Here is a 72,089-nt window from a genome sequence, read left to right as displayed (position 1 = left end):
CATACTGCAAGATTCTGCAAGATGAGAAATAACATATTAGATGATATACTGGTTACTCCGGAAGGAAAGATTGATGTTGAAATCGTTCAAGCAGATATGAAGAAAACTTGGAAAAAGGAGCCAGAAGAAGTGTCTCAAGAAGAACCGGTTTCTGCACCTAGTGTGGAAGTCGCTGAACCAACAAACTAAGCTACAGAAAAACTTAGGGAGAAACAAATCGGTGAAATGTTTGGAACCCCCGGTTTATACCAGTAAAAGACCTTAACCGGTATGTGATACCTGTCAATTGGTAGAAGACTGAAAATGGTAAAAGGAAAATTAGGGTTTACACCCTAATGGTGGAGCATTTATTACGGTAGGTGAAGAATTCATTTAAAAGGGATTTTCAAGTCGTTATCACTTATCAATTCGCGAGCGAAGAAGTTTTCAAGTGCAGAGTGACAAAAGGTGATTTGTCTTGCAATTTGGAGAGATTTTAAAACTTTGAAGAAGAATCAGAAGATAATATCAATCAGTCAAGTGTAGAACTCAAAGCGGTAATCCAACAACAGAAGTAGTGTGTAGCGAAGCAAAATTTGCAAGCCCTAAATCTCGACGTGCGATGGTATTTTTTGAGTTTCTCTGTGTAGACGTATAAAAATGACCATATTCCTAAATGAATATTTTATGTTCATTTCTCTATTTAATTAAATCCAATTTAATTAAATTACCCGCATTCCTTTATTTAATTAAGTAAATTACTCAATTTATTTAAATTAAATTCACCATACCCATTTAATGAATAAATCATTTTATTCAATTAAATCCCCCCTATCCACTTTTAATTAAATTCAAATTTAATTAAATAGTTATCCTAAATTGAATAAATCTAATTTATTTAATTTCCTCAAATTACAACCAAATTGAATTAAATTAACTTTATTTCAATTAAATCCTATTATCCCTCTGTAAAGCGAAAAATCGCGATCGAACCCTAGTTGCTCTCTCCCCTCTTCTAACTCCGAGGAGAGAGAAGGGAGGTTGCTAGGGTTGATGGTTTTCACTTAGGGGAGAGACTTTAAATTCAAAAGAGGGGTTGAAACCCACAAGATCCAATCCCACACAATGCAAGATTGGATGCTAACTGTGTTTCAAGGGTTAAGAAAGCAAGGCTACCCTCTTTTGTAAAGAATGTTGATAGAAGAATTAAGCTAGGAATGCATAGAAAGTGACAAAGATTCGCTTATAAACTGAGATAGGGATATAGTATGAAGCTGCGGACCTGGAACTAGCAGTAAAATGTCGATACGGCACTGTCCTGCAAATTTGAGCAAAAGTTGTCAGGACGATGGCGCCCGACGCCACGGTCCTCCGAAAAATCCATGAAACGAAGGGGGATCTGTTCGTCTCTGCACAAGGATTCCAGATCTTCAATTTCAGCCGCGCACCTGCAACCTACACATAGAAAAGCGAAGATGATTGGGGGGTTAGGGATTAGGGGTTTGCCTTTAGGTCAAACCCCGGTTTTGGAATTAACCAAGTAATGAGGAATGTTGTAAATGTAAATGTATGTAATGTAAAACAAGTACTAATACCTTGTTGTAAGGATGTTTGTATCCTTATGTGCGAAGGTATAGATGTTGTTGTTTGTTGTATGTAGTATGTTGTATGTAGCATGTGGTAAGTGATCTCCTCTTCAATGGTTGAATCCTTGTCTTTAATGCAACACTTAGCCTTGAATGGAGACTTAGAGGGAATGCTTGAATCCTTGAATGTTTGAGTATAGTTTCCACGCCTTGTACACATATGTCCTTCTTCTTTTTTATCTACCCAAATGGGAGAGGAAAATGCCATTTATATACTTGCCAATTAGGGTTAATAGACTGATTTTCCCGACCTTAGGCCGACCAAGAAACAATAATTTCCAATTTGCAAACAAAAAGACCTGAGACCCCATAGGAGACCAGGCCCAAAATAGGGCCAGGGACCAGGGCACTGGGCGCCATGGTCCTGGGGGACTAGGGCACTGGGCGCCCTTGTCCTGGGGGAACAGGGCGCTGGGCACCCTGGTCCTGAAGGACTAGGGCGCTGGGCGCTCTGGTCCCACCTCCCGGGACAGCAGGGTGCAAAGGAGGTTCAGGCCAGGGTGCTTGAAAAATGCAGTTTTTAGTGTCGTGAGCAAGTTTCGGGGTCTCCATTCAGGTTGCGTGTTGCGTCGCCATCGTGAAGACCGAAATGCAGTCGAAATTGCAAGTGTCGCAATTTTAGATCACGAGGGAGAACCATGACTGTCAGTAGTAAGGTTCCCTCACTATGAGTCATGCAAAAAGAAATACCAAAAATTTTCAAGGCAAAGCTAAGTTCGCCAAGAAATTTTCAAGTATCCTGAAGGGATAGACAGGATGTATGCCCCCCTATGTTAAAGCAATCGCACATGCCTCAACGGGGGTGATTGTTTTAACGTAGTGATACACATAAGAAATGAGAAGGGAAAGGAGCACGTTATCACAAAGATTTAGCCCCCAAGTGTGAGATAAACCCAAGGATAATAGACACAAAACACAAAGCATGAGGTGACTTCGCTTTCCTCGGGGTCAGTATGCTGTATGATAGTTCATGTATATATCATATGCATAATTGTTCTTCATTCCCCAATCAAGGAAGGTCACCTAGAAGAAGGGCACACATGTGTCTTTTGAGTCAACATGAGAGAGACCAAAAGAGATCTCAATGCTTTGCATCGTCCTCAAGTAGACAACACTAAGGACAACAAATAGAAGAATGAGAATAACATATAGAAGAAGTAACGCAAGAGAGGAGGAAAGAATCTGCTATGCTAATGTAACTAGTCTAGCATGTCATCTACCCCCCCGATCTTGCTGATCAATGTTTCGGGAAGGCAGGGAACACGCTAGAGGAGGAACATCCAACACAGCAGATGGAGCTATCACAAGATCCAAACAAGGGCTATGTTCATGTTCCGAGCCGCGTTGTTCTTGTCCAGGAGCTAGGATAAGTGCTTTAGAAAATTCATTAGATAAATGGTTATCAATATCAACAAGTTCATATTCACTGTCAGAAGCAAGAGGAGTAACATGTTCATCATGAATAACATTTTCATCTAGATCATCATCAAGATTTATAAAAATAGGATCTTTAACTCGCACAGGATCAAGACCATCATGCATCTTATGTTTAGGAGATTTAGGCTCAATGTCCGGCTGAGGAGAAAGTGGAATAATGCTTGTTGAAGGTGTCTTTGGAGATTGCAAAGTTTGAGAAGCGGTTGCTTGAGCCCTAAGACGACGCTTTCGTCGGCGTTCACGTGCAGAACGATTACGTCTAGTCTTAGTAGGAAGTGGAGAAGATTGAGGAGGAGGAATGTTCTCATCCTTATCACTTGGGTGTTTAGGTTGTGGTCTTTTAGGCTGGATAATAGGAGAAGAAGAAGGTCTCTTCTCTCTATAGAAGGAAGGAGGAGGAACTGCTCCATATAAAGGAGGAATTTTTGGTTTAGGAAGGAGACCAAGTCCTTCATGACGAGGAGGTATAGGCCTACTTTTAGAAAGTTTATTAGACATAGACATAGTCACATCCATAGGAATGGGTTGGGAATCTTCTTGAGGAAAGACATTAGTTTTATCTTTCAAAGGGAGAACTTCCTTCTCAAGAATGATAGGAATATCAAGTTTAGGTGTTCTAGGTTCACTTAAAGATAGGATCATATCTGTTTTCCACTTTTGATAAGATTTGAAAAGATGATCACTTCGCGGAGGAAGGGATTGGAATTGTTTAGGCCAAAAATAATCAATAGGAACACTAGAAGTTCTTTCAGCTAGTTTAAAGAGACTATGATTGACAGTAACAACTTCACCATTATGGGGAAATTTCAAACACTTGTGAATAGGGGAAGCAATAGCTTTCATGGAAGATAGCCAAGGATAGCCAAGCTTCACACGAAATTGTTCGGATGAAGGAATAATAGCAAAGTTCACATCAAGAGACTTGTTATGGACCTCAATAGGTAATGTAATAGAACCAATTGCAGGAGAAGAAAATGCATCAAATAGTTTCACAATCACATCTGTTTTGTCATAGATCACTTGATTCAATTGCAAAGTAAAAAGAAATTCTTCAGTAATAACATTAACCATGCACGAGGGATCAATAAGCACTCCACGGCAAGGTGTATTCTTGACTTTTGCAACTATGTATAAAGGACCATCAGGTGCCCTAATGGTTTCACTGGAATCAAATGTTATGGAAGGTTCTTTAGGGTTTTCTTGCTGCTCTACAAAGTTAATCACATTCAGAGTCATAGACACAAGACCATCAGATGAGAGAGAGGAATCATTAGCCTCAATCGCATTAGAGGTATGGGAAGGTAATGGATCAGTAAAAATCTGAAGATTTTGGTTAGGAGGAGCTACAGATGTGTTGCCTTTATCATTCACTCCAGAGACAGAAATAGTATTATTATCAATCAAATCTTGAATTTTACCCTTTAAAGAAAAACATTTTTCAATATCATGCCCAGGCTGACGATGAAAGTGACAAAAAGCTTTGTTATCAAAATAAGGTGAAGTAATCTTTGCAGGATCAATTTGTCGTACAGGAGGAAGAGTAAGCACATTTTGTTCCAATAACTTATTCATAATACTATGCAATGATTCATTCAAAGGAGTATACTTTCTTTCTTTCTTGAAAAATTTAGAAATAGGAGGCACACCTGATGCTGCATTCACATTGTTGTTGATGATGTTTTCATTGAATTTGATGGAATATCTGTTCGGTTTAAACTTCCCAAATGGTTGTTGACTGCTATCACCCTTATCACTCGGAGCCATAGGATGTGATTGTTCCATTTGACTCACAGTCAGTTGATAATTGTGAAGAGTTGCACACAACTGTTGGAAAGAAGTAAACTCAGAAAACAGAAGTTTGTCTCGAATATCTTTTTGTAAATTAGAAATAAAGATTCTTTGAATATCATTGTCAGGCACTGGAAAAGAAATTTGAGCATACAAATGCTTATATCTACCAATGAAATCAGTCACTTTTTCTTTAACACCTTGTTTACAATGCATTAAATCAATCAAAGTAACTTTAGGACTTATATTGTTTTGAAATTGTTGAATGAAAGCATTTGCAAGTTGTTCGAAAGAAGTAATAGAATAAGAAGGCAATGAGCAATACCATTGTAGGGCTTTGTCTCTTAATGTTCTAGTAAACAGTTTTGCAAGCAACCTTTGGTCATAGGCAAAATCAATACATATTGTTTGAAAAGTCTTAACATGTGTTAGAGGATCTCCTTTACCATTATAAATTTCCAAATGCGGGATTTCAACATGTTTAGGAGGGATAGCTCGAACAATGTCAAGAGAAAGTGGGCTCGCAACATCAAATGTGGGCACACTAAACTTAGATTGATTCATAGAGGCAATTTGTTGCTGTAAAGAAGAGACAATTTGTGCAAGATTGTTAATGGTTGCTTCAGTCGAAGAGTTCATAGTAGACGTGTTAGATTGAGATGGAGGTGTTATGTTATTGAAAGAAGGTAAAGAGTAAGGTGGCGGGACCCTATGATAGTTAGTCATAGGAGATGATTGGACAGGAGGAACACTACAAGGAGGAATGGAATGGTTAAATGAATTGCCCCCTTGCGTCATGTTCATTTGCGGAGATGTAATAGGAACACTCATTGAAGGAATGAATGAAGAAGTCGGATTAAATGAAGGAAGAGGGTTAATTGAAGAAGGGGGATTGCCCCCATGACTAGTGATCACAGGAGGAATGTCTTGTATAGAAGTGGTCATTATGTTTGATGTAAAGGTAGGCATGCTAGCAATAGAAGTTGTCAAAGGAATAGAATGATTGACTTGTGTAGGAGGTTGTGTATAACCTAAAGTTTCAGCACAACTCTTTATAGGAATCACATTCGAATCCACAATGTGTGCAATACCATGCAAAATATCAATTCCATTCTTATCACTTTGAAGCATGCGTTTTAGACCCTCAATTAAAGGAAGAGCTTGACTATCGGGATACTCATGAGACATCCATTGGTGAAAATCAACAAATTGATTATCCAATTTCGAAAGTTGTTCTACAGAAACCTCATGGAGAGCTTCTTCATCATTAGGAGGATTAGAGGAATTACCCATGTCCTCGTTAAAAAGGCTACTCAAATTAGGTTCCATCTCCTCGGTAGTTAAACCTTGGAAAGACTTAATTCTACGGCTTCGTCTAATGGCAATAGTGGAAGTAGGGCTTATTGTTGTAAAACTCATGCACTAGAAAGAGAGAGAAGATTTTGAATTTAGAGGTAGCAATTTTCAGTGAAATTAGCCAATCTTTTGGATTTAAGCTGTTAAATGCAATCACGACAGTCTCCCGAAATTTTGGAAAAAATGTCCGGGACCGTGGCGCTCGGAGTGCACACGGTCCTTGAAACTTTTTTCAAAATTTGCAGGGATGAAAGGTATGATGATTTTAAAGCTAATCTGAAAAAATTGAGTGATTTTACGATCTGTAGATAGGCCAAATTAAAGTTGCAATCTCAAAATTGAACCCTACCAAGATTGTCGAAAAATGCAAAAATTTGAATTTTGAAAAAGAGAGGGAAACTGAAATTTTGAATTTTATGATTTTAGAGGGAATGTCAAAAGCAATGCAAGTTTTGAAATTTAAAAATTGACTCAATTTCACACAAAATTCAATTTTGAAAGCGGAAATCAAAGTTGTTGTAATTAAGCACTTAATTTCAAAAGTCACAAATTGCAAGAATTTGAATAAAGCACTGAAATTTCGAATGAATGCAAACACACTTTTCAGATTTAGGACAGTAAGAACACAATTTTGACACAAAATTTCAATTTCAATGATTTTTGAATGATTAGAAGCCCTAAACCAAGCAATCACAAGACCAACTTTGACTGTAATTTTGAAAGTGTTATAATTGATAAAATCAGCCAAAATTCTAGATTTTAGCAGAAAAATACAGTAAGATCTTGCTCCCGAAATTTCGGAAAAAATGTCGGGGACGATGGCGCTCGGAGTGCACACGGTCCTCGCAACTTTTTTCCAAATTTTCAGGGATGAAAGATATTGTGATTTTATGCCCGAATCCAAAGTTACAGCCGATTTGGAGATGTTTTGATCAGTGAAATTGTCGGACAAAGGTTGAATCAAGAGGGTTTCAAAAATTAGGGTTTTGACACTTAACCACTTAATTTTCAAAATTAAAGCACAAATATGAATTGATGATTTGTAATAGAAGGGAAGATCTGAAACAAGCATTAACAATTAAATATTTCACAAGTTCAATTACTAAAAAGAAAATTTAGGGTTTTTATGCAATTAACCTCTAAAATTTTGCAAAAGATCAAACATGGAAATGTAATCAAGGAATCAATTTTCAGATCTAATCATGAATAATCAGAAAGGATGTTCACGTCGGGTTCACCAAAATGTAAAGCGGAAAATCGCGATCGAACCCTAGTTGCTCTCTCCCCTCTTCTAACTCCGAGGAGAGAGAAGGGAGGTTGCCAGGGTTGATGGTTTTCACTTAGGGGAGAGACTTTACATTCAAAAGAGGGGTTGAAACCCACAAGATCCAATCCCACACAATGCAAGATTGGATGCTAACTGTGTTTCAAGGGTTAAGAAAGCAAGGCTACCCTCTTTTGTAAAGAATGTTGATAGAAGAATTAAGCTAGGAATGCATAGAAAGTGACAAAGATTCGCTTATAAACTGAGATAGGGATATAGTATGAAGCTGCGGGCCTGGAACTAGCAGTAAAATGTCGATACGGCACTGTCCTGCAAATTTGAGCAAAAGTTGTCGGGACGATGGCGCCCGGCGCCACGGTCCTCCGAAAAATCCATGAAACGAAGGGGGATCTGTTCGTCTCTGCACAAGGATTCCAGATCTTCAATTTCAGCCGCGCACCTGCAACCTACACATAGAAAAGCGAAGATGATTGGGGGGTTAGGGATTAGGGGTTTGCCTTTAGGTCAAACCCCGGTTTTGGAATTAACCAAGTAATGAGGAATGTTGTAAATGTAAATGTATGTAATGTAAAACAAGTACTAATACCTTGTTGTAAGGATGTTTGTATCCTTATGTGCGAAGGTATAGATGTTGCTGTTTGTTGTATGTAGTATGTTGTATGTAGCATGTGGTAAGTGATCTCCTCTTCAATGGTTGAATCCTTGTCTTGAATGCAACACTTAGCCTTCAATGGAGACTTAGAAGGAATGCTTGAATCCTTGAATGTTTGAGTATAGTTTCCACGCCTTGTACACATATGTCCTTCTTCTTTTTTATCTACCCAAATGGGAGAGGAAAATGCCATTTATATACTTGCCAATTAGGGTTAATAGACTGATTTTCCCGACCTTAGGCCGACCAAGAAACAATAATTTCCAATTTGCAAACAAAAAGACCCGAGACCCCATAGGAGACCGGGCCCAAAATAGGGCCAGGGACCAGGGCGCTAGGCGCCATGGTCCTGGGGGACCAGGGCGCTGGGCGCCCTGGTCCTGAAGGACTAGGGCACTGGGCGCTCTGGTCCCACCTCCCGGGACAGCAGGGTGCAAAGGAGGTTCAGGCTAGGGTGCTTGAAAAATGCAGTTTTTAGTGTCGTGAGAAAGTTTCGGGGTCTCCATTCAAGTTGCGTGTTGCGTCGCCATCGTGAAGACCGAAATGCAGTCGAAATTGCAAGTGTCGCAATTTTAGGACGCTACACCCTCCATCCACTCGCATTTTCCTACATCTCCCACTTGCATTCTAAAACCTATTTCTAATCCCTTCTAGACTCTTCTAATCACTTCTAATTAGCCTAACCCATCTTCTAAACTTTGTCACATCCCTAAGCAAGGGGAGGTCACTTCTCAAAACCTTAAAGTCTTTGATAACCATTAAAGGCTTCAAATCTTCAACCACTTAATATCCCCAAAGTCTCCCAAACCATTAATGGTTAATTCAACCCTCTTACATGGTTAGAGACTTTTTGCCTGACTTAACCTTCATCCAACCCAAGGGTCTCATCAAGCCTTTAATGCTTTGACCATGATTATCTCTTAATCATTTGCACAAGGGTTTATCCTTGGATTAACTCTTAATCCAATGGGTAAGCCTAACTTAAGCTTAACCCTTATCTCTAGATAACCATAAGGTCTTCTCAGGCATTTAATGCCTCCAACCCCTTCTCTCAACCCAACCCTATGTTGACACTTGTCACCATTTCATTGGTGCAAATTGTAAACATGGATCCCCAACTTTCAAACTCAACCTTTGATCAACTCTTTCAATCCTAACCATCCATTGCCCTGTTTTTGCTATAAATAGAGCTCTCATTCCTCTATTTTAAATCATCCTCCAAATTTGTAGTATCACACTTATGCTCAAATACATTCAAAGCTTTCATATATCATTTTTATGCTCATCATTTTAGCCTCTTTGAAATTAGGAATTAGTCTAAATATGCATGTTTAGAATATTTTCTTTATCATTTAGCTCAATCATAGACTAAATATATCATGTTAGGATAGTACTCATACTAACCTTGTCAATCTTATCATCTAGTTTATTGCATTTCTAAGATCATGCATAGCTTAGGATGCATTTCATTCTAAAATCTATCAAAGCATCCCTCGTTCTTACATTTGCCATCCCTAAACCATTTTGCTCAGTGATCTAAGAGAAAAAACATTGGTTTGAGGGACAGTGTAAGATAGAGAACCATGAGACCCACCTTGGGAAGCTAAGTGATACTTCATTACTCCATAGCTTGCACCAAGAAGTCCTGTGTGTGTGTGTGGACAAGTCTTTGGAATATTTTCACATATTGAGTTCTATTGACCTGCTTTTCCTGCATACATTTCTGGCACCCACCGTGGGGCTAGACCCCATATATCAAATCGGTTTTTGAATTTAACCACTTTTGCAGGTCCGTAGGAAATATGAATCAGCGCATGGGAAACATTCCCTAGCGCATCCGGTTAATAGTCTAGCGCATCCCGCTTACTGTTTAGCGCGTGGGGTCTATACTCTAGTGCGTGAAGTCCTTTCTTTAGCACATGACTCCCACTAATCTTTTCCTATAGGTATCAACGCGGGAGAAAAATAGAGTAGTGCATTTGAAAAACAGTTTGGCACGTCAGGTCTGTCAGATAGCACATCCGGCTCACTATTTAGTGCATGCAGTCTATTCTATGGTGTGTAAAGTCTTTTCCTTAGCGCATCATATTTCTAACAGTTTTCTGTAGGTATCAACATGAGAAGAAAATATAATAGCACATCGGGAAAACAACTTAGTGCATTGGGGGCACATAATAGCACGTAGGTGCTTTTTCTTAGTGCATAGACGTCATTTCTTAGCGCATAGAGTTGGCAGAGCCAAAAATTTATGACAGAGTAAAAAATTAGGCTTGTGGGAGGCATAATATATATGGAATATAAAATTTAAGTATACTTTAAGTTATATTCCATATATATTGTCAGGATGTTTGAGAGGGGTTTCGGACCTCTAGGAGTTATAATGCAAAATCTAGTTTTTCGAAGATCTTCCAAATTTCAGACTTAGTCAAATTTCAGGGCATTTCAGGATCAGGATTGTAAAATTTGTAACCAAGATCAGAATTTAGGCTTGTGTAAGCCCACACTAACATTTGATCATGGACTGTGTGCAGGTTCTAATATTTTTTTTGTGCAGGGGAAGGAGTTAGTTTAGAGGCTTTAAGTTTCTTTTTTTACTTTCTTTCAACAAAAGTTGGTTAAAAAGAACTCACCTTTCTTTTTTTGCAAAAGCTTAAAATAAACCTCATCATTTCATTTGGATGCATAAAATGAACTTCATGCTTTCCTTTTTGGTGTTTTAAAATAAAACTTCATCTTTTCTTTATTGCAAGGTAAAAAGAACAACAATTTCATATTTGCTTTCTTGCAAGATTAGAGGAAAAACACTTCATTTTGGAAGCTGTAAAAAGAACCAACAATCTTTACTTCGACAAAAGTTTTAAAAATAACCTCACCATCCTTTGGTGTTTAAAAGGATTCACTTCATTTTGCAAAGTAAAAGAACCTCATCTTCATTTTGTGCAAGGCAAAGAGGGAAAGTTTTCCCCTGTCGACTTTAATTTTGTTGACCAAACATCACGATTTACTTTGTTGACCAGGCTTATTTTTCAAGGTTTTTGGAAATACACACTTTGCTATGAAGGGTTAAAAAGAACATGCTTGTTGGAGCAACATCTCCAAGTAGAAGTTAGCAAATCATTGTCTTAAAGGCTAAAAAGAACCTTGTTTGCCTTATCTCAAAAGTGGAAGGTATATGCTCTCCTCTTAACTGGGTGATCAAAAATTTAGACCACTCTTAAAGCTTTCTTTACTTCAAGCAATAAATCCTTTAGCAGACCTGCCTTCCCGAGGGGTTGAAAAACTCTTAAAGCCATTCTTTGGCTGGTGTGAAGGGAACGACCTAAGTGGGGAACGACTTTGACGGCAAGAATTCCAACCCACTATAATCAAATGTGGAAAGTGACGAAAGTCCTTTTCAAGGGTTGCGCGCAACGATTAGCCTCCCCCCAGTATCCTTGAGATACGTAAAGTCTTTGTTCTAAAGGTTGGGAAGCCTCCTGAGGGAGTTTATCATTGACGGCTGAACAAGAAGCCTGATTATGAACCATATAATTAGAAACTTTGAACCGAGTCAGTTGCCAAACATTGGCAATATCATAGTGCAAGGGTGGGGAAGAATCCGCCCCCAAGATCACTCACCATATATCTCCCAAGATAACTACTCAATTGGGAAGTAATTCACTTTGAGTTAATTTCTGGCAAAAAACAAAAAAACAGGTGCCCTCTAAGGGGTGACAAGGCTGTTTGAGCTGACGGAGTATCAATACTAGTGGGCTATGATATTGTCAATGACCTTTGAATAAAGAGTCTATCTAATGTGTCTTTTGTCGTAAATCAAACCAGTGATAACATCGGGGATTTGAACACATCCTCAAAAGAACATACACTTAATGTTTAGTATAAGGATGACCATTATCTTCATGTGTGCTATATATTCTTGTCACAAATGTTAAAATATCTTGCAAAGTATCCAACAATCAAACTCAAAAGTCAGTTCAAACAAGGAAAAATCATCAAGTGGAGAAGATTTCCATATCCAACAAAACATCTTTTGAGATGGTTATCAACATTTCAACTATCTTTAGGAAAGACTTTCATCCAACAAGATTAGGGGAATACCAAACCAAGTAATCAAGATTTTATCTATTTGACTTAGTAAGCTTAAGTATCCAAAAAGAAATCATCCATCAAAATCACAAGTGTTAAAAATTCCAAAAATCACAGAAAAACAACCAAGTCAAAATATATCAGAGCAGTTTAGCGTGTGAGAGCAACTTCTTAGTGCTTGGGGACCATCTTTTAGCGCATTAAACCTTCACCTTAGCGCATTAAGTCTTAACATTAGCGCTTCATAGAAATCCAATTCTAGCAGTTTCAAGTAGCACATTTTGAAAACAGTTTAGTGCATTGAAGCATCAGCTTAGCGCGTGGAAGCCAAACTTTAGCGTGTAGGGTTTAATAGTTAGTGCATTGGTGGCCCATATTGGTGCATGACCTTTTTGAACCAAGGCAAAAGAAAAATAAACCAGTTAGCACGTATTAGGGGGCAGTGTAGCGCGTGGAGTCTTTTCTCTAGCGCATTGAGAATTTGTTTTAGTGCATCTAGTCTCTGGCTTAGCGCATGGTCAAAACTCAGAAAACCAGAGAGCAAAACAAGCCTTTCTAGAAAAAGTTTTCAAACTTCTTGAGTATCCTTTCAGGTCCAATATCAAACACAATCACAAGAAATCAAATCAAAACACCAGAGAAATCATTTCCAAATCAAACAAGTCAGTCTTAGAACAAAAGTTGTCAAATCCAAAACTAGCTAAAGATAAGACTTTCCTATCAAAATCAGGTATTATCATCACCTTGATCAAAAGGTCCATCATCTAAAGGATTCCATCAAACAACATACCAAGTTTAAACCTTAAGTTGTCAAATCAAGTTTCCATATCGAGAGACTTTATCCATATCATTTGACACACTTTGTCGTGAGGGGGCATCTAAACCTTCATTTGATAAAAGTAAACTTAATTTTTCAAACAAAGTATCTCAATCCAAACATCAAAGGAAACCATTGATCATTCGTGTATGACCACTCCTCATATTTTGAGAAGAACAAGTCTTCATCACAAAACTAAGTTAAAGAAGAGACAACCTAGTCCTAGGGCCCTTATCAAAAGGAGTAAATTTCTCTGTGTCAACCTACCAAAAGCATCAACTTTGATCATTCATCATCAAACCAAAAAAAAAGGAAATCCAGTCAAAAGAAATGAGTCCTAGCATAAATCAAGATCACGATATCATGGCTCTCCAATCTAATCCCATTTTTTATCAAGATCCCACCTATCAAGAATCTTATGATGATCCCCTAGAATTTTGGTATTCCATCCACGATGACCCTCTTTCATCTCAAGAGCAAAGTCCCATTCAACATCCATCTCTTAAGAAAAATCATGATATTCCTTCCATATCCTCCACTATTCCAATTCAAAATCAAGAGAAAAGCACAAAATCAAATGATCCTACTCCAAGTCAAGATCAAGATCAAGGAATCTCTTCATCCTCCAAATCTATCTTAGGTCCTTTCATTCCAAAGTCAAACTCTTCTTCTTCCTCCAAATCTATCTTAGGTCCTTTCATTCCACAATCAAACTCTCCATCCCTTTCATCCATCTTGGGTCCTTACTTCCCTCCATCCACAAATCCATCACCTCAAATGATCCATAAACAAGATCAACAAAGGCACACATCTTTGAACTTCTTTCAACCCTCTATCTAAACATCTTTCCAAAACTATTCTTCTATCATTTTCTCTATCTATTTAGGGTCCTTCTATTACAAAATTCAATTTTCCTCCATCTCTTCATCACTTCTCAAGTACCAACACTCATCCTGAAAACATTTCTATCTATCCTTGCACAAATCTTCAAACACTCTATCTATTATCCAACACCTCTTTTCTATCCTTCCATCCCTATCATTCAATCCTTTGCATAAATCCTTCATCTGTGAAATAGGAATTTGTGTCATTTTGTCACATACTTGCCCATGCTCAAATCTCATGTTTAGTCCTTTTCTTAGATATCTATTCATGAAATGCTTCAGAATCCGAGTTTGTTCCTCTTTAACATTTTCTTTGGTTAGGGATACACACTCAATCCAGAAAAGAACCACTTATCATATCTTGGTACCAACATCTTTTGATTACTATATCTCATACACTTAATTGATTTCTCTAAATCATTGTGATCTCTTAAATTGAAGACATGGCTAGTGAAAAATCTAAAATCTTGCTTTAGCGCCACTGTAATTATCAGACCCATGTAAGTTTCATCACTTACAAGCCAATGCAAGAAAAAAAAAAAAAAGAAAAAAAAAAAATATCAAAAGCATGAGCAAGAAAATGAATATCAAGAAAAGCAAAATGCAATGAAATGCAATATCAAAATGCTTGGCTATAGGAACATGCAAGTAACTCCATCGGGGCTATGGATGCCTGGCTGGCAATGGAGCAATATTTGTGAAATTACAGCGATAAGCTCGTCGGGGCTATGGACGCTCGCTGGCAATGAGGCTCTATCCAGGATGCTTTTGAAGTCAAGGTAACTCATGTAGCTAGCCATGCTGGATTCTGAAGATTACAATGATCATATGAGCCAAAATGAACCCACTTGCACACACATGGGTAATCAAAGACTAAGTACCTTGATCCAGTTTGGGATTCTTATTCCCTTTTGAGTCTACTTCCTAGTTGCTAGAAATGTTCAGTTGAAATTTCCAGAGGTTCTAAGTGTGGGTTGGGTCTCTATCTTTGAAAAGTTCAAGAACACTTATTCAGATGGTGCTAAATACTATGACAATCTTACATATCACCTTTTTGCAAATGGAAACCTCTAGGCTTGGGGGAAAAGTTCATCCACCCTATTCTTCCTACCATATCTCCCATGTCCTCTAATCCATATCCCTTATCCTATCTATTCATATCTTCTATCATCCAATTATTTCTACAATCTTGCTTCACTCTAATCCATATCGCTTATCCTATCTATTCATTTCTTCTATCATCCAATTCTTTCTAAAATCTTGCTTCACTCTAGTTCATATCTATCTATCCTATCTATTCATTGCTTCCATCATCTAGTGCTATCCATATCCTATCTCTATCCAATCCCCTTTTCCATCCTTGATCTTGATCAAAACTATGGACAAAAAAAAAAAAAAAAATCCATTTCCACCTCAATGGTTCAGTCATCCATTCATCCATTCCTTGTCTTGATATACATTGGGGCAACGAAATACATCTTTCTTCTAATCCAAAAACTTTAAAAAATCAAAATATCCAAAAACTCAAAAAAATCAAAATATCCAAAAACTAAAAATCAACAAAATAAAAAAAAATCAAAGCATGAACACATGGACCATCCATCAAATCAGATCAACAATAGGAAAACCCTCAAAGTCTGCAATCAAACTAATCACATTTCTTGTTAATCAATTCATTACTCGAAATCAACATCAACATCAAACATGTCTTACACAGGGATAGGTACACTCGAAACCAGACAGATCGGTCTTATACGGGGTACTCACTCTTTGAAACCAGACATTCCTATCAATCATCAAGTCTTGATAATCAATCCATCTATCAACATCAACATCAACATGTCTTATACAAGGATAGGTACACTCGAAACTAGACAGATCGGTCTTATATGGGGTACTCACTCTTTGAAACCAGACATTCTTATCAATCATCAACCAAATCATAACAATGACATCAATTAGTATGACTGCTAGATTTTATTATAGTAAGCCTTATGTTTATCAATTGATGGAAATACATGTTTCACAAATCATATTGTACATATCATATCCACCCATCTGAGGCATCACCAGAAATTCACAAATGCTTATCAATCTTAGACATACTTAGTGTAGTCATTGTCCTTGGTTTATCTGAAACAATTATCCAAATAATATCCCACCATGGCTAGGTGATCAGTGTACATATCCATATCAAATTAGTATCAACAACAAGGGGCAAAATCCTGACCTCACTGGGGGCCTTTCGCCTTCAAAATTTTCAACATCAAACAAAAAATGTAGCAAGACAACAAGGATCAAAACAACTAACAAATGTCAAACGACAATGCGAGAAGGCTAAACATCACAGACTTGAACTAATTTCAACTAAACAAAGATCTATTTGCAAGATGTTTTAATTGACAAGAATACATTCCAAATAGCATGCATGCTTACTTATGGTTGTTAATTTTTCCTTATCATATCTCCTAAGTGACTCAAGGATGTCTTACGACTAGAGAAGCAAGAGAGGAATGTGATGTTTTATTTGTCTTCTATCTGTGAGTGAAGTCTTTTACCATGCAAGTTTGTCCTATGAAGAAATCAAGTGGCATATCACTGAGGAAATTTTGAATTTGTATGGGACAAAGGTTAACTCTTGTATGTTTATGCAATACGCACTCTGGTCTTCCTGGTTCAATTATACCTTGACGCTTGTGCTATCTTGCAAAATCAAAAATCATGTAAATTTTTCTCAGGTCATTATGGTTCAATTATACCATTGTGCTTGTATAAATTTTCAACATATCCTAAACAAATCAATGCTCAATGATGATACCTACAATTAAAGCAAACAACATGTGGTTATACAGGGATGGCAAATACAGAATGAGGATGCTACCAAAAACATAGCTACATATCATACAACTAGCTGCATATCATTTAAAAATAGCTGCATATCATTTTACAATTAATTGCATATCATTTTAACATAGTTACATATCATTTTACAAATAGTTGCATATCATTTTACATTTAGTTGCATATCAAATCATACATCTCATTTTCAAGATACATCTCACAACATATAAAAACATACATCCTGCATCATACATTATATCATATATTTAAGCATTGCATCATCATCACATAAACGAAAAGAGCACATAAGCACATCCATCCATATAACACACCACATGATCAAAGAAAATGGTGTCGTATATATATATATCTCAAAAATGATCAAAATGTATCAACACTATGTCCAGTACAAGGAATACAATGATAAAAAATACAAGAGAGACCACGTCTCTCAAGTATGACTATCCCCTGACGGAGATGTTCTAGCTCCAGATGTCCCCGCCCTTGGATCTCCAGGAAGGTCTTGTCTCGGTGGCCCAGTCACACCTCGGCTCTCGGACTGCGACCCAGTATCTCGAGATCGACTGGATCTCGATTGTGCAAAGCTCTGTACCCGACGATCCCTGGGCACCACCACCTCATAGTGCCGCCGATAGTACTCCGCCTCCTAAGCTCTCAATGCTAGCTCTCTCAAGGTGTCTCTCATCGGACCACTTGCCGCTGCTCTCTACATACTAGATACCAACTCCTCCGCTCACCCTCTCTGCTCTATCTCCGTATCTCACTCAGTAGTCAACTGCGCAATCTATCGTTGATATGTCAAAACCTGTGCCTGCAGCTGCTGTACAGTCACCTGAAGGGTCCAAATTTGTGCATCCTCAACATGTGTAGGGACCCAAACCCATAGTGGTACCTGTGCAGGGGCAACCCCTCCCACTCTGCATGTCCTTGGTGTTGGAGGTGGGAGCACATCCGTCCTCCTCCTCTGCACTGGTCGCCTCACCTCATCAGTATCCCCCACTATAGCTAGCACCTCCCCCACTCTCCCCTCTCCACCGGCTCCAATAGCCAATCCACCTCTCCCCCTGTCTATCACCCCCTGTCTCACCGCTCTCTCCACACCCCTATCTCCTCTCCTCCCTTTGACTCCTCTCCCTCTGACTCCTCTCCCTCATCCTCCTCCTCCTCCATCATCATCATCATCTCCCTCTCCCTCCTCATCATCAAAATCAAAAGCTGGCCACATTTCCTCCGGATCAGATATCCTGGCCACCGTCCGCACAGCAAACAATCTAGCGAACTCATCCATCATGCCCGCATCTAGAATCTCTGGGGCATAATCCCATATCTGCCCCGCCAACCCGACAAACTCCTCCACCGCCACTGCGTTATCAATGGTCGGGTCCCAATCAGCTACATCCTACCTATGCCGTGCATATAGGCAAGCTCCTTGTGGAATACCCTGTTGGCGCCCAAACTGTCTCAAAACTCGGGTCACCACAAACCTCTCTATCACAAAAGGGGTCCTCCCGATCAAATATCTAGTCATAAATACAAAGGGCATCTCTAGCCCATCCTCCACCTACACCTTGCATCCTGTATACGGTCGCCATGTGATCGTATCAATATCATCTAACACTCTCCTCCAATGCTCTAGTTTGCCCAGCTTCCACTGGACAACTAGACCCCTGTATCCATAAGCATATGCCGCTCCCACGGGCCTATCTCTGTCTGCTAATGGCCTCGTAGCTGGAATGTGCTCCCAGCACCATACTTGTAACAGTGTCACGTCAGCTGACAAACTACCGTAACCAAGGTATACCACCTCATGTAAGCCCCCGTACAGATGGGCCAGCATAGCTGATCCCCATGAAAACCTCTAGCCCTGTGTGACCATCTCCTCCAATACCAGCCCCCATCCCACAAAGAATCCCTTTGACCTACGATCAGGACAAAGGAATCCACCAATGAACCCTGTTAGTACAAATGGAAGGGGTGCATAATCTAGGTCTAAGAACTCCTGCCACGGGATCTCATAACCACAGTCTATCTCATCGTGGAAGATGTGGTGAAGAGCCTCTGTACCACCCTCCTCTGACTGCTCATACGGTAGTAGTGCACCTACTATGGGAATCCGTAGGATCCTGTAACAGTCCTCTGGTGTGACTGTCATCTCTCCAATAGCAAAATGAAAGGTGTTTGTATCGCTGTGCCACCTCTCTGCAAGTGCTGTCAGTAGCCCCCAGTTCACAGTGAACTGAGGCATATCCAAAAGGGACGTCAAACCGCATCTCTCAATAATATCGAGGTCGGCCTGAGTCAACTGCGGTATCAGTGTCCACGGTCTCGGAAATCTCTCCCGCGACTACACCACACCCAATCGCTCCTGTCAAACAAGCACAACAAATCCAATATCAGTTTCCACATCAAAACAAAGATATCAAAATAAAACTCACATCAACAACATGAAACAATTTTCTCATCTACATCAAGTTCAAAATCCTATCATTTCATATCAACTTGTAACACAACTCAAGTTCTCAAAAACCATATCAAAACTTGTAACACAACTCAAGTCTCCACAATCACATAAACTTGTAAAACAACTCAAGTTTCCCACCCATATCAGCTTGTAACACAACTCAAGTTTCCAACCCTAATCAGCTTGTAACACAAATCAGGCTTCACACATTGAACTTGAAACAGGGTACACAAATAAATCATATTTTAATCAAAACACCACATTGATATCTATACATAACTTGAAATATCGCAAATCCAAACAAGTTATATGGACACTCATATTGGACAAATCCATAAAATCATGACAACACAACGCAACAAATTTACAAACCACCTCATCTTGCAAATTTTTTCCAGATGCGCTAAAACAGACTCCCGCTGCGCTAAAATTCGCCCACGCGCTAGGCTGTTTTTCCTACACGCTAATCTATTCACCCAATGCGCTAGACTGACTCTACGTGCTTAATCTTCCCCCCATGGGCCACCTGAACTACCCTATGCGCGAGGTCTACCCTACGTGCTAACTTGCTGACCTGACGCGCTACCCGACTATCGCCATGCACTATTTTAAGTCTATGCGCTAACCTATATTTCCTATGCACTACCCTATTTTATTTCGGACACAACCCTAAAATTTGACTTGATGCGCTACCTAAAACTTCGTATGCACTAATCTATGACTTTGACGTGCTAAAAGGCTAAAACCAACTTTTAAAAATCAAAAAACGACTAAAAATGACCAAATCAAACCTCAAAAGAGGGTCAAAAATGTTGACTTACTAGTGGTCCATACACTACAGGTCTCCGGTACCTCTGAACGCACTCGAAATGGTGTCTGGAATATGGAATAGGCATTTTCTCTACAGACCAAATTCTCTTTCTCCAAAGTCAACAATGAACAAATGAATCTAATTAAACCACTTTTCCTCTTTTATGGGAGGGAAAATGAAGTTAGGGTTAGCCAAACGGACATGTACTATGGTCGCGGTCTCCCCTATACCCTATACGCTGTACATTATTGGGAGATGAATCAATTTACACACATTTTACATCAACAAAATCCTACACACCACACACAACTCATCACATTAAATCAAAAATTTTCAAAATATTGATTCATCTCCCGAGGGGGCAACACCATCAAATATCGAATCTGGGGCATCACACATCAAATCAAATCCAGGGCACGACTTGCAAATCAAAAGAGCGACACATAAATGACATTTAATCATAAATTATGATAATGCATCATTTTCTTTGAAATAACATGTGCACACACGTCACTTCAAAGAGGGGCAAAATGTAGACGTATAAAAATGACCATATTCCTAAATGAATATTTTATGTTCATTTCTCTATTTAATTAAATCCAATTTAATTAAATTACCCGCATTCCTCTATTTAATTAAGTAAATTACTCAATTTATTTAAATCAAATTCACCATACCCATTTAATGAATAAATCATTTTATTGAATTAAAACCCCCCTATCCACTTTTAATTAAATTCAAATTTAATTAAATAGTTATCCTAAATTGAATAAATCTAATTTATTTAATTTCCCCAAATTACAACCAAATTGAATTAAATTAACTTTATTTCAATTAAATCCTATTATCCCTCCATCCACTTGCATTTTCTACATCTCCCACTTGCATTCTAAAACCTATTTCTAATCCCTTCTAGACTCTTCTAATCACTTCTAAACTTTGTCACATCCCTAAGCAAGGGGAGGTCACTTCTCAAAACCTTAAAGTCTTTGATAACCATTAAAGGCTTCAAATCTTCAACCACTTAATATCCCCAAAGTCTCCCAAACCATTAATGGTTAATTCAACCCTCTTACATGGTTAGAGACTTTTTGCCTAACTTAACCTTCATCCAACCCAAGGGTCTCATCAAGCCTTTAATGCTTTGACCATGATTATCTCTTAATCATTTGCACAAGGGTTTATCCTTGGATTAACTCTTAATCCAATGGGTAAGCCTAACTTAAGCTTAACCCTTATCTCTAGATAACCATAAGATCTTCTCAGGCATTTAATGCCTCCAAACCCTTTTCTCAACCCAACCCTATGTTGACACTTGTCACCATTTCGTTGGTGCAAATTGTAAACATGGATCCCCAACTTTCAAACTCAACCTTTGATCAACTCTTTCAATCCTAACCATCCATTGCCCTGTTTTTGCTATAAATAGAGCTCTCATTCCTCCATTTTAAATCATCCTCCAAATTTGTAGTATCACACTTATGCTCAAATACATTCAAAGTTTTCACATAGCATTTTTATGCTCATCATTTTAGCCTCTTTGAAATCAGGAATTAGTCTAAATATGCATGTTTAGAATATTTTCTTTATCATTTAGCTCAATCATAGACTAAATATATCATGTTAGGATAGTACTCATACTAACCTTGTCAATCTTATCATCTAGTTTATTGCATTTCTAAGATCATGCATAGCTTAGGATGCATTTCATTCTAAAATCTATCAAAGCATCATTCGTTCTTACATTTGCCATCCCTAAACCATTTTGCTCAGTGATCTGAGAGGAAAAAAATTGGTTTGAGGGACATTGTAAGATAGAGAACCATGGGACCCACCTTGGGAAGCTGAGTGATACTTCATTACTCCATAGCTTGCACCAAGAAGTCCTGTGTGTGTGTGTGGACAAGTCTTTTGGAATATTTTCACATATTGAGTTCTATCGACCCGCTTTTCCCGCATACACTCTATTTATCAATGGCTTCTGCATCACACTCTAGTTCTAGTGCACCCATTGATTTAGTTGATTTCATCCAACGGAAGGAAAAATATAATGCCGTATCCCAAATAACTACTAGTGTTATAGTTGAGGAAGGTATTTCGGATTATATTGACTATAAAATTGAAGATCAAACCAGAATACAGCATACTGGAAAAGAAGAATCTTCACAATGCAGTCTATTTCCTTGAATAATTCACAGATGATCACATCCGCATCATTCTAAGAAGAGTGCACGGTGACAAAATGTATTTAGAGCGGACACATGACATCACATCGGAAGCGATTCATGTTGTCACTGGTTTTCGTAATGTTGGAGAAGTGTCAACCCTAAGGAAGATCAACAAGACTGAAATGACCAAGCTCACTGGTTCTGTGAGTGACCAATGAGGAATGACCATCAATACCATCAAAGACGATCTAGTCAAGTATGCCTGCATGATGACAAGTTACCGGACATTCTATGCTAGCAAGATCAACTCTGTCTCTGCTGCAACGGTAAATGCGGGCTACAGGATGATCATGGAAGATGCCTCATTTGATTTATGCACCTATATGCAAAGGAAACTTCTGGTGAACCTGAAGTCAATTAAACAAGACAATGCCTTGAGATTTAAATTCGGACAACTATTGGTCAGATTGTTCTTTTACTTCCAAGGCTACTTTCCAGGATTCCATGATATTCAGTGGTCTGCAGACCAACCGGTTACAAAGCAAATCAGGGAAAGTCTTCAAGCGGTTGGAACCGGTTATCTTAACATCCTGAACAAATACTTTGATGAGTTCAGACTCAAGATGAGCTAAAGGGTAATAATATCTGGTGATATTATCAAGACATATGAAGAGGACATCTGCTTTATCATCAAAGTAGATGAGTGCATAATGGAGGTTGTTTAGCCCAGAAAGGAAGAAGTGGAGCCTATGGGTTATGAGGTGATGTATGACATGCTAGAGGGGTATGCTTATACCCTACTTGCCTCATCGCTTGATCCTAAGATGAAGAGAACCGACACCTATCTGGAAAGGGTTACACTAGTTGAGGAGCCCTCTGTGAAGAAAGGAAAGGTAGAACCATTTGTATCTGCACCAGTTACTTCAGCAAGTCCTAAAGTGACCAAGCGGTCACCAGCAAAGAAGAAACCAGAAGTTGCACACACCAAACTCAAAGGACACTGAATCTGAAGAATAGCCTAAGAAGACTAGGCAAACAAGGAAGAAGACAAGGACAACCAGCAATGAACCGGCATCATCAACACCGATAAATATTGATATTTCCTCCTAAAAACCTTTGACACATTGTCAAAGAACTATCAAGAATATTAGGACAAAAGTGTTGAGTGATTTAGTAGATTTTTTTGATGATTTCAATGACAATGAGAAGGAGGAAGTAGAACAGGAAGTCATTCAATATTTATGTATTAATGACCGGTTGCCATCAGAAATTAAATCCGTGACACTAGATTCTTTATACAATTCTTTAGATAAAAAATGGTGCATTGCCATAGAAAAGGAACAGGAAATAAGAGAGGAAATATTTGCTCAATATTTTCGCGATGTGTCTAATTCAGAACTGTATGTAGTTATTGAAAAATATAAAGGCCTCTTCTTCATGAGAAGGAGACTCTTGTTGCTAGAAGGGAAAGTCCTTGAAGTGGTGAAAGATACCCACTCTCATGCCAAGGCAGCTCTGAGATTGCACCAAGTGTCTAAAGCTAACAAGAAGGTTGAACAAGAACCAAAAATTGCAAAACCGGATGAGGTGTATAACAGTGAAGGAGAACAGGTCACTGAGAAAATGGACCCTATTGATGTTGATGCTTTGGACGGTGAAGATGTTACTCCGGATACACCAATAGAAATGATAGGATAGGATAAATAGGATGAGGAAAAGAGAAAGGAGGAAGAGAAGAAGCAAAAGGATGAGGAGAAGAGAAATGAAGAGGAGAAGAGAAAAGAGGAAGAGAAGAGAAAAGAAGAGGAGAAGAAACAAGAAGAGGAGAAGAGAAAACAGGAAGAGGAGAAGAAGAAGAAGGAAGAAGAGAAGAAACAGGAAGAGGAGAAGAAGAAGAAGGAAGAAGACAAGAAACAGGAAGAGGAGAAGAAGAAGAAGGAAGAGGAGAAGAAACAGGAAGAGGAGAATAAGAAGGAAGAGGAGAGGAAAGAAGAAGAGAAGCGGAAAGAAGAAGAAAGGAAGAAGGAAGAAGATAAAAGAAAGAAAGAAGTTGAGGAACAGAAGAAGGCAGAAGAAGATAAGTAAAAAGCCAAGGAAAAGGAGGAAGCGACAAAGAGTGTACATGTAGAGACCCCTAAGGCAACCGGTGGTAAAGCTAAACCGACTGACATCACCAGTCCCATTGACCTCTAGTCTACAAATGAAACTGAGCTACTGCAAAGCATTAAGCTTTCTCAAGAGAGATTGGAAGCACTAAGGAGCAAAAAGGAGGAAGATGTGACTCAAGCTGCAGTGGAAACTCTCACCAGTTTGATTCCCGGTACCAATCTCCCAAGTACCGATTCCTCTCTAGCTCAATTGAAGCTCCTATGCACAGTTGTAGAGGACCAAGTGCAATGTCTGGAAGATATTGCTGAAGCCAATGCAAAAAAGAAGCATCAAAAGGCTCTAAACACTGCTTTGGTAAAGAAGTTAAATGAGCTCTAGTCCGATCTACAGAAAGCACAGAAGGACATAAAAGAAGTTCTAGATGAGGGGAATCTACTGCTTAGTAAGATATGTTAAACCCATCTATTTTGTGACGATGTGCTTGCTCAGAAAGACAAACTGCAAATTGATTTGCAGACATTCATAAGTACCTTCAAGACACCCTATGATTCCTTCACCACATTTGGGCAAACTGTTCACTGGTTTCAACTCCATAATGCAAGAATAGAGTTAGAGATCAACAACTAGACACGAGATTTGTAGGAACTTCAACCGGTTCTACTACCAAGACTGCAAATACTTCAGAAATGCCATCTCAATCTGGATGCCTTAACGGTCACTCAAGAGATGAGTACCTTGGATGCCATGGAGGAACAGGTTTTCCAGATGTAAATGGAAAGTGAGGTTGCTAGCTCATTGCTTGAGTCATGGTCTTTATCCATGAAGACATTTATGTAGGACTTTAAATCAGTTTTTGACAAGTTTCACTCTTTATTGTCATAAACTCTTTTAACGATAATGGAAACAGAGGTTATTTAGCTGTACTTTGTCATTGTTGGCAAAGGGGGAGTAGTATTCTATATTTAATATTTTGATGCATGTTATGTATACTTTCATGTTTATCTCTGTAAGGGAGTAGTATACATTGTATTTTCTACAAAAGGGGTAGTGTATATGCTTAGGGGGAGTAATTTTGATTATGGCATATTTTTGTTGTAAAACACTTAGATGTCAAAAATTTTCCTAAGTGTTGCCATCAATGCCAAAGGGGGAGATTGTTGGCATTTTTGATGATGTTGTTGTGATTGTCATTGATGGACACACACTTGCTTTGAGATCACTTTTTGTATGTATGAGTTATGCTCAACCGGTATTTGTTCCAAACCGGTATTATGTATTATAGTCTTTAGACTATCAGTGTTTTGCAGAAAGTGTTTAGCGATCCCAAGCGGTATGAAGACCTCAAGTGGTTCGAGGATCTCAAGTGGTATGAAGGAACTGAAGCGACAGTTATCTTTTTCCCAGTCTTCAGTTTTGATAACCGGTAATCGGTTTAATTTTTGAACTGGTATTTACCAACCGGTAATCGGTAAAGTTGTATGAATCAATAATACTCTATGATGAGTTACCACCTGGTTGTTTGTGATGAGTTACCATCCACCAACACTTTGACGGTGATTTTGTGTCGTGTTATCAAATATGTCTAGATGCAATGAACCTAGAAACTTGCAATGTGATCCTATTGGACCGGCATGAAATTAGATTCCTTTATAAGGACATCATGTCTAGGGTTTTAGGTGTGGTAGCTATTAGGGTTTTTGGTGTGGAAGTAATGCTAAAATGCATTAGCAATGAGCTATCATGGATCTAACCAAGCAAACTGTGCTATTTGCTAGATCATTCACTTGTTGATTACTCACATCTTCGACAAGTCTGAAACCCTTGACTGGGTAGGCCCAGAAAAGCCTTTGTAAATACTCTAACAAGGTGGTTCAAATCTGTGGATCTGAAATCCTCTCACAAGGTAGTCTTTAATCGGACTTATCTCCTAACAGATATTGAGATTCCTAACAGGATTTGTTATGGTAAAGAACATTGTATGACCTTAACCAGTCTGGTTACTATTCAGCAGATAGTTACTTGTGAGTTTCATCTCACCATGGTTTTTCCCATTTGGGTTTCCACGTCAAAATATCTTATGTTATGGTGATTGTGCTTCTGTGGGTGAATGCCTTCTTTGCTGTTTGGTTTGCATTTCTGTTAACTAGTTTATTGGTAAAACTGTTATATCAGTTTATAGCTAAATTGTTTAAGTGTTTAAGTTCAGTATTTATTTGTATACTAATTCACCCCCCTCTTAGTATTCATCACATCTATCATTTTCAATCTATTAGCTATTTTTACCTTATCTGATTCAATCGACTGATTAAAAGTGGCCCTCTTGGCCTGAGCAAACTGGCTCAGAGCATGCCGGTTAGAGATCTATTGCAGTGATTAAAATTCCTTTGAGATATGCTCTATCAACATCTTGAGCTTGCCGAATGGACTTTCTCCCTTATCAAATTGGCATTCTGGGACTAACTGGAGAAAATTTTGAATGGAATGATCAATTATTTGCTTTTCCTCAGTCCCTTCCTTGATCATTTTATGAGTTGCAATCATCATGAGTTCGGTTGAACTCATCTCTATTATGCTCTTTTGCTTAGCACTTGTAGTGGTAATTGCCAATAATGTAGTCCTGGTTGTCGGTTCTCTGTCAGATTCCTCTCCCTTTTTCTTTGAAGATGGTGCAAAAACACTTATCTCAGCCTGAACTTCCTTTTCCTTCTCTCCTTCCTGATTTTTCTCTTTAACTTTCTCTTCCAGATTGATTTCTCCTATATCATCTTCTTTTGCACCAGTGGCTTTGCCACTAGGTGCAACATCTGTTACTGTCAGTTCCACATTTGTTGTATCCACAACCTATTCATTCTGTTCTGAAGGAAAATTGTCCTCAACATCTATAACCTGTTGATTTTGTACACTAGCCTTTTCTACTTGTATCTCCTCTTTATTCTGTATATTTACTTCTGCCAGAGATTCTGCATTTAATTCCTTGGCATCTTTCAAAATTGTGGATGGGCTATCCACTACACATTTGCCTTTTCCATCAATTGGGATGTCTGAAGTATCATACTTAGGATTAGCTTTCGGTGATGTAAAGAATTTAACCCATGCCTCATTGGTTTCACTGATTATTTCTTTGACTCTACTAGCCATAAGGCTAGCTGTCATGTGCATGCTTCTGAAAATTGTTATATTAGCTGTCTCAAGACACCTATCCATCTCCTCTAGGGTAATTGAACCACAATTAGTTAATAATGCTTGAATCTTTATGTGTCGGTCTTCCTCCATAGCAAATAATCTTCTAGCATTTAGATTATTATATAATTGTATCGGTATTTTCTTTGCAATCTCCAATAAAGCCTTCTTATATATGTCCAAGTATAACAAAACTGCTTCCTCAAATTATTTTTGCCCATTATCATCCAAATGTTCATAATAATGTTGAATGTTCTTTAACATACCATCCTTTGTTATCTCATCTATTAACTCAACAGAAGACATAGGTGGAATTATAGTTACATTATCGGTTTCAATAGCTTCATCTATGTCTTCTTTCTTCTTCTTGTCAGATGATGCAGGAGTTTCTTTCACTATCCTTTTCTTCTGAGTAGGCTTCCTTTTAGCTAGCTGACTTGGCAATATCTTAATGGTTACCTTCCTTGCCGTTTGCTTCCTTGTCTTCTCAGCTTTCTCCTTTGGGTCTTCTACCTTTTTTCTCTACATCCTCTTGAAAGATAGAGGAATTTCATCCTCAGTCTCAATATCTGAAGTAATTGGTGCAATGAGAGATTCAAGTTGTTTCCTCTTCTTGACTTCTTTGGCTGATGAGGCATCAATAATATTTTGAATGTCTTTTGAGATCTGTTCAACAAATTGACTAACTTTCCTTCGCTACCTCTCTCTCTTCTTCTGATTAAATTCAGTTTTAACTTCAAGTTCTTTTTGCTTAGTAGTTCCAAAAGATTTTTTAGATTTATCTGTCAGTGTATCTATAAGCATCCTAGCATATGCATCCAAAATGCTTGCATCTACCTCATAACCCATTTCCTCAATCCATATCTTTCGAGGTATCACAACTTCCATAAGAGTTTCATCCTTTTTCACCATGAAACAGATTTCAGTTGAGTATTTCTCAACCATGTGCTTTGGAATTCTTTCCTTTGACTTCATGGATTTCTGAAATGATTAGAAGTACCCCCAAACTTTTTCATCTCTTCGATTTCCCAAACTAGTGATATCACCCTTAATCTTCCTGCCTACCAGTATATCGAAGGCCCATTGCCTTTTTCCCAAACCTGGAATCTCATTCAAAAAGAAAAGCATTAAGTGCACTAATAGATTTCCATACCAGAAAACTCCTTTCTTTCCTCCCTTGATCTTGCCTAAGTTCAGAATCAACTCCTCTTTCATCCATTCACATAGATCATACTTTTCATCCTTCTTCAACTTTTGATATGTAGCAAAAATGCAAGAGTTAGAAACAGAGTTAAGTCAGTTAGATTGGGTTACCTTGTAACCTATAATCATGCTGATGAATTTCACATCTTTGTCAGTAATGGTACTGACTCTCATTGACCAATTATTAGAGGCTGCACCTGTGAGCTTGTTGATCTGATCATTTGATATCTTCTTCTCTAGTTTTTGACCTATCTGAGGTAAGCTGGTGATGGCCCTGATTGCTTCCTTGGTGATCTTATGGGTCTATCCAACGAAATAAATTCACCATGAACTCTACTTAGTACGTACCTAATTATTTCATCCTCAAACTTAGGAATATCCAAGATTCTGATTAACCCTAGGTCTACAATATGTTTGAATTTGGGCTTGATGATTCCAGAGTCATTCAACAGTTTGGATATATACATTGATTTGATCTTAGTTGTTCCCAAGTCCTATAGATTGCAATGGATGTAAGCTCTAACACCCTCAACATAGATAACAACTCTAGGAACCCTTGAAAAAGTGTCGAATGAATCATACAGAGTTGCAATATGTGGGCATCTCTTGAATATTGCTCTCAGACTGTCCTTAACCTCTACTACAGTGGGATTTGCAATGAAAGTAGGGACAAAAGAAGAACCAGCCTCCATATCGAATGACTAAATTGCAAAAAATACCTGGAAATAGTCGTCGGTGACAAACCCTAGATATCTCCTTTGAATGCAGTTGAAATCTCTGATGGTTGCTTATGATCTTTCCAAATCGCCTTTGACTTGCTCTGAATGCAAGGTGAACATACTGAAGTGAATTATTCCTTTTATCCTTCGAAAAACCCTAATTCGCTATCGACATAAATGCCTTCCAGCGAGACATATCGGATCTCGATTCAACATATATATGCCAAATAAACTTTTCAGATGTCTAAAACTTCCTTCCAGATCTCTTTCTCGGGGAATATGCAAGATTTCAATGAAATTTGCCTACCCCTAAAGCATCTGCCTCAGTTGCTGAATGAGCTTCCTGCTGATGCAGAAACATTCTGCTATGTCGGTTGAGTAACCGGAGCAGTTTAACCTCCCAATTGATCATCTGACTTCCTGACCCATCTCTTGGTATGATCATACAGGATCTCATTGATCTTTTGCTTTCCCTTATCATTTGATCCATCATTGCTAACTAGTGGATTTTGCTTCTACAAAACTTGGCTATGTGTCCAATCTTGTTGCATGCATAGCATGTAACATTGTTCATTTGAATTGCTTTTCTATATCGAGAATAATTGCTTGACCTGCACTAATTAGCCATGTGTCCAAACTTTCCACATGCATGACATTTTACATTCATTCTGCAGTCTTTTGTCTTATGACTATACTTATTGCATTTTGAACATTGACTGGGGACAAAGTTATAATTCTGATTTTCTCTACTTCTAGATTGTCTAGCCATATGACCAAATTTATTACAAACAAAGCATCTACCATTAAATTTGTGAGCATTGAACTGCCTCACCGGTGTCTTTTGGTTCCAGTTGTTCTAATCATTATGCATACCAGATGTCTGATCTTCATTTGCAGTATGGGAGCTCTGACCTTGTTCAAATCCAAGTCCTCTGGAGTCTTTATTTTGCCTTTGGCTCTCCAATAATTCATTAAGTTGTGTTGAACTAGCCTTCAATTTGTCCTTATACTCATTTGCAATAGTTAGATCATCTCTTAGGATTGTCATATGTCTTTCAAGTTCTTGTTCATTGTTTTGGAATTGCACTAATTCCGTTCTCAACACATCATTTCCATGAACTAACCTGATGCATTCTTCAGATCTATCCTTTAGTGATCTAGCAAGGTCTTCTTCCTTTTTCTTTGTCTTTAATTTCTTTTGCCATTCCCATAGTTAGGGCTTGTGTTTCATTCTTGATAACTTCATTTTCTTGACTCAACTTCTGACATAGGTTCTTTAGAGTGTCCTTTTCTTCATCATCTTGACCTTGCAATTGTTCCCACAGTTCCTTTATTTTGGCTTGAGCATTTAATATCTTTTCTTGTAGAGTGATAATGAATTCTTTAGTAGATCTAATTTCATCTTCCAGCTTTATGTTCTTAACTTTTTAAGCTTCAAAATCTTCAAGAGCAACTTCAAGTTGCTACCTTAAACACATCTCCATGGATTTTAGATTCTGGATTTAGGATCTGCCTAAAGCTGTTAGGCTTCCTTCGAGGCACAAAGCTCTGATACCAATTATTGGAATCCAAGAACACAGAGAGGGGGTGGTGAATCAGTGTTTTACTGAAATATAAGATTTTAGCCTTATCAAGACATTCATTCATCAACAGGTAAACATAAATACATGTAACTAAAACAAATAATGCAAGCACATAAATCAAGACCATAACACATAGAATTTATATGTGGAAAAACCATGGTGGGATTTGTGACCCACAATATCAATTCACTAGCCATATGAAGAGATATTACATATAATAGGGGCCTACACATGCAGAAAGGCACACTACCTAGAGAACACTGCTCATCACAAAGAATCTCACTGACTACAATCACTTTCTGATACAAAACAACAAAACTAAACTCATATAATGCATCTGCTATGCCTGATTGAGTTTTGGTTAAGGCTCTGACTATTCCGGTTCTTAAACCCTAAACCCTTGCCGAAATAACATGCACCTTGTGAGTACCTTAGAAATCATCTATAGATCATTACAGAATATTGCTTCCACATACAAATGATCTCACATACATAAACTTCACATGTTAGATCTTATCTCTAATGTTATATCTTAGATGACCTAATAGACTAACTTATATACCCTTACAAACATTTATGCCATATGTCGACTTACATACAAAATGATATTACATGTTGGCTCATTACAAATAAATATGAATTATAAAATTCTTTGCCAGATACTACCCTTTGCCGGATCTCCAAGTGATGTCGGCTTCCCATACCAGTACCTAGTTTGTCGATTACCTTAAAATCCTTGATGTCGATGAAGTGTTTGTTGGATGCCAGTCAACCAAAATATGTTGCCAATGTTGCCATCAATGACAACATAAGAAATCGAATGAGTGACAATTACCAACATAATGTACTCAAAATGTGTGTTCTAGAACCTTTTGTGTGTGCAAGATCCTAAAATGAAAGCAAACAATCTAGAGCAACCCAAGAGAGTAAACCCTAATTGCTTATAATTGACAAAGTAAATGCTCTAAATCCATGATGCAAAGTGATCTAAAGCATGAATATGAATCAAAATGAAGCTCATACAAATACATGGAAACAACATGAAACCATACTCTGGTATGTGCACAAAGATGGTGGTCAGAAAAGTGGACACCACCCAAAAAAACCATGGAAAAACAAGTAGCGCGTACGCGGTTATAAAATTTGAAATCACCGTGTACGTGCTTAGGTTCGTTGTTCCCGAGCCTAGAAAAGGTAGCGCGTACACGTTGCTTTTAGGAAAAGTAGCGTGTATGCGCTACCTTTAGGAAAATGAGCGCATATGTGCTACTTATAGGAAAATTAGCGCATACGTGCCAATAAGCCATAAAGGACCGCATATGTGGTACCTGTCAAAAAAAGTTTTAAAAAAAAAATTGGGTCTTATTTTCCCGTGACAGCCACGTTTTTTCTATATTTTTTCTTCATTTTCTCTGCCAAACCACGAATGAGGTGCCATATTTCTCCTCCAAATTGCGAACTGGGTGCCACATTTCTCCTCCAAACATTATGGATCAAGGTTAGTTTTTGTTAATTTTTGTCTTTCTTTACCGTTTGTTCAATTTGTTTTACGTTTTAAATTTAATTTAATTAATTTTGATTAGGTCTTCTTTTTTTATTTCAAAAACCAGATTCTTCTAATCCACAACAAGAACAACAAAATGCACCTCCTAAACACCCACAAGATACACCCTCAATGCCTCCTTTTGATCTCACACCTAAAACACAAGAGCAATTAATTAATCAATTAGGGTAAATACGTGTAAAATCAATAGACTGATTGATAAATTGAAAACATCCAAACTTGAGAATCATAAATCCCTTGCCACTAGCCTATAAAAATTAGGTAGTGGTGCCATAGTTGTTTCCACACAAATTACCAAATGGGGAAACTTTAGGCATAGGTGTCATCAATTCTATGCTGAAGGGTTATCATACAAGGGAGTCAAAAACAAAATATTAGTAAACAAGAAATATGTGCCCTTTTTGTTGATCCTAAAATTGGTCAATTGTTACCTCTTAATGCAAATAGGTTTCCATACATTGGTGTACCAATGTGCAGATGAAGAATCTTTTTTGGCAGAGGTGGTGGATGGTCTTTGATGATCCACCTTGTAATAATTATGAGGTGCCATTGTATTTTTTGAGAAAAGTATACTGTGAGTTTGTGCTCAATGTGCGGCCAAACTATTTTGACATGAGAGAGTTCCATGGTAGAGGTGGCGGCTCTCCCCAAGATAGACCTAGAGCCCATAGGCAATTAGCCCCGAAGAGTCTTCGCCCCCTAACACCCAAACCCAAGGTGCATCATGCTGTCCTAGTAGAGGTGAAAGATTTGATGGAGCTACAGACTCTTCAGGAAGCCAGAACTTTGACTGGTGCCATCATCCAACATGGGAGGTCGTTAGCACACCCTATTGTACTAGATGATGAGCCATTAGTTGCTCGAGGTGGCGATAGAGACCCCATTCAACATATGTGTGTCAGTTTCCCGGGCATATGATCAGGGATAGATGATGTGGCTGGTGCAAATAGATCCACATCTCATCTGTGCATGATTTGTGGGAGTAGATGTCAGGTTCGCATGGCTGAGGATTTCGTGCTAACAAATGAGTTGATGGACATGGTGTTTGCCCATCAACGACAGACACAGGTGTGTTGATTTTAATTCATAGCATTTTATTTATCATTCACTTTAAATTTATAATTACATAAATGAATTTTCATTTATACATCAATTTAAATTAAGACAAATAATACGCATTTAAGGATGCAGCAGCAGTATCCCATACTCCTCCCCAAGTTAGTACAGCCGCAACTTCGATGCCTGAGGTATAAATTTTGTAACATGTTAAAATAGAACCATACACTTTGAATTCAAAAATATTACAAGTTATACTAACTATCTTTAATGCTTGGTCCAATTTTTGGTTTGTAGGTGTTGACAAGGGACCAAATGTCCCAAATTGATGACATCATGCTCTCAGCAATTGATTTTGGCCTACAAGGCTATACAGTATCATATTTTGTACAACCCTTTTTATGTATTGTTTTGATGGAATATGCAAGTCATTTCATTTTAAATTTTTTAATTTATATTTAATATATTATCTGTACTAATATCTCATGTTAATTTTATTTTTTTAGGGTACCCCCTCTATGTCTAGGCCTCATCCTAAGAAAAAGAATTCCTCAAAGATGCCAAAACGTGGGAAGAAGGTAATTGAACACATTTTTAGTTGTACAATTGTTTGAAAATGTTGAAATCAAGTATTAGTTGGGGTTTGTAGATTGATTAGTGTTTTTTATCTATTTTACATGTACAATGGCCATTGAGCTATGTGGATTTGTTGAATGCACTTGATTCGCCCGTGGATCAAGAGAGGGAAAAGGTATGTATCTCTACTTTATTTTCTTGATTTCATGATTATATGCATGCATATATGTGAACTTGTGATATTTTATAATCTTATAATGTTTTCATATAGGAAATATCCATAGTTGTTTCATCAATGGCGAGCCCTCCTCCATGCACAGGATCTGATACACTTTTATTTGATATATTACATTAATTGTTTTTAACCTACAATACTTATCATTATATTAATTGTATTTAATCTTTGATCATTTTTTGTATAGGTAATAGCGATAGTTTCTCCATCAATGGTGAGCCATCCTCAGTCTATTGGAGAAGCATCTCAGGCACAGGTATGTCATTGTTCTCTATATTATAGTTTTTAAGTGTTTTTGATATATTTATGTTAGTACATTATATTAATTGTACATTTAATCTACAATAGACCCCTTCGTGGTACCACCATAACATGGAGCCTTTTAAGTATGTCTTCAAGAAAACTCCTAAGCGTGACAAGGAGAGGAGAGAGAAGACATTATTAGGCCCAATATGGAAAGCTAATGTACTGAGAGGGGAGGGGTGAATCAATACTTTAAAACTTTTCTTTAACAATATATTTACTGTTATGCATAAACCAAAACCTGCTGTAACATAACATAAAGCTAAAACAAATAAATAACAATCATACATGATTCACTCCATAACACATATATTTTGGTTACGCAGAAACTCTTGGTTAGAGAGAAAAAATGGGGTGGGGATGGCACCCACAACTTGACTATTGCAATAATAAAGAGTGCTCGGTTAGAGCTACATGTTTAGCTATTTCTGATAGCTTACCCTGTTAGGAGTATCGAGATCGTTAGATCTACCTTGCTAAAGGATTTTACAACACTTATTCTAAATGTTGCACCTGGTTAAAGGCTTTACAATTTATAGACTTCGTTAGAGTCTTTTACCCTGTTAAGGTTTCTCTTACAACTTCAAAATATTACAATAAAATCTTTACAAATATCTGCAACTTTACATCTGGAATGTTATAGCAAATTCTATGTGCTCAAAATGAGATTACCTTGCTTATAGCATACCTCAGTAACCCATAGAATAACTCAATAAACCCTTCTGTTTACTATGTTCCTTGACTATTCTCTAAAATCCTTCTCGGTGACCTCTGTATCTCTGACAGTCTCAATACTCAGTACTTTCCCATGATTTTTCTTTTCACATATGTTTGTCTTCACACTCATACACACATACCTCTATATCTATCTGATCCCAATCCATGCTGTATAAATAGATCTCTTATGTCGGTGATCTTGGTTCATTGCTTCGATCTTACAAACATGATTTATCGAATGAATAACTATACAAAATATTTCATTGGATAGATGACCTCAAAATCATACACAACCTAGAAGTGCAATTTCCAATGTGATAATGGTTCTTTGTTCCTCAATCTTGTAACACGTTTCCACACGTGTCTAGGTTCAATGAATCTGGTAAAATGTTTCACTCGGTGTATCATTATTGCTACTCGGTAGTCATAGAATATTACTCAGTAGACAACTCAGTGTATATTGGGCTCTGTGACTACTTTCTTCTGTAACTGACTGCTCTGTGCATACCGACTAGACTATGTAGAATGACTTTGGATATAAAACTAATGGCAACTATAATAAGTAGTAACAGACATTAGCTCCTAGATCAGCCGATAAGGTAATCCACATTTCAATTACAAAGAAATTATAGTTAAATGCATAGTTATGTTGTTAATTGTGAACTATTTTCTACAAAAGAATTCTAACTTGGCTTTTGAATTGTGGTTTTGCAACCATCTACAAAAGCCACGTACTGCATCGAAGAGGCTTAATTTTGATGATCCACCACAAGTTTAGGATCATATAGTGTTAGTTTTGGTCATAGAATGACCAATACATGTAGATATATTCTACATTTTTATTGTATATCGATTTGGACATGGCATATGCCACATTTTTGTAATACTTGTATTGACTTGGCAGACATGCCCTTTTTTTGATATATATAAATATTGATATTTGATCCACTAAATGTGTACTGAGTTCATTATTTTATATTCATTGTATTTCTTGGCTGTCCTTTTATAAATTTAATTAATCATTTGCTTATGTAATCAACAATATGAATATAAACAACAAAAATATACGATATAAAACATTACAATCGTGGAATATGATTTGATAAAATTTCTAAAATGTTAATTAACCCTACAAAACTCCTTGTATTCAGTTCATTATTGTGTATTCACTGTATTTGGTGGCTTCCCTTTTATAAATTTAAATGAATATTTGCATATATAATCAACAATATGAATATAAACAACAAAATCGACAATATGAATATAAACAACAATATGTGTTTGGTGCAAGAGCACCCTCACGCTCGCAATGGTCAAATTTTGGTTGTCATGTGCACAAACCGATGTTATGAGCGTGTCTAGATGGGAAGTTTTACACTAGGCATGCTCCTTTCATGCATCCCAAAGCGCCAAAACGTCGAGAGTCATACCCTACCGACGTGATTTCTCAAGTTCCCTGAGTCCAAAAAATTTTCAAACTTTGACGAACTGTTTCTTTCAATCCAGGACACATATGATCGATCCATTTGAACTTGTGGGGTTGTGTGAGGATCCTCTATAATGACCTATCTCATTTTTTGACAACTTAGTGCCATTTTCAATTGGTAGCATCTTTTCGCATGTTACAAAAATCGTTAGTTGCATGCAATGCAAAGTTGCAGGATTGGCTAGAATTGATTTGGTTCATCGTGTGCACAAACTGACATTATGAGTGCATCTAGGTGGGCAATTTTACAATAGGAATGCTCCTATCATGCATCCCAAAGTGTCGGAACGTCGAGAGTCACACCCTACCAGCACAATTTCTCAATTGCCCCAAGTCCAAAAATTGTCAAACTTTGACAGATTGTTTCTTCCAATCTAGGACACATGTGATCAATCTATTTGAGCCTGTGGTGTCGTGTGAGGCTCCTCTACAATGTCCTATCTTAGTTTTTGATGACTCGGTGCCATTTTCAATTGATAGCATTTTTTTGCCTACTGCAAAACGCGTCAGTTGCATGCAATGCAAAGTTGCAGGCTTGGCTAGAATTGATTCAGTTTGTCATGTGCACAAACCGACATTACAAGCATGTCCGCGAGGGCAGGTTTACGCTAGGCATGCTCCTATTTTTCATCCCAAAGCACTGAAACGTCGAGTCATACCCTACCGATGTGATCTCTCAAGTACCTTGAGTCCAAAAAAATTTCAAACTTTGATGGACTACTTCTTCCAATCCATGACACATATGATCGATCCATTATAGCCTGTGGGGTCATGCGAGGCTCCTCTACAATGGCCTATCTCAGTTTTTGATGACTCGGTGCCATTTTCAATTCGTAGCATTTTTTTGCCTGCTGCAAAAAGCTTTAGTTACATGCAATGCAAAGTTGTAGGATTGGCTAGAATTGATTCGGTTCGTTGTGTGCACAAACTGGCGTCACGAGTGCATCCGAGTGGGCATTTTTACACTAGGAATGCCCCCCTCATTCATCCCAAAGTGCTAGAATGTCGAGATTCATACCCTATCAGTGCGATGTACAAGATGCTTGACAACTTTTTTGACAATTTTTTTGATAATAATGACAATTTTTACTCAAATTGTATCTAGACTCAATCTATGACCCCTATGACCCAATAATGACTCAAATAATTCTCCATGATTATACAAGAATCAATAATTCTCATGATCGACCTTATTACATCACATATACTCAAAACATAGTCACAAAACATTAACACAAAAAATAGTCACAAAACATTGACACAAAAAATAGTCGCAAAACATTGTCACATATTATTCAAAAATTTGCCTCTAAATGTGGTCAAATCAGCTCTTGGCTATTTGAATATTAAAAAAAATGTCTTACAAATCATCTCATGGGCTTTTATACAAAATTTGGCATTACAATATGTGCGATTTAGCTCATTTCCATTTTAATATACAAAATTTGGCATCCACATATGTACAAATCAGCTCATTGCCATTTAAATATACAAAATTATGCCCCTAAACATGTAAAAATCAGCTCAAGTGCATTTATTTATACAAAATAATAATATAGAACAATTCGTCGATGATATATACAAAATTCTCAAAATCATTCTACTCTGAACCGTAGAATCAATCAAGTGAACCTTCACGATCGACTCTAACCTGTATTGTGTCAAGTATTGCCTTGTGGTCAGATTCATGAACTTTCCATCAAATCTTGTTATGAGGTCTACCACGATACTTCTTCAAATGAATATTTGTTGCAACAACAAGGTTAGAGAAATGAAGAATATGTCTGTGTGTTTCAAAGTCCTCAAACAACCAAACATCAGAATTCTTGTACAAACAACAAGGTTAGAGAAATGAAGAATATTTGTTGCAACAACAAGGTTAGAGAAATGAAGAATATGTTGTATCGTATGTTTCTTTCCCTTAAACTATCATAGAAAACTTTAAAGCATCCTTGTACAAACTCTGATGAATGAGTACGATCACCACTCACGTAGAAGTGATACTCTCTTACAACCTTTCTATCCTCCTCTGTCCTATTATCTGCATGCATGAATGTTGTGTGTAAAAAAATAGCAACTTATGTAGAATGATAATACATAGATTGCACTTCATTTTGAGGTTGTAGTGTATAATTTTCAGCGAAATCAACAATAGAGACAATGGTGCCAAGAGGATATGTGTCCTTACATAACTTGAATTGCTCATCTAACCATCGAGCTCTATGTGTATGCATTATGTACTCATAAACTAGTTTCTCTTAAAACATTTTCATAAATTTAGCTACACATATATCATTTTTCACTAGCTCACATCTCTTCAAATCTTTTCCATCTTTAACTCCATATGTGACTGTCTTTTATTTTCCGAAAGAAACTAGTTTCGTACCAATTTCATCTGTAGTCTCCAAATGTACGCATCTTGGTAAACGTTGCTATAGGAGTTGAGAAAATACAACACCACAGGAGCCCAAATAATCTCTGCAAGCTGAAAAACCTGTTACAAGGAGAAGCAAGGAAGCAAAATACAGAAAAACAAATACACAGAGAATATGCTCAAAAAGAGAGAGCTCAATATTCACAAAAATATGTAATGTGATTCTTACAATGAAAAGAAAGAACTCAACCCTTAATAGGTCAAGAAACCCTAAAAGAGAAAACCTAGGTTTGCACATAATAATTAATTAAAATAATTAATTATATGCACCTAAAGTTAGCTTAAGTGTAAAAGAGATAAAGGAAACTTAAATAATTAAACAAATATTGTTTAACTAATCAAGTAAATACCTAAATACTCTAACACCCCCCCTTAAGCTAGACTTAGGGAGAAGCTAAAACCTAGAACAGCTACTGAAAGCAATAAAGATGGGTCCCAGCAACAAGGCCTGATCAGGTACCCAAATACAATGAAATCTCTATGAACTGGAGAAATAGAGAAAACCACGTGGGAACAAAACTCTACTCCAAAAAGAGATGGAAAAGAATATCACTAAAGCATCAAGAACCTGCAAACTCTGTCGAAAAATAACTGCTGATCTGGAGAACCTCCACTAAAATAGAACATGACCAGGTAGAGAAGACTGTAATCTGCATGAGTGCCCTCAAATGACACTACTCGAATCAGATTGCAAACAAGGCAAATACTAAACTCAAAGATACATATGGCATGAGAAACCATAGCCTGAAGAGATGATCAATCGATCTACGAAAGCATTAGAACCAACAAGATAAACCTCCCCATAATGTGGAAGAGGGAGAGGGATAGGTATACTAAAAAGTATAGCCAACAAGAACTGCATGATGAAGAACCAAGAACATCAAAGGTGCTGAAAAAATTACACTCAATTGACACACAACATGAGGTGAATGTCGTGGAAGGACCACTCACTAGACAAAGGAAGATGGCAAACAATAGGCAAACATCAACCCCCTCATGGCACTTTATCAATAGTGCATGTACAACAAAGCACAAGATGTGCATGATCCTAAGTAAACAATGCATGATGGCACTTTATCTCAGTGCGTTTGCATAAATACAAGCTACAATGATAAGAAGACTGAAAATAGAAACGTGAACCAAATAGAGACATCCTACTCAGAGAAGAGATCCTAGGACCTCAAACAACCACGATATCCACCAGAGTGTTGAAAAGAAAAAAAATGAATAAAATATGCACAAAGCCGAATCTAGAAATAAAACTTAGATGGCTGGAAAGAACGCAGCACACGCTTTCCAAAAATATAATTTTTTTGAAAAACGGAGTTCGGATGCTCATTCTATGGCTCCCGAAGTGCAAAAACTAGACCTCACTTTGACTGGAAAAAAACATAGTCAAACAACAAAATTGGAAAAAATTACCAACACCATGAGGTCGGGCTTAGAACCATCTTTCTGACACCTATTCATTTTTGAAAAAATGACTCCGTATGCCCAAGATAGAGCCAAAAAACCAAACTCCCCCTTGAAAAGGCCAAAAAGGAGGTCTAGTGGCTGTTTGGTGGTAAGGTGGCTAGGTGGCACTTCGGTGGCTGGGCAATGGTTGGTTGAAAAAAAAACGGGCGGGGGCCACTGGAGCAGTGGGCTACAGGTGGCAGCCGGGGAGCAAGCGGTGGCCAGGGAGCTGAGCGGTGCAGGGAGAAGGCGGCGGCCAGGGCTGAGTGCGGCCAGGGAGCTGAGCAGCACAAGGAGTAGGTGGCGGCCAGGGAGCAGGTCTGTCGAGGGCACTGTAGCGGCGGCGGTCGGAGGCGAGGAGCCGGGGGCGGCAGGGAGCCGATGGCCGGAGTAGGCAGGGAGCCGGAGTGTCGGCAGGGGCCAAGAAGTGAGGGGCTATCGGTGGGGCCGTAGAGGCTGGACTAACAGGTCCGGCAGGCCTGTCAGTCCGGTACCCTGCGGTACCCACCAACCTAAACCCCCAAAAAAAAAAAAATTTTTAAAACCCTATTCGCCAACCTTTTTTATTTCTTTTTTGAAGATTTTTTTAATAAAAAATCAAAATTCGGCCTGCATGCCGTAAAAAGGCAAAATATATCTTTTTTGAAATTTTTTTCTCAAAATACGTTCCAGGGCTGTACGGCCTGGATCTGAGAAAAAAATACTCCCAGAGGCTCAGGAACCAAAATAGGTCGAATTTTATATGACCATAGGGGTTTTTGGATCTTATAAGTACGATGGTGAGGCTTGTTTATGCCCAAAGTGCTCAGGAAAAAAGGTCAAACCCTAGGTACATAAAAAATTCCTGAAACCCCAGATCTACTTCCAAAGCAAAAATTCTCAAAACAAGAACAAGTAGCTGCAGATCTGAAGCTCTGATACCATATAGGAGTTGAGAAAATACAACACCACAGGAGCCCAAATAATCTCTGCAAGCTGAAAAACCTGTTACAAGAAGAAGCAAGGAAGCAAAATATAGAAAAACAAATACATAAAGAATATGCTCAAAAAGAAAAAGCTCAATATTCACAAAAATATGTAATGTGATTCTTACAATGAAAAGAAAGAACTCAACCTTTAATAGGTCAAGAAACCCTAAAAGAGAAAACCTAAGTTTGCACATAATAATTAATTAAAATAATTAATTATATGCACCTAAAGTTAGCTTAAGTCTAAAAGAGATAAAGGGAACTTAAATAATTAAACAAATATTGTTTAATTAATCAAGTAAATACCCGAATACTCTAACAGTTGCAAACCACCACATATAGCAAAAAAACCTTCCAAACAAGACATCTTATAATAAATGCAACCATCATGTCTATTACATAGCACACTTGAAATAAATTCTCTTACCGACTTAGGAGGTGCTTGTATATTGCATTCCTGTAAAACATCGTTAGTGTGCAAAGTAGAACAAATATAACGAAAAATGTCATAGTGCATGGAAAATTCAATATGCATCCTACAACAACACGTGGTGCGCACATGATTAATCTTAATATAAAAAGGTTTTTCCATTTCAAAAAATCTTTGAGAAATTCTTATTTGAGGAAACCTTTGAAGGAATCTTTCATAAAATTTAGTTTCAGTCATATCCAAATAGTGTTTGGCATGTGGCTCACGATTTGTAGACCTGATTCGCCTTTTAACAACATCTCTTTGGTTGGGAAAAACTCTTGTGTTGTCATGCCAAAAAATTTCAATTAATGTTCTTAGTGCATCAACAACAACCTTGTCTTTGTGTGGTAGTCTACCCGAGAATGCCCAAAGAGAATTATTGTTAGGTTCCTCTATCCTTTCCCGCCTCTTTAATGCTTTACTTAATGTTGTTCTACTAATGTTTAATGACTTACTTGTTTTTCTTATCCAATGATCTATTCTTATTTTCTTGCTTGTTATGGTTGATGTAATGACACATCGAGTAGCATTAGAATCTTTAGTACATGATTTTGAACCAATAGCTTGATATGCATCAAATAGATTTCTCACAATAGTTCTTTCACTATTACTTTTAGATGATCTTAGGCCTAGAATTTTCATTCTCTCTAAAATTCAAAATTTTAATCATTTGAACAATTAATTTACATCTTGTGGTTTTATTTAAGTTTTCAAATAGTTTTGTCATATTCTTTTAACCATTCTCCTACAAGTTCGTTCATTCATTTTATCGGGCATTGGCTTCAATATATTCTCATCAATGTCAATAAGATACTTTGGTTTCCTACGAATGATTCTATGAGGTGTTAACATCGGTACATTATGTACATTCAATTCATCAAATAGAGAAGGTGTATGTTCATCATTTAATTGATTATTCAATGTGGTATCTTCTTCAATTGCATTAGGTTCATACGGTAAATCAAATGTCTCTTCTTCAATTGCATTAGGTGCATTATGTTTGTTTGGTAAATTGAATTGAGATGTTGAGGATGGCATACCTTCTTCTCCCATTGTTCTTATTTCACATAATTTCTTCATACGCTACCTTTGTCTTTCATTTTCAGCCTCTTGTTGTTCTATCATTCCTTGCTTGTTCTTTCCCATGGTTGATATCAGTTGTCCAAAATAGAATCATATTAGATATATATGTAAACAAAAGTTCATAAAAAAATAAATAACCATAAATATGCATATTATCATTATTTTTTTGAATCAAACTATTAAACAATCACAATAATATTGACAAAACTAATAAGAACTACAATTCAATCATTTTAAATCATGCAAAAACAAAAAATTCACTTACTTCTATGTATAAAACAGTGATAGAAGTGCAGACACAGTTGCAGTGGGGCCTTCAACGACCTCAAAAACTTATTTTGAGGTCGTTGAGGATCTTGGGCAAATAAAACTATGTCTAAGTACCCCGTATGCACTATATTAATAATCGTGTACGTGTTAGTCCATAAAATGTTGGCAAGCCGAATGATATTTTTTTTCCACTTTGTACTAATAAGTAGCGCATACGTGCTCCTAAGCCTTAAAAATTTTATGGTGGGGTAGCGAACTAATAGGCTCAGTACCCTGTATGCACTTACAAGTAATAAGTACCGCGTACGCGCTCCTACGCCTTAAAAATGTTATGGCAGGGTAGTGAACTAATAGGTTCAGTACCCCGTACATGCTATTTGTAGTGAAAAAAATGTGAAGGAAAATGGAGAGAGAGAGAGAGAGGGAAGGAGGGAGAGGGAGAGAGAGGGAGGGAGGGAGAGAGAGAGAGAGAGAGAGAGAGAGAGAGAGAGAGAGAGAGAGAGAGAGAGAGGGGGGGCAAAAGGGAGGGAGGGAGGGAGGGAGAGAAGGAGGGGGGAGGGAGACAGAGAGAGGCGGAAGAGAGAAGGAGGGAGAGGAAGAGAGAGAGGGAGAGAGAGGGGGAAGGAGCGAGAGGGAGAGAGAGAGAGAGAGAGAGAGAGAGAGAGAGAGAGAGAGAGAGAGAGAGAGAGAGAGAGAGAGAGTGGGGGGTGAAAGGGAGAGAGGGAGAGAGGGAGGGGGGAGGGAGAGGAAGAGAGAGAGGGAAGGAGGGAGAGGGAGAGGGAGAGAGAGAGAGAGAGAGAGAGAGAGAGAGAGAGAGAGAGAGAGAGAGGTGGAAGAGAGGGAGGGAGAGAGGGAGGGAGAGGATGAGAGAGAGAGAGAGGAGGGGGTGAAAGGGAGGGAGGGAGAGGGAGAGAGAGAGAGAGAGAGAGAGAGAGAGAGAGAGAGAGAGAGAAAGAGAGGGGCAAAAGGGAGGGAGAGATAAGGAGGGGTAGGGAGGGAAGGAGGGAGAGAAGAAGGGGTATGAGGAATAGAGGAGGAGAGAGAAGAAGGGGTATTCTATAGATCCATGCATGTGTCCTAAGGGTTCATAGGACACCATATGATTCCTTAGGACATGATATGACCCATAATGACACATAAGAGGTTATATGGAGTCCTAAGGGGTCATAGGACACCATATGACCCCTTTGCACATGATACGACCAATAATGACACCAAATGATGTCCTAAGGGGCCATATAATACAATATAACCTTTTAGGACACCATATGACCCATAATGGCACCATATGGAGTCCTAAGGGGTCAAATGGTGTCCTAAGGGGTTGTTGGAGACCATATGACCCCTTAGGACACCATATGACCCCTAACGACACTATATGGTGTCCTAAGAGGTAATAAGGTGTCCTAGGGGTCATAGGACACCATAAGACACATAACGACACTATACGGTGTCGTAAGGGGTCATAGGACACCATATGACCCTTAGAACACAATATAACCCGTAACAACATCTAAGGGGTCATAAGGTGTCCTAAGGGGACATATGAAACTATATGATCCCTTAGCACCCCATAGGACCTATAATGACACCAAATAGTGTCCTAAGGGGTCATAGAATGCAATATGACCCTTTAGAACACCATATGGTGTTGTTATGGGTCATATAGTTCCCTGAGGGGTCGTATGGTGTCCTATGACCCCTTAGGACACCATGAGTTGTTGTTATGGGTCGTATGGTGTCTTAAGGGGTCATATGGTGTCCTAATATGACCTCTTAGGAAACAATATGACCTCTAATGACACCTAAGGGGTCATATGATGGGCTAATAAAATGATATATTATTTAAAGTTATGAATAGAACATCATACAATAGAACATCGGTAGTTTAGTTTTGATATAGATAAGTTAGACCATTGTCAATATAAGAGAGACTCCAAGTGAACAAACAATGAGGCTTCGCTAAAAACCAAGTGTAACAGCTTGACCTAATCGTAAGAGTACTGCCATTCTAAAACATATGATGCTATTAAATCTGCAAGGTTATAGGACTGATCTCGATTGTGACTATAGGAATTACACACTTAATTTCTTTCATGGGTATGTACCCTTCCAAGCCTTTTGACAAGTGATGATCATCATATACTACCACTGCCATGCTTACAACAAACTTTAATTTCTTTAGTTGATAGGCATTGTGTAATAGCATGGGAAGTCTCGCATACCCATCACTATCATTCTCCAGGACATCATATGTGTTACTCTTTCTCTTCCTACCAGTTGTTTCCTTTTGAAAAACATATTGCAAGTGGTCTTACTAATCATTTTGCTTTGTTGACACTATTTTCCACATATGCTCTGCTCATTAAAAACACATTTGAGAAGAATACTATTGCAGGCTTCCTTGTTTGTCATGGTAATGCACCCATAGTTCAATTTCAAACCCTTCTACCTCCTATTCAATATACACACACAAATCCACCAGTCAATTTTCTTAGGAGAGCATACATGATAAAAATCAAAGAGGAAGTTGCAAACAAGAAATAAATTCACTTACTTCTATAGAAGTGTAGACACAGTTGCAATGAAGATAGGAGGGAGGGAGGGAGAGAAGAAGAGAGAGAGGGATGGGGTATGGAGGAAGGGAGAAGGGGAGAGAGAGAGAGAGAGAGAGAGAGAGAGAGAGACCTTGTATGCACTTGAGAGGGGGATACAATACACTTATATGTGTGTATATATATACTTAATATATTATATATTATTATTATATATATATTATATGTATATACACGTATTATATATACAATATCATATTATACACACACCCAAAATTTAAACAAACGTAGCATGTACGCGCTATTTATAGTAAACATAGCGCGTACGCGCTTCTTACACCATAAGTACCCCGTACGCGTTTTTGATACCATAAGTACCCCGTACGCGCTTTTGACTGTTTAGGCTTGGAAATAGGCCTAGATGACAAAGCTACAATTTGGAAGTTTGATTTCCCTCCATTTCCCTCATTTTTGACATCTTTTATTTTATCAACTTGGTTTATCAACTTTGTCATCATCAGGTTTACACTTCATCAAGTGGGTATTTCTAAAATTGCCACCATATTTTCACCCATTTTCTAAGCTTTCTAACCATATAATTTTTTTAAAACTTGGACAACAATAACATATTATTATTGAATTTCCTTTACCAATGTCTCCATAGTTCTCACAAACATAGGTACACCATTTTTTTAATAACTTCTTATATACTTATCCAAATTTAAAAAACTTTATATATTATTGTAGTGCACTTGATTCTTTACAATTTTAAATAGAAAAAAATGTATTTTCGATTTGTTTAGTGCAACTTATACTTCACGCAGAAATAAGTACCTAATTTTCAGGATGTGCCTGATTGGAAAAATCATTAAAAAAAAATACTCAATAAAAAATTACAAAAAAATACACATATTCTAGTGCTCACTCTTAACTATCTTTATACCAAAGGATCTGTCAAAATACTAAATCTAACTATGACTTTTTTCATGTGCATGTCAAACACTATGTTATGTTTTTTAGAAAAAATCAGGGTCTATTTTTCATGCGCAAAGGAGTTGACCCCCTTAATCTTATCCAATTTTAAATTTTTTTAGTAGTTTGGAAACTAGATTCAGAGTACTACAATATTTGTGCTTTGATTATCTTCATATCTTGAGTGGATGACTTTCAAATTTTGCCTCCAAAACCAGGTTCACCTGATTTCAGAAAAAAGTGTCCACTTATACCCCTTTTTTTGACCACCATCTTTGTGCACTTGCCCACCCAACCCCAAGGGAGAGGTACAAGCCAATCTTCATTTGGTGATATCCTCTTGTTCTCCTACATCTTCAAAAATCCCCCAATTGATGAAATGATGCTTGATGAATGTTGAATGTTGTTGAAGACTTCAAATATCTACTCTTTCATTGCAAAGAAGGCTCTTTATGCTCCAAAAACCTTCTCTTAGATTCTTAGAAGAAGACCACTTCAAATAAAGAAACAGAGCTCTTAAGTATGAAACCCTAGATCTTAATTTCATGTTTATGCCAACCTAGGACTTTAATTTCCTGCCAATCTTTTGGGGTTAAGCATTATTATATCATAGGATTATGCTCCCAAAATTTCAGGGAAAAAGTCGAGGACCATGTGCACTTTCAACATGGTCCGACCAACTTTTCACCAAATTTTTGGGGTCATTAGATATAATGATATTAGAGAAAATCTCAAAGTTACAGCTGATTTCAAGGTCTTTTGATATGCGAAATCGGGCCTCAAAGGTCAAAATAGGACATAATTGGGGTTTAGGATTAAATGATTTATTGAAGGAATAAAATGACAAGGAGCACACTTAAGATAAAGGCCCCATATTTATAACATGTGAAGTGATGAATTATGATTTTAGATTTAATTAAATTGATTAATTAAATACTTAAAAGAGATTAGAAATGCAAGATGCAAAACACACTAAGGCAGGTGCTAACCAAGTGTGAAATTGTACCACCCTAGCAAGGGTGTATAATTTACGACACTACATTTAGCCCCCACTTTAGTGGTCATATGACATTACATGCATATGCTAGCTAAAGTACAGAAAAAATAAACATCATTTGAAAAATGATATATCCATAAGTTGTCGGACGAAGACCCCAACGATATTGCAGTACACAGTTAGGAAACACACCCTACAAAACCACATGTTAAATCACAAAATCACCTAATTCTTACTAAGGGAGGTGATGAAATTTGTGATTAGCTATATGCCCCCTATTTTGGCTTGCTTATTAGTGAGGTTATCATGTTTACCATAGCGAATTTTGTTGAACATGTTCACAACAAGGATCGTTTGTGCATCCAAGTGATTTATGGAACAAATACAGAGCGAGAGAGCGAATTCACGATTCCAACACCATCGACGGTGCAAAAATCAGAGTTGTCTAGCTCAAGATATGACAGATTGAAGGAAAAGTGCATAAATTAGGGTTTTTAACTTAAAAACATAAAACGAAAAAAATGCATAACTCATAAATGTGAAAGTGACACCTTCATTTGTCACTTTTTGACACTATTCACTACAGAGGAGCCCAATTATTTACCAACATTCCTCGACATCGACCAAAGCGACCTATGTGGATGGAGATCCTGCACCAGTTCATACTCACCGACCAACCCTTAGACGAGGTGAGTTGACTTGTCATGGACCCATTCTTGACTTTTCAAGTTTGCACTAAATTCAATGTTGATGATGTCAGCACCAAGACCATGCCCATGTCCCCTGTTTGGGCGCCCTCATCCACTTAGGGTGCCCTGGTCCTCCTAGGATACCTTGGTCCCAAGGGGGGGTGCCCTGGTCCACTTAGGGCCCCCTGGTCTTTGTTCGGGGCGACCAAAGGGTGCAGGAGATCAGGCGTTAGACATATAGAATAGATTGATGATATTTATTGATTCGATTAATATGATTGATGATTAATCACTGATGATTTGATGTTTCGATTTTGCAGATTCTTCCATACATTCAGGAACACACTGCTGGTCATACGTTCCAGAGCCTTCGAGGTCATATTTCGAGGCTCGCATTGAAAGATAGAGAGTTGTTTCATACTATAGGTTTATGGTACGCAATGACTATGCTCGCCATCAAGTTTCATCCCATGATGCTAATGGAACTAATGGAGAGGTGGGATGCAAATACCTTAACATTCCTTTTGCATGTGGGGGAGATGACGGTTACCCTCGAGGATGTATACTATATTTTGTGCCTTCCCATTAGGGGAGAGACTATGAGATATCTAGTCGATCACTTTACTAATGATTACAGGAGGGAGCAGGTCTATTGTTGGCATTTTTGTTGTTTATGTTGTGATTGTCATTGATGGACACACACTTTTATTGAGATCCCCTTTATATGTATGAGCTTGTGCTCAACCGGTATTTGTTCCAACTGGTATGTTGTATACTAGTCTTTAGACTAGTGGTGATTTTGTAGAATGTGTTTCCCAGTCTGAAGCGGCATGTCGACCTCAAGAGGTTCGTAGATCACAAGCAGTATGAGGGAGAAAAGCGGCACAACACATTCTTACCAGTCTTCATTTTTGTCAAACCGACAACCGGTATGTTGTATGAACTAGTAATACTCTGTGATGAGTTACCAACTGACATTTTGTGATGAGTTACCAATCCACCAATTGTTTGATGGTGTCGACACATTGACAGTGCTTCTTGTGTCGTGTTACTGAGTATGTCAAGATTCATTGAACCTTGGAAATTGTAATGTAATCCTATTGGACCGACATGAAATCAGATTCCTTTAAAAGGACATCATGTCTAGGGTTTTAAGTTGTTGCTGAAAGGGTTAATGTCGAGCTAGGGTTTAAGGTGGAAGTTGAGAACGATCTTATCTGAGAAGATCAAGTTGTAACTATGAGAGAGAGAGAGAAGACTTAAGTAATGCTGGAATGCATTAGCTGTGAGAAATACTAGATCTAACCAAGTAGTTTGTGCTATTAGATAGGTCAAACACTTGTTGATTACTCACATCTTTGACAAGTCTGTAGCCCTTAACCGGGTAGGCCTCAAAGCCTTTGTAAAATCCTCTAACAAGGTGGTTCACACATGTGAATCTAAAATCCTCTAACAAGGTAGTCTTAATCAGACTTATCTCCTAATAGAGATTGAGATTCCTAACAAGATCTGTTCTAGTGAAGAACATTGTAAGACCTTAACCGGTCTGACCTTAACCGGTCTGACCTTAACCGGTCTGGTTTCTATTCTGCAGATAGTGACTTGTGAGTTCCATCTCACTGTAGTTTTTCCCAGTTGGGTTTCCACATCAAATATCTTGTGTTATGGTTGTATTTCTTTTGTGCGTGAATGCTTTATTCACATTTTGGTTTGCATGTGTGGTAACTAGTTTGACTGTTAGACTGCTTTACCGGTTTACCTTTAGACTATGTAAGTGTTTTAGTGCAGTAATTTTTGGCATACTAATTCACCCCCCCAACCTCTTAGTATTCATCAATTGGTATTAGAGCCTACCTTTCTATAAGTTTAACCACTTGGAAAGAGATATGGGGGAATACACGATGAGGGAACTTACTCAACGACTCACTAAGTCTGAGGAAGCCTATGATGATCTTATGGTCAAATACAAGGCATCTCAAGAAAAAGGGAGAGAACATGCAGAGAAGCTGATGGAACTATCTGTAAGCAGTTCTGAAGATGAAGCTAACATGGAAGCCATGATTGCTGAAGTAAACAAGCTGAATGATTCAAACTCCAATTTGAGAAAGGAGTTGGAAGGACTGACTATTCGGTTTAGTCAAGAGCTTAAGAACCGGAGAAAAGCTAAAGATTGGATAAAGGACAGAGATCATGAGATCTCTAAGTTGAAACAAGAGATTAGTGCACTGACTGCTCCCCTTCATGAGAGCAAAATGGAAAAAGAAGACATGCAAGGAGAATTGAACATAGCCATCTCAGAAAATGAAAGTCTAATGGAGACAAACACTACTATTTCCAAAGAACTCTTTGAGTCAAAGGAAATACCAATGGTCTTGGTTTTTCTAGACATGAGGAAGGAGAATCCTCAGGAGCAAATGTTGAAGCATCAAAGAAACAATCGGCACTCAAAGGAAAAGGTAAGCAAAAATTCAAACCTGTTTTCTTTAATTGTCTTAAAGAAGGACACATTGCCAATGTATGTAGGAGCAAAGCCTACAATAATTTTCCTTACTTTATCAACAATGTACCTAGATCAAATAAGTTCAATGGTCATTGTTATGCATGCAACAAGTTTGGGCATAGAGCATTTGAATGCAGGTCTGTAATGGATAACACTGGAAGATATCCTCAGAGGACCCAAGGAACTAGTCCTGAACCTTTTATGAACCGGAACCACAACCGATATAATGTCTTAAATCATCAGTCAAGAAGCGGTGGTCATCAAGCGGCAACCAGATGGAGAGAAAGTTGTATGATCTGTCATGGTCATGGTCATGGTCACACTACTGCAACATGCAGAAGGAAGAATGGAAATATGTACATTGGACCTTGGAGAGCACCTGGACTTGTTTGCTATCACTACAACAAACTGGGTCACATTGCAAGATTTTGCAAAAGCAGAAAAAGTATATCTGATGATATATCAGTTACTAAGGAAGGAGAAATAGATGTTGAAAAAGTTCAAAGAGACATGAAGAAAACATGTAAGAAGAAACCAATAATGTCGGAAGAGGAACCGGTTTTTGCACCTAGTGTGGAAATATCGAAACTGGCAAACTAAACCTTAAAGGCTTAGGGGGAGCAAACGGCAAAATGTTTTCGAACCCCCAGTTGACACCAGTAAAAGACCTTAACCGGTATGCGATACCTATCGCTTGGCAGAAGATCGAAAATAGTAAAAAGGCAAATTAGGGTTTACGCCCCAATATAGGAGCATTAATGATGGTAGGTGAGAGACATGTATAAATGCATTTTTCAAATCATTTCTCACTATCTATTTTCAATCAAAGAAAAGTTTTCAAGTGCAGAGTGAAGAAAAGGCGATTTGAGCTTAGATTTCAAGAAATTGAATAACCTTGAAAGAGATTCAAATCCAGTTTGCAAGCGGTAGTGGAGAACACAAAGTGGTGATTTGGCATCTGACGGAGAGTGAAGTGAAGCAGAATCGGGAAGCCCTAAATTTCCATCTGAAAGGTATTTTTCATGTTCTTGAAATACTCTTCAATGGCTTCTGCATCACATACCAATTTGAGTACATCAATTGAGTCGGAAAGTTTTATTCAGAGGAAGTCTAAATATAATGCTTTGTCACAAGTTCCGACTGGAGTTATAGTCAAAGAAGGAATTTCTAATTATATTGATTGCAAAATAGAAGACCTAGGGTCTTTAGCCATTCACACTCAGTTAGGTCTATTTTGCAGCAAGGACAGAAAGATCAAACCAGAATTTAGTGTCATAGAGAAGAAGAAATTCCACAACGCAGTATATTTTTTGGAAGATTTCATGGAGGATCATATCAGAATTATTTTGAGCAGAGTCCATGTGACAAGATGTACCTGGAGAGGATGCATGATATCACGCCTCAGGAAATTCATGCAGTCACCGGTTTCTGCAACACAGGGGAAGTGCCAGCCCTGAGAAAAGTGAGCAAAACGGAAATGACCAAGCTCACCGGTTCAACAAGTGATTCATGGTGTATGATAGTCAATCCTATCAAGGATGATCTGGTGAAATACGCCTGCATGGTGATAGGATACAGAACATTTTTAGCTAGCAGGATTAATTTTGTATCTGCTGTAGCGGTAAATGCTGCTTACTGAATGATAAAAGAGGATGCATCTTTCGACTTATGTACCGGTATGCAGAGGCAACTCCTATTAAATCTTAAGGCAATCAAACAAGACAACTCACTAAGGTTTAAGTTTGGACAACTACTGGTAGGGTTGTTCTTTTATTTTCAAGGCGACTTTCCAGGTGTAGGAGATGTCTAGTGGTCCCCTGACCAACCGGTAGCCAAGCAGATAAAGGAAAGTGTACAAGCCATTAGAACTGGCTACCCTGAGGTACTGAACAAATATTTTGATGAGTTTAGAAGAAAGATGAGTCAGAGGGTAAGAATCTCAGGTGACATAGTGAAGAAATACAAAGATGACATCTGTTCACTATTCAGGTGGACAAATGTTTAATGGAGGCTGTTGAGCCTGGAATGGAGGAAGTAGAGCCTATGGGCTATGAAGTTATGTTTGACATGTTGGAAGGGCATGCCTCAACCCTTATTGCCTCGCCTCTTGATCCAAAGGCTAAGAGGACCGGAACCTACTTGGAGAGGATTGCACCAGTTGAAGAACCATCGGTGAAGAAGGGAAAAGAACTGACAACTAAGAAAGCTAAGGCAGTGCCTGCAGCATCGACACCGGCTACCACTGCAACTCCAAGAGTGACCAAGCAGTCACCGGCAAAGAAGAAACTGGAGGTAACACCGACAAAAGTCTTCGAAAGAAAGAGGAAGACTAAGGAAAATGAACCAGACTCCAAAGAAACCAAGTTTGATGAACAGCCAAAGAAGGCAAGACAGACAAAGAAGATGAAGAAGAATGAACCGGTAACATCCGCACCGGTAAATATAGACATCTCCTCATACAAACCTTTGAAACATTGTCAAAGAATAGTAAAGAATATTAGGAGAAATTTACTTCATGATTTAATAGACTATTATGATGAATTTAATAGTGAGGAAAAAGATAAAGTACTACAGGAAATCATTCTTTATTTATGTAAAAATGACCGGTCACCATCAGAGATTAAATCTCAGACACCAGATTCATTATTTAAAGCATTAGATAATAAATGGCGCATTGCAATTGAAAAGGAATAGGAGATTAGGGAGAAAGTCTTTGCACAGTACTTCCCCAAACTCTCAAATATAGAATTATTTGATGCCTTGGATCAAAATAAAGGTCTCTTCTTCACAAGGAGAAGAAGACTCTGGTTGTTGGAGGGGAGAGTTGATGATGTTGAAAAAGATACACATCAGCATATGGCTCATGCTATCATCTCTCACAAAGCATGAATGGCCAACCTCCAAGCGGAAAAGGAACCGGTTATTTCCAAACCGGATGAGGTCTTTGATGAGGAAGGAAACCTGGTGGAAAAACCAATCGACGCCATCGATGTCAATGCCCTAGATGTAGAAGATGTCACTCAGAACATACCTTTTGAGGGAACTAGATAGGGGCAACAAGCCGATTAGGGTGGTGAACAAGTTGAAGACACACAGCAAGTGGCAAAGGAACAAGAAGAGAAAAAGAAGAGGGATGAAGATGAGAAACAAAAGAAAGAGGAAGAGAAGAGAAAGGAGGAAGAGCAGAAATGAAAAGATGAAGAAATGAAGAAGCAAGAAGATGATAGGAAAAAGAAAGAAGAAAAGGATAAGGAAGAAAAGAGAAAGAAGGAAGAAGAAGAGAAGAAGAAGAAGGAAGAAGAAGAGAAGAAAAAGAAGGAAGAGGAAGAATAGAAGAAGAAGGAAGCGGAAGAGAAGAAGAAGAAGGAAGAGGAAGAACAAAAGAAGAAGGAAGAAGAAGCACAGAAGAAGAAGGAAGAGGAAGCAAAGAAGAAGGCAGAAGCAGAAAGAAGAAGAAGACAAGAAGAAAATGGAAGAGGAAGAGAAGAAAAAGAGAGAAGAAAAGGAGAAGAAAAAGAAAGAAGAAGCAGACAAGACAATTGAAATGATGAAGAGCACATAGATGGAGACTCCTAAGGCAACCGATAGCCAAGCCAAACCGACTGCTATCTCAAGTCCTATTGACCTCCAATCTGCAAGTGAGTCTGAGCTTATGTAGAGCATCAAGGTTGCCCAAGAGCACCTTGAAGGAATTCACAGGAAAAGGGAACAAGATATTATACAGGCGGTTGTAGACACACTTACCGTTTTAATCCCTAGTACTAATCTTCCTGACACTGAATCATCACTAGCACAACTCAAACTTCTATGTACTGTAGTGGATGATCAGGTGCAGAGTCTGGAAGAAGCAGCAAAGGCCAATGTAAAGAAAGAGCACCAAAAGGTTCTTAATGTTGCTCTAGTGAAGAAGTTGAATGAGATTAGGACTGAACTGCTAAAAGATCAAAAGGACATAAGGAATGCCTTGGATGAGGGAAACTTGCTACTCAGCAAAATCTGTCAACTTCATATGTTCTGTGATGATGTACTAGCCAAGAAGCAACAGCTTCAAACGGACTTACAGTCCTACTTGGTCACATTCAAGACTCCTTATGATTCCTTTGCAGCATATGGGCAAACTGTTCACCGGTTCTAGGTCGAGTCAACCAAGATGGAGCAAGAGATCAGTACACAGTCTAGGGATTTGCAGGAGCTTCAACTGGTATTACTTCCACGACTGCAAATTCTTTAGAAGTGTTATCTGAACCTGGATGCCCTGACAGTCACAAAGGAACTGAGCATAGTAGATGCCATGGAGGAACAGGTATCCCAGATGTAGACAGAGAAGGAAGTGGCAACCTCCCTACTTGAGTCCTGGTCCCTATCCATGAAACAATTTCTGCAGGACTATAAATCAATTTTTGACAAGTATTATTCATTATTGTCATAAACTTTATATATATATATATGGAAACAGGGTTTTTCAACGGTACTTTGTCATTGTTGGCAAAGGGGGAGAAGTATATCTGGTTTTTGGTTTTAAAATTTTGATCTTCTGACACAGGGGGAGAAGTATCTGTTTTGAAATTTTGATATATGCTGTGATATATGCTATATGTTCTAATGATTATGCTCTGTATGCAAAATTGCTATACACTGTGTTGATTAAGGGATAGTGTATATGCTTAGGGGAGAAATTTTGTTAATGGCAAGTTTTTGTTGTAAAACACTTAGATGTCAAAATTTTATTTTCCTAAGTGTTGCCATCAATGCCAAAGGGGGAGATTGTTGGCATTTTTGTTGTTTATGTTGTGATTGTCATTGATGGACACACACTTGTATTGAGATCCCCTTTATATGTATGAGCTTGTGCTCAACCGGTATTTGTTCCAACTGGTATGTTGTATACTAGTCTTTAGACTAGTGGTGATTTTGCATAATGTGTTTCCCGGTCTGAAGAGGCATTTTGACCTCAAGTGGTTCATAGATCACAAGCGGTACAAGGGAGAAAAGTGACACAACACATTCTTACCATTCTTCATTTTTGTCAAACCGACAACTGGTATTTTGTATGAACCGGTAATACTCTATGATGAGTTACCAACCGAGATTTTGTGATGAGTTACCAATCCACTAATTGTTTGACGGTGTTGACACATTGATGGTGCTTCTTGTGTCATGTTACTGAGTATGTCTAGATTCATTGAACCTAGGAAATCATAATGTAATCCTTATGGACCGACATGAAATCAGATTCCATTAAAAGGACATCATGTCTAGGGTTTTAAGTTGTTGCTGAAAGGGTTAATGTCGAGCTAGGGTTTAAGGTGGAAGTTGAGAACAATCTTATCTGAGAAGATCAAGTTGTAACTATGAGAGAGAGAGAGAAGACTGAATTAATGCAGGAATGCATTAGCTGTGAACAATACTAGATCTAACCAAGCAGTTTGTGCTAGTAGATAGATCAAACACTTGTTGATTACTCATATCTTTGACAAGTCTGTAGCCCTTAACCGAGTAGGCCTTAAAGCCTTTGTAAAATCCTCTAACAAGGTGGTTCACACATGTGAATCTAAAATCCTCTAACAAGGTACTCTTTAATCAAACTTATCTCCTAACAGAGATTAAGATTCCTAATAGGATCTATTCTGGCGAAGAACATTGTAAGACCTTAACCGGTCTGACCTTAACCGGTCTGGTTTCTATTCTGCAGATAGTGACTTGTGAGTTCCATCTCACCGTGGTTTTTCCCAGTTGGGTTTCCACGTGAAATATCTTGTGTTATGGTTGTATTGCTTTTGTTGGTTAACGCTTTATTTGCATTTTGGTTTGCATGTCTGGTAAGCGGTTTGATTGTTAGACTGCTTTACCGGTTTACCTTTAGACTATGTAAGTGTTTTAGTGCAGTAATTTTTGGCATACTAATTCAACCCCCCCCTTTTAGTATTCATCATCTACTACATAGGGAGAGTGATGCCTAGCGAGACAAGGGGCCATATCATGGTCATTTGGATCCTACACCCTACCAACGAGGTTCCACTGGTGAAGCGACTCATGATCACTACCATCACATTAGTCGTGTGCCCTAATGGGCACAACACCCATATTCATGGAGGTCTCACATATATGATTAGGGCCATGGAGAGACATCAAAGAGTATACTCTAATGAATAATGATGAACAACAAATACCCTAACTGGTACTGAGAGGGGGGTAAATCAGTACATACAAAAACTTCTCTGCAATTTATCAAGTTAAAACAATGCTAACCAATTGTCTTCATTACTGAAAACCATGGCAATGCCGGTTAAACACAATAAGACTTTAGACAACATGAACTGCTAAAACTGAACACTTCAAATATATTCAATACTTGATAACTACTTCACCCATAAACATATCCATGTGGTGTATCAGCAATACCATAACCATTAGCTCTGCATGCATAATTACTCAAACAAAGAATACTTAATCATCACATGAAAAATGCACAACTCATGACACACATATTTTTCACGTGGAAACCCAAATGGGAAAAACCACAGTGGGGATGAATACCCACAAGCTTGTTTTGAACTCTTTTGAAGCTCGCTCTGTTAGGAGCCTAGTCTGGTTAAAAAATTTACAATAAGGTTCTTCTAGGAATTGATCCTGTTAAAGATCACCCGGTTAAGGGATGGCTATATACCCTGTTAAAGATTACCTTGCTAGAGGATTTAAAGAAATCAATGAACTTGAGTCACCTGGTTAGAGGATTTACAATAAGCTTGTTAAAGCTACCTGACAAAGGGATTTTCCTTCTGTTGAAATGGTTAGAAGACAACAGGTAAAACTTTGATCTGATTATAACACTATATGCTAAGGCAGATCCTTTTCAGTTCCTTTGCTCTACAATCACACTATGCAGTTTTCACTTACTGGTCTGGCAAGTATCTCATCACTTGGATACACACACAACATTTGCCAACAACTTACAATAACAAACATCATCGACCTTATAGACAAGAATTAGGTCGATAAAATTAACCCTAAACCCTAAGCATCTTAGGTTTACAGTCACAAGCAGTCCAATCCTGACCGTCCAAACAAATTTCATAGAATGAAATAATGTCAAACAAATCACAAGTCATTTTGCATCGTCCATTCTTCACCACACATAGAAATCAGTAAACCATCACACTTTCTTCTCATACCGCTAAGAAGAATGTTCATTCTCGAAGTAGACATTTAATGCAATCGATCTTCACATGCAAGATCCTCAAGGAAATCCATCACATACACAAAACTGACGTGGCATCTGATCTCATCCTTATTTTTTAGCTAACTCATCATAGAATATCATTGGTTGCATTGCACAAGCTAGATTGTCAAACCAGAAACCCTATAGCTGAGACTACCAATCGATAGTCACAATTAGTGAAACCTTGATACTGGTTCACTACATCTCTTCATACCAGTTTTCCAACTTAATCATCAATAACAAATTCTTCCAATCTTCATACCAGTTGACTTGTACTTCTTGACATCAATGAAAACATATATTATTATAATATTATCATACTAGTTCATCATATGCCAACAATCTCCCCCTTTGGCATTGATGGAAATACTCAATGTAGCATTGCAACTAAAAACATCATAGACTAGTGCAACTAAAATATCTTCATCAGATATCTTCTCCCCTATCATCTTGTCCCCTATCATATATCTTCTCCCCCTTTGACAACAATGCCAAAGTGGAGGCACAAGCTCCCATACTCCACTATGTTGCTCCCCCTAAGGAGTAGCATCCTTCAACACATCAATCCTAAAATATTTGTCACTATAATACCTGACTGATGTGGAGCACACATCTTTAGTTTACTTCCTGAAGGGGAAAAAACCCTAATTCACCTCTCAAATAGGTAAATATAGTCTTCGGTAAGGGCTTCGTGAATATGTCTGCTAGTTGCTCCTTGCTTGAAACATGTTTTAATACAACCTCTCTGTTTTGAACCTTCTCCCTCAATAAATGATACTTGAGCTCAATGTGCTCAGTTCTAGCATGCAATACCAGATTCTTGGAAATACTCATTGCACTAGTATTGTCACAAAATATACTCACCGGTACAGATATAGGTACTTTGAAACCATCCAATACATGTTTCATCCAGATTGCCTAAGTGCAGTTCATAAATGGTGCCACATATTCTGCTTAAGATGTAGACTCAGAAGTACAACTCTACTTCTTACTCGCCCATGAGACTAGTCTTCCACCAAGAAAGAATGCTCCACCAGTTGTGCTCTTCCAGTTGTCCACATTACCTACCCAATCTACATCGATAAATACCTTGAGATTAAAATCACCATTGTATGGATACCAAAATCCATAATTAGTTGTCCCTTTCAGGTATCTAAGAATCCTATTAACTACTACCAAGTGGGATTCTCTTGGATTTTTTTGAAAATGAGCTACTATACCTACTGTATGAGCAATATCTGGTCTGATGTGCACCACATAGTGTAGTTTACCGATCATTGACCAATACTCCTTCTCATTCACCAACGTTGAATCATCTTCCTTAGTCAGTTTACAGCTAGTGACCATCGGTGTACCAACCGGTTTGCTCTCCTCCATGCCAAAGGTCTTCAATACCTCTTTGAAATACTTGGACTCAGTAATAAATATACCCTCTTTCATTTGCTGAATCTTTAAACCAATGAAGAACTTTATCTCTCCAATCAGAGACATTTCAAACTCTTTCTTCATTTCATCTACAAAAGCATGGCTCATTTCATCATCTCCTCCAAAGATTATGTCATCTACAAATACTTCACAGATCAAAATCTGATCACCTTCAGATTTCAGGTAGATGTTGCTATCCTCACTTGTTCGCTGAAATCCTATCTTCACAAGATGAGAGTGTAACCGTTCATACCGTGCCCTAGGTGCTTAATTCAATCCATACATGGTTTTCTGTAATCTACACACCATGTTACTATCTTCTGATAAGGAAAACCCATCTGGTTGCTCAATATACACTTCCTCTTCTAGGATTCCATTCAAGAATGCAAACTTCACATCCATTTGGTATACCTTAAATCCCTTGAATGCTGCAAATGCAAGTAACATTCGAACACCTTCCAGTGTAGCCACATGAGAAAACATTTCTCCATAGTCTTCTCCCTCTTCCTGAGCATATCCCTTGCATACAAGTCTTGCCTTGTTTCTTACAATTGTGCCTTCTTCATTTAGCTTATTCCTGAAAACCCATTTGGTACCTATGACATTCTTGTGTTCTGGTCTGGGTACCAAAGACCATGTTGCATTCTTTTCTATTTGGTCTAGCTCCTCTTCCATTGCCTCAATCCAGTTTTCATCTGTAAGTGCTTCTCTAGAAGTCTTGGGCTCCAATTCAGAAATCATGCAAGAGTTTTCTTTCACCTTTCTTCTTTAGAGTATCCCTGCATCTTTATCTCCTATGATCTGCTTCAGATCATGATGTAGTTTCACATATCTAGGAATGACTTTAGCCGGTTCTTCTTACTTCTCTTCTTCTTCTTCTTCTTCACTTAATTCTTCTTCTTCTTCACCTATTGCAGCTTCTACTAGTATAGGAACACTGAGGTCTTTACTTGTCTCTTTCTTAACCGGTTCCCAGAAGGCTATAACCGGATCATCTTCCACTTTCTCACTGCAGGTTTCCTCAAGCTCCTCTGGGGATTCATCAACCCTGACATTGATACTCTCAATAATTTTTTGTGTTCTATTGTTGTAGCACTTGAGAGCTTTAATCTTAGTGGAATATCCCAAAAATATTCCTTCATCACATTTAGTATCAAACTTGCTCAGATGCTTACCTCTCTTGATGTAACACTTACTGCCAAATACTTTAAAATGACTCACAATGGGAGTCTTCCCGGTCCAATACTCATAAGGAGTTTTATTTTTACCTTTCTTGGTGAGCACCCGGTTCATAGTATAGACTGCAGTGCTCACTGCTTCTCTCCAAAAAGTGTGAGCAACCTTTCTTTGGATCAACATTGTTCTGGCCACTTCAACTACAATCTTGTTATTCCTTTCTGTTATGCCATTATGTTGTGGTGTCCTTGGGGTAGACAACTGCCTCTTGATACTGATATCTTCATAGTACTTATTGAATTTATTAGAAGTGAATTCACCTCCTTGATCAGGCATTTTATCTTTTGACCACTTCCCTTCTCTACTAATGCTCTAAAGGCTTTGAATTTTCCAAATGCCTTAGACTTGTCTTTCAAGAATGTGACCCATATCATTCTTGAGCAGTCATCAGTAAGAATCATGAAATACCTATCTCCCTGAATACTTCTAGTTTTCATAGGACCACACAAATCAGTATGCACAAGATCAAGTAAGTAGTCTGCTGAAAAAGACTTACCTTTGAAAGTTGAGGAAGACAGCTTCCCAAGTTGACATTCTCTGCACAAAGAATTCTCCAGTTTGTTCAGCAAAGGCAATCCTCTTATTGCCTTGATCTTACTAGCCTTTACAATACTATTGAAATTCATATGATAAAGTATCCTATGCCATATCTTACTGTCATCAAACTTCGCCATCAGACACCGACTTATCTTGGCATTCAACTGAAACAAGTTACCTCTGGTCTACTTACCTGTGGCAATAAGTTCACCACTTTTTCCAATTATACTACAGACTCCACCTTTGAACTCCAAAATGAGTCCTTTATCATTTAGTTGACCAACACTCAACAAGTTATGCTTAAGACCTTCTACCTAGTAGACATCATCTGCACTGCTCTTTCCATTCAGTGAGATGGATCCTTTTCCTTTTACCAAGCAAGGTGCATCATTGCTAAATATGACAACACCTCCATCATATTCATCTATAGACAAAAAATTTCTCTAATCACCAATCATGTGGTGAGAACAACCACTATCAATAATCGACTCATTAGAGTTGTAAATGCGAGAGACAAGTGCTTTCTTGTCAGAAACTTCTTCCTTTACAACTACAAACACTATGTCCTCATTCTCTTCATCCTCAAATTCTTCATCAGTAACACCTTCATCCACTGCAACAAGACAATTTCTTCTATTTCCTCCTTTATACTTTCTAAACCTCTCCACTTTATCCTTATTGTCATTGTTAGGACAGTTAATAGCTATATGTCCTATCTTATTGTAGGAAAAACATTTTAAAGGAAGCTTACCTTTGTATTTTCCAGTGCTTTTTGGAATTCTCTTGGCAAGATGAGCTTCAAACTCCATCAGATTCTCTTCATCATCCATACCTTTTCTTTGCATGGATTCATAACTGGTACTTCCTTCTTTTCCTTTTCTAGTTGGTGCAACAGATGCTCTAAAAGCTGACTTAGTCTTCTGAACACTACCATCATAGCTATTTAACTCATATACAGTCAACTTTGCAATGATAGAGTCTAAGGATACCTTGGTTTTGTCGATAGATCTTAGTTCCTGAATAGCAGCAACTCTGATTGCATAGACTGGTAACAATGATCTTAAAACTTTATTGACAATGGTGGCATCATCAATTGCTCCACCAGTGCTCTTGATATCTCCAACAATAGTCTTGATCCTTATGCCATATTACTGAATGGTCTCATCTTCAACCATCCTCATGTCTTTAAATTTTCCTCTAAGGCTTTCTTCCTTAGCTTGCTTGACATGCTCATCACCGCCATAAATAGTTTCCAATGTGTTCCATACATCCTTAGGATTTTCCTCATCTTGTACATCAATGAACTCAATATCAGACAAACTGCTAATAAGGGCTTCCATGACTTGCCCATTTTCTTGAATCTCTTTTTTTTAGTCATCTGTTAGAGTTCCAATGGGGATTACATAGGCATTCTCAACATAGCTCTAGTGTTGAGCACCCAAACTCTTGATATAGATCTTCATTTTGTCCTTCCATATCTTGAAGTTATCTCTATTGAACTTAGAACCTTCCCTCTTCATCATTAAAGAAAGATCTTTTTCCTCAAGCGGTTAAGCTTATATCACCGAGGACCTGGAGTGGCTTTTATACCAATTGATGAATAATAATGAACAACAAATACCCTAATTGGTATCGAGAGGCGGGATGAATCAGTACATACAAAAAAATCTCTACAATTTGTCAAGTTAAAACAATGCTAACCAGTTGTCTTCATTACTGAACTTAACCATGGCAATACTAGTTAAACACAATAAGACTTTAGACAACATGAACCACTAAAATTGAACACTTTAAATATATTCAATACTTGATAACTACTTCACCCATAAACATATGCATGTGGTGTATCAGCAATACCATAACCATTAGCTCTGCATGCATAATCACTTAAATAAAGAATACTTAATCATCACATGAAAAATGCACAACTCATGACACACATTTTTTTCACGTGGAAACCCAAATGGGAAAAACCACAGTGGGGATGAATACCCACAAGATTGTTTTGAACTCTTTTGAAGTTCGCTCTATTAGGAGCTTAGTCCGGTTAAAAAATTTACGCTAACGTTCTTCTAGGAACTGATCCTATTAAAGATCACCCGGTTAAGGGATGGCTATATACCCTGTTAAAGGTTGAAACCCTGTTAAAGATTACCTTGCTAGAGGATTTAAAGAACTCAATGAACTTGAGTCGCCTAGTTAGAGGATTTATAATAAGCCTGTTAAAGCTACCTGACAAAGGGATTTTCCTTTTGTTGAAATGGTTAGAAGACAATAGGTAAAACTCTGATCTAATAAAAACACTATATGCTAAGGCAAATCCTTTTTAGTTCCTCTACTCTGCAATTTTCACTTGCTAGTCTGGCAAGTATCTCATCACTTGGATACACACAACATTTGCCAACAACTTACAATAACAAACATCATCGATCTTATAGACAATAATTAGGTCGGTAACATAAACCCTAAACCCTAAGAATCTTAGGTTTACAATCACAAGGGGTCCAATCCTGACCGTCCAAACACATTTCATAGAATGAAACAATCTCAAACAGATCACAAGTCATGTTGCATCATCCATTCTTCACCGGACATAGAAATCAATAACCCATCATGCTTTCTTCTCATACCGCTAAGAAGAATGTTCATTCTCGAGGTAGACATTTAATGCAATCGATCTTCACATGCAAGATCCTCAAGGAAATCCTTCACGTGCACAAAGCTTACGTGGCATCTCGATCTCATCCTTATTTCTTAGCTAACTCATCATAGAATATCATCGGTTGCATCGCACAAGCTAGATTGCCAAACTGGAAACCCTAGAGCTGAGACTACCAACCGATAGTCACACTTAGTGAAACCCTAACACCGGTTCACTACATCTCTTCATACTGGTTTTCCAACTTGACCATCAATAACAACTTCTTCCAATTTTCATACCGGTGGACCTGTACTTATTGACATCAATGACAACATATATTATTATCATATTATCATACTGGTTCATCATATGCCAACATACTCTTGGGGTCAAAGCATGTCTGCACATATCTATCATGACCTTGGAGAGTATGAGTTTGGACAGGGGTGCAGTCTGATGACCTACACACTACTACAGGTGTGGATGTTTGATCATATTACATACACTAGGCCTGTTGGAGTCTCGATAGACTTAGTTCTAGAGAAGCCTAGGGTATTTTCTTATCCACATACCCATGAGTGGCGGTTCAATGATCTAGTGCATTGGAGATTGAGTCTGGACAGATTGATAAGGGGTAGGATAATATGGAGACCCTACCTCAAGATGTATATGTGAGCAAGGATACATAGGCAGTTATTTTGCATGCATAGGAACCATCTACTAGAGGCACGGTATAGTCACATAGTCGTTCCCTTCTACTTCGACTGAGTTTGGTGATAGTTTAGGTCCAAGTAGTGTGTTCCTATTGATGTGCCTGTCTACATCTGACACTCATGTGTGACTCCTAGTTCAGGAGCTATTCCTAGGCCTACAAGTGATGAGATTGACATCATGGATTCCAATGGATCAGATCGAGATATGGTGACAGACTATAGAGATGATGTGGGTGCACACCGATGGTACGTCACATGGTGGGGGAGGACATACCTTGTAGCCATCTTTCTAGTAGACTACCCTAGAGTAAATCCTGGACCATGGAGACAGACGAGCGACAAGGAGGGACTTGATACATCTGAGGAGGTCTTAGTTGATCAGGTTGACAATGTAGGACAATAGGAGGCAGATGGGGATGGAGAGGATCCTAATACAAGAGAGGGAGATCAGGATGGAGACAATGAGGAGGATGGAGAGGACGAGGACGAGGAGAATGAGGAGGAGGATAGGTACGAGAATGAGGAGGAGGATGAGGAGGATAAGGAGAATGAGGACGATGAGGAGATAGAGGAGGCTGAGGAGGATGAGTCAAATACAGTTCTTCATCACTCCGGGGATGACACCATAGCATTAGATCCATCAAGCCTCCCATCACAGGCGGAGAAGGACCCTATAAGGGGTTGTGATTTTAGTCCCCATCAGCCCATGCCTACTATACAACGACAATACAAGTATGGAGAGCCTAGTGGGTCCCAGTCTTAGGCGGTCTCTTTCCACAACCCCTACGGGTAAGAGGAAGATCCAAGTAAGGTGTTTAATTTATGATTGTTTAATTTATGTATCTTAAAAATTTTGGATTTGATGATATAGAATGTTACTCATGAAAACCTCTCTCTCTGCAGTTGGTGTCTAGGGGTGGCGCTCCCTTATCCAACATGTAATGACAGACCTCATCATGACCTCACACTTCCCCAGTTCCTCACAAATAGAATATATACCACAGGGGAGAGTAGGATGACATGAGGACCTATTCACCCCTATTCAGATGGAGATGGAGGTTTGGTGAGAGACAAAGAGATCTTTATGAGAGAGATTACAGCAGACAAAGCGTTATCTAGCAATGTCTCAGATAAAGACAACCACATACTGTGGGATTATGATGGAGAGGGATCGCAGAAGCTCCTCACGGATTCACTCATGTTCCGTAGCACAATACACACCCATGGGCCCACCCCCATGGCCAGATTAGGAGGGGACATCTAGTCACCATCCTCTAGCTACTAGTCCTAGGGATAGGAGATGACTTTACTTTTTTGTTGATGCATATGTTATGGTACTCATAGATATATATTTATTTATGCTCATGTTATATCTCAAACATTTTATTTTAATACTTAAACACTGTATGCATTTCTTAGATTAAAGGTAACACATTTGGTGGTGAACATGTATGTCTAATTTAATTTCTATGTGATTGATTTCTCAAAGCTTCATGATTAAATTGATACATGTGTGATTTAATTAAATAACTAAGTATTTAATTAAATGCTACTTTGATGATGTAGAAGAGGAATATGTCAAGCCTAAGAATTATATGACTAATTTGATTTAATTAAATCTAATTGAACACAACTTGATATAATCCTACTTTACACATAAGAAATTGTATAACATGCTAGCACATATAAAATGTAAATCTATTACAATTTACATAAATGAATCCAAGACAAACAATAAAGTAAAGAGACATGCTTGTCAAGAACAAAGTAATGTAGACTAAATAATACAATATCATTTAATACCACATACTTTAATAAAGATATGCTAGCACATTATCCAATTTTGAAGAAAGAAAAGGTACAAAGAGGGAGAAGATAAAATAGAGAGAGAGAGAGAGAGAGAGATACTAGGCATAGTATCTACAAAGGTGCATAGCATTTATGGGTTCCTTGCGAGGCGTACCTTCCACATCTACTATCTTGTGAGCACCTGATCCATAGACTTCGACAACAATGTATGGTCCAAACCAATTAGAGCTGATTTTTTCTTTCTCCTTGAGTAAAGCATTCACGTTACGTTGATTTTCATAAAGCACTAGATCACCCATTGAAAAGGAACGCTAAATGATTTTATCATTATATCTTCGTTGTAACGTTTTATGATATGCTTGAATATTCTCAAGAGATTTTATACACCGTTCATCAAGTATCACAAGTTGTTGAAGTCTTTGTTCTCTATAGGAATCATCATCCACTATACCCCTAAGAGAAACTCTCAAAGAAGGGATTTCTAACTCCAAAGGCATAATGGCGTCAACACCATAAACAAGATTATAAGGAGTACAACTTGTAGAAACACGTACGCTCATTTGATAGGCCCAGAGAGCGTAGATTAATTGAGCATGCCAATCCTTACCATTCTTATTTACAGTCTTTCAGAGAATCTGTTCAATTATCCTATTCGAAGACTCGGCTTGACCATTTGATTGAGGATAGTAAGGTGTAGAAATTTTATTTTGAATATGATATTTCTCGAGGAAATTCTTCACATCTTTATTTTTAAATGACGTTCCATTATTTGAAACTAAGGCAAAAGGTATTCCAAATCAGGAAATAATGTTTTCCAAGATGAATTGACAAATTACTTCAGTGGTAGTGGATCAAAGGGGAATCACTTCCACCCACTTTGTAAAGTAATCAGTTGTAGTTATAATGAAAGTATGTCCTTGAGACAAGGGAGGAAATATTTTACCAATGAGATCCAAACCCCATGTAGAAAAGGGCAAAGATGCTACCTGAGATCGAAGTTCTTGGGCAAGAGCGTGGATCAAATTGCTATGTTGCTGACATTGATGACATTTTTTAACAAACACAAAGGAATCTTTTTCCATGGTCTACCAATAATATCCCATTCGGAGCAACCTCTAAACTAAGGAACTTCCCCCAAAATGCCCCCTGTAAGCACCTGAATGTGCTTCATCAAGAGCAATAGGAATTTCGGCTTTGTTACGACATCGAAGGAGAAGACCACTATAACCCCTCTTATAAAGAACATTAGAAAGGATAATGTATCTAGTGGCCAATTTGCAAATCCTAGCCCTATTATTCTTATTTGTAGAGTCGGGAAAGGTACCGTCTCTCAAATATCTCACAATACGTGAGTACCATTCATCATAATCTAAAATGAAACAATACGCCACATCACTAAGATTATTAGCAATAGCCGGTGTAGTGAGGTTGTGAATAGTGAATTTGAGATCTACCAAGGGGTCCTCTAAAGACACAAGAAAGGCTACACATACCATCGCATCAATATATCAATTATCTTTCCAAGGAACATGCTCCATGGTATAAGAATCTAACTTTTGTAACAAGGATATAACTAGAACTCTATATTGTGATAATTTGTCTTGCTTAGCTTGATAAACTCATGTCACTTGTCTTATGATTAGTTGCAAGTATATAAGAGCCTCATATTCAGCAATGTTGTTGGTACATATGAAATTAAGACAATATGATAAAGGGATAGGTTTCTTTTTGGGAGAAATTAAGATGAACCCTGCCCCCAATCCTGTACGACATCTAGAGCCATCAAAATATAGTTCCCAAATCTTATCAATCTCAGGGAAGAAAATATAGTCATTGGGAAAAGACTCTGAATTAGAAAGGGAGAATAGTGAAAGAGCCTCAACTAAGTGGTCGGTCAATTCTTGACCCTTTATTGCCTTTTGTGAGACAAACTTAAGGTCAAACTCAGTCAACATCATAACCCACTTAGTTGGACGTCTCGAAAGGTCAGCTTTAGAGAAAATATGTTTGAGAGGATCAAATTTAATAATAACTTGGACTTCCGTATTCAAAAGATAATGCCTTAAATTTTGGGTTGCAAAGACTAAAGCAAGGCACTGCCTTTCTATCATAAAATATCAGACCTTGTAATCAAGCAGAGTACGACTTATATAATAAACCGGACATTCTCTAGACAATCCTTATCACGTTGTACCAATAAGACTGCAAGAGCATGAAGGGAAGCATCTACATATAAAAGAAAAGGATTGGAAGGGTCAGCAGGATGAAGAATAGGAGGATTGGCCAAATAAGTCTTCAGATCTTCAAATGCTTGACAATAATCCTCATTCCATTGAAAGGTACTACTCTTTTTAAGTAATTGAGTAAAAGGAAAGGTACGATCCACAAGCTGAGATATAAACCTACGGATAGCTTGAAACTTTCCTTGCAAACTTTTGAATTGGGAGACATTTTGAGGACGTGGAATGTTAACAATGGTATCTATCTTTTTCGTATCCACCTCAATTCCACGATGCGAAACTATGAACCCTAATAATTTTCCACTATCCACACCAAAAACACATTTTTGGGATTCAAGCACATGTTATAATTACAAGTTCTCTCAAAGCTTTGGTGAAGGATCTTAACATGATCTGTGCGAAGAGCACATTTAGCTAAGATGTCATCAATGTAATCTTCTAAGGTTTTATGCATGCAATCATGAAAGAAAAGAGTCATAGCATGTTGATAAGTTGCACTTGTGTTTTTCAATCCAAAAGGCATCATAACCCAACAAAATGTGCCCCAAGGGGTTCTGAAAGCAGTTTTATGTTGACCTTGAGAATTAATGAAAATTTGATTATATCCTAAGAAACCATCCATGAAGGATAATAAAGCATGACCCGGTACAAAATCTACTATCATATCGATATTTGGGAGAGGAAAATCATCCTTTAAAGAAGCTTTGTTTAAATCACAAAAAAATTGTACACATTCTAATCTTATTATTAGACTTAGCCACAACCACAATGTTCAAAATCTATGGGGAATAATCGATAGGACGAATGAATCCGACATCCAACAGCTTTTCAATCTCATCTTTAACAAGTAATGCCACTTTAGGGTGAATCTTTCAGATCTTTTGCTTCATAGGTTGAGCATCAGGAATTAGGACAATGTCATGAGTGACAATCTTAGGATCTATTCCAGGCATATCAGAATACATCCAAGCAAAGATCTCAGGGAATTCATGTAATAACTCAGCATATTGTTTTTGCTCTTCTTCATCAAGACATTTCCCTATCTTAATAACTTTATCTTTGATACAAGGATCCATCCAGATATCAATAGTGTCACTTATGAGGAGATTACTTTGTTGAGGAGTGTCTTTCACTTGAGGAAATTATTTAACTATCTCATCATTATTTCTTTCTTTCCCAAAGTAATCTTATGTATTCAAACAATAGGGAAGACCATGATTATGATGATAATGAGGAAAGTTGTCATAGACTCCTAGAAATTCAGCTAAGGAATCATCAGTGGGAAAAACATCCAAAGCAAAGACACTAGAAGAGTCACAGTCAATATACTCTGGATATTTTAGTGAAAGAGAAGTAGCAATGACATTAACACTAATAGATGGTCTCTTAGAAGCTTTAGTACGCTCAAAAGGATCATAGACAAGTCTAAATATTGTTTCACGGAAGTTATTTTCCAAGGGAACCTTAATCCCTTGTTCTTGAGCACCACACCTATTACCATTATATCCACACCTAGCTAGGATGTGAAAACCAGGACCATAAAGGTTAGCCATTTCTGAGAGAGAAGGAGGATTTTCATAAAGTGAAGCATAAAAGTCCTATAAGTCCTAAACTAAGGGAGATGAAGTCTGGGAAGCTACTACAAAGTTATTACTCAATGGCCCAGATAGAGTGGATTGATTTTTAGGTTCTTCTTCTTCTTTCTTCTTTTCAACCTTCAGTTCTCTAGGGAAAATTTTATATTCCCCTATGAAAGTAGGATTAAAATCAACGGATCCCCAATCATCTTCTACAAGAACCTTTTTAGGAGAAAAGGTGTCCTCATTACTAGAGTTAGGTTGAGAAAACTCTTCCTCAAGAACTTTAGGTCCACTTGAGGAAGTATTGGGAAGCAATTCGGAAGTAGGATATGGGTTTCATGAAGTGGTCACACTAGTGTGAGTAGAAGCTTTAGAGGAATTATCTAATATAGTTGGGGAAGAACCAGCTAAAGAGGATTTGGAAGTTGATGTTTGCAGACAAGCCTGGAGATTTGTGTCACCTAGCAAGGTATATATCATATTGTTGTAAATGATCGTAACTTGCCTATGTAATGTAGAGGGGAAAAATTTCATATTATGAATCCAAGGTCTCCCTAGTAACAAGTTTTATGTCAATTCTCCAGACATGAAATGAATAGGTGTGGGTAAAGTAACAAGACCTACCTTAAATGGAAAGGTGGTGATACCTAACAAATATTTAGCAACATTATCAAAGCCTCGGATTGTGAGAGAATCGGGCTTAATAAGAGATGTATTGACATTGATCTTATGTAACAAATTAATGCTACAAACATTAAGGCCAAAACCATTGTCCACTAGTATTTGTCTTATTGCACTATCATTTATAATAACCGCAATCATTAAGGGATCATATTGATGTTGAATTTCACTATAGGGTAGCTCATCTTGTGTAAACATAATTTTAACCTTAGGAACTCTGATAGAATTAATCAAGGAGGTCATATTATTGGATGTTGTTGCAGGTGGGACATTCAATATTTTCAAGGCATCTTGTAGCAATCTATGATGAGTTGAGGAATCCCAAAAGGATATCTTGGCAGGAGTAGCTTTAAGTTGTTCAACAAGAACATACTCCTTACCAAGAGTTTGTGAAATGTGAGGTGCTTGAGAAAGGATAGGTTTAGGATCAGGAAGAGAAGTTGGGATAACCAGTGGAGGATTAGGTTGCTTGGGAAACTACATTATAACTCTCTTTAGTTAATTTTTTACCATAGCTATAAGGACTCTTAGTGGGATTTCTTCCTTGCACCTTAATGATGGGTTTGTTGGGAGTGCTAAAGGAATCATGACTATATCCACCTTGAACTGTAAAAAGGGGTTGATTAGAAAGAGGTGAGGTTGGAGATGGA

The 72,089-nt window shown here is 38.0% G+C and overlaps 1 protein-coding gene across 1 annotated transcript; it reads left to right on the top strand.

Annotated features, from left to right (window-relative positions):
• Positions 1 to 29,722: 29,722 nt before the first annotated feature.
• Positions 29,723 to 65,892, top strand: LOC131029425 (uncharacterized). Its single transcript, XM_057959898.1, has 4 exons — positions 29,723 to 29,816; positions 40,975 to 41,242; positions 65,265 to 65,358; positions 65,533 to 65,892. Exons 1-4 carry the CDS (start codon positions 29,723 to 29,725, stop codon positions 65,890 to 65,892), a joined length of 816 nt encoding a protein of 271 aa, XP_057815881.1.
• The last annotated feature ends 6,197 nt before the right edge of the window (positions 65,893 to 72,089 follow it).

Source organism: Cryptomeria japonica, chromosome 4, assembly GCF_030272615.1.
Source record: "Cryptomeria japonica chromosome 4, Sugi_1.0, whole genome shotgun sequence".
NCBI classification, from domain to species: Eukaryota; Viridiplantae; Streptophyta; class Pinopsida; order Cupressales; family Cupressaceae; genus Cryptomeria; species Cryptomeria japonica.
Note: the sequence above shows the minus strand (reverse complement) of the source record. Positions and strands in the feature narration are given on the sequence as shown.

What these genes read in the sequence shown, in the direction of transcription:
- LOC131029425 (XM_057959898.1), top strand. Translation starts at nt 29,723, where the DNA reads ATGCAAGATTTCAATGAAATTTGCCTACCCCTAAAGCATCTGCCTCAG. An exon ending in GCAGGGAGCCGATGGCCGGA is followed by an intron (nt 41,243 to 65,264) that starts GTAGGCAGGGAG and finishes TGTGACTCCTAG; the next exon opens with TTCAGGAGCTATTCCTAGGC. An exon ending in TGACAGACTATAGAGATGAT is followed by an intron (nt 65,359 to 65,532) that starts GTGGGTGCACAC and finishes GTAGGACAATAG; the next exon opens with GAGGCAGATGGGGATGGAGA.